The 72,089-nt window shown below is 41.4% G+C and overlaps 2 protein-coding genes across 2 annotated transcripts in view; both read left to right on the top strand.

Annotated features, from left to right (window-relative positions):
* Window positions 1-24,910: 24,910 nt before the first annotated feature.
* LOC120040129 (hydroperoxide isomerase ALOXE3-like) lies at window positions 24,911-47,783 on the top strand. The gene is made up of 14 exons (XM_038985374.1): window positions 24,911-24,937; window positions 25,126-25,345; window positions 32,599-32,680; window positions 33,130-33,252; window positions 34,918-35,021; window positions 35,127-35,296; window positions 35,432-35,575; window positions 37,263-37,466; window positions 37,727-37,813; window positions 45,246-45,415; window positions 45,963-46,084; window positions 46,312-46,412; window positions 46,548-46,718; window positions 46,859-47,783. The coding sequence occupies exons 1-14, from the start codon at window positions 24,911-24,913 to the stop codon at window positions 47,036-47,038; spliced, it is 1,905 nt and encodes a 634-aa protein (XP_038841302.1). The 3' UTR covers window positions 47,039-47,783.
* Window positions 47,784-54,641: 6,858 nt separating this feature from the next.
* LOC120040133 (hydroperoxide isomerase ALOXE3-like) overlaps window positions 54,642-72,089 on the top strand; it is a gene marked incomplete at its 3' end in the record, with an annotated part of 17,776 nt that continues 328 nt past the window's right edge. Inside the window, exons 1-11 of the mRNA XM_038985379.1 lie at window positions 54,642-54,649; window positions 55,010-55,160; window positions 63,503-63,713; window positions 63,940-64,021; window positions 65,683-65,805; window positions 66,541-66,644; window positions 66,764-66,933; window positions 67,663-67,806; window positions 68,302-68,505; window positions 68,760-68,846; window positions 70,666-70,835. Of these exons, the coding sequence (XP_038841307.1) occupies window positions 54,642-54,649; window positions 55,010-55,160; window positions 63,503-63,713; window positions 63,940-64,021; window positions 65,683-65,805; window positions 66,541-66,644; window positions 66,764-66,933; window positions 67,663-67,806; window positions 68,302-68,505; window positions 68,760-68,846; window positions 70,666-70,835 (1,454 nt within the window). The remainder of the gene's footprint in view (window positions 54,650-55,009; window positions 55,161-63,502; window positions 63,714-63,939; window positions 64,022-65,682; window positions 65,806-66,540; window positions 66,645-66,763; window positions 66,934-67,662; window positions 67,807-68,301; window positions 68,506-68,759; window positions 68,847-70,665; window positions 70,836-72,089) is intronic.

Below are 72,089 nucleotides of genomic sequence, written 5' to 3'. Positions count from 1 at the left end.
ATAATAAGAGACTTGCTTGGGCCAAGAAACCCGAGCAATGGACATTAGACCAGGGGAAATCTGTCCTTTGGTCTAATGAGTCCAAATTTGAGATTTTTGGTTCCAACCGCTGTGTCTATGTGAGATGCAGAGTAGGTGAATGGATGATCTCCGCATGTGTGGGTCCCACCGTGAAGCATGGAGGAGGAGGTGTGATGGTGTGGGGGTCCTTTGCTGCTGACACTGTCTGTGATTTATTTAGAATTCAAAGCACACTTAACCAGCATGGCTACCACAGCATTCTGCAGCGATACCCCCATCCCATCTAGTTTGCTCTTAGTGGGACTATCATTTGTTTTTGAATAGGACAATCACCCAACACACCTACAGGCTGTGTAAGGGCTATTTGACCAAGAAGGAGAGTAATGGAGTGCTGCATCAGATGACCTGGCCTCCACAATCACCCGACCTCAACCCAATTGAGAAGGTTTGCGATGAGTTGGACTGCAGAGTGAAGGAAAAGTTGCCAACAAGTGCTCAGCATATGTGGGAACTAATTCGAGACTGTTGTAAAAGCATTCCAGGTGAAGCTGGTTGAGAGAATGCCAAGAGTGTGCAAAGCTGCCATCAAGGCAAAGGGTGGCTACTTTGAAGAATCTCAAATATAACATATTTTGATATGTTTAACTCTTTTTTGGTTACTACATGATTCCATTGGGTGTAATTTCATAGTTGTGATGTCTTCACTATTATTCTACAATGTATAAAATAGTAAAAATAAAGAAAAACCCTTGAATGAGTAGGTGTGTCAACTTTTGACTGGTACTGTATTTTAAAGAATAAGGGATTGTTAACTTGCTTCTCTTATCTGTTAGCGAGTTTTGCAATGTTATATCCACTTCCATTGAAACCTATTTTAACAGAAATATGATTCAAATCACACTATTTTCTACAGGAAACATTGGAAGCTGTTTTGAGAGGACAAATAGTTGCATATAAAAATATTTTTTTCTTGGAACAGATCATCAATACTCTGTGAATCCCACTCCAGCATTTTACAAGAAACGACTGAATCTACACACCATATTTGATTGGATGTCCACCAAAAATAGCTGAACATATGCTTATGCAATCTAGTGGTGCGCAATACCCCCGATTCCCACTTAGAAAAATATGACTTTCTTACACCACCTTTCCTATGCACTTCTCAGTAGTTGGTATTCAAACTTCCCTTGTGCAGCTGCGTAAAGGGCTTTGCAGGCGTGGTTCGCTTGTAGATTATTTAGGGTTAGGAAAGTATTTATGAATCATAAAAAACAGGTTTGGAGAGCCTTTAGGAAAGAAAGAAAACGCTGGTTTGATTCTGAGTTTTCATTCTGAAAACTGCCATATTCAGTTCTTCAACCCATGGTTATGTTGCAAAATGATTGTACATAGAATTATAATAGGGAGAATAGTGGACAATAGTAGGCTATACCCTTGTCTGTTGCCTGCACTAACCATTGCCTGCACTAAGCATTGTTACTAGTGATACTCAGCAACAACCACATGGTTGTGACTGCGTTTACAGAGGAAGCAAATGAAGGTTAACAAAACAATGTATTAAATGGATTGGTAACGTAGGCTATACCACCTGAAGGTAACTAACAGTAGATAGGCAGCTGAATATGTGTGGTTATTAGTCCTACTGACGGCCGGTATTGATAGTGGCTAATATCATTTGAGCTATATCATAGCTGTATTATATGAGCTATATTATAGCAGTATCATATTAGCTTTCCAGGCACTATGAGATCTGGCATTCGACTGCAATGTAGTTGACCTGGAAACTTGTATTCCTAGGCAGTGTCTGTCTAGTCTAGTGGAACTTCCATCCATGGTCTCTATGCTTGATTTGATTTTATTGGTCTCGAAGTGAATTGACGAAACCAGACTAAAACAATGAGAGACATCCAGTTCAATGGAACCAACTCAGTCATTGTGTTTAAAATGTATGACAAGCCAACCCAATAAAGGCTTTTTAATTTTAAACAAAACTATACTGGTTATTGTTCATGGCTTTGAGTCTGAAATGTATTAGGTAAACATTTTCACACCCATTGTCTTACCTATATTTTCCTGAAAACACCACTACACCTTATCTTTCCTCTCTTACTGTGTTTTCTACAAACCTTCCCGAGAGACGATGAAACATTTTAGTAAAGTGGAAGCGAAAAATAGACCCAACTCTCCCTTACAATTAAAAGCTAATATATTTCTCTCAGGTCTTGTGATTTTTGCCTCCAACTTGTCTCATGTTGGTTGAATTGCTGTCTACCTCCCTCAAAGAAAATCATGAGCTTAGATAAATTCTAGACGTTTTTGTTAGATGTATTTGTTACGCCACTCGCATTCCTGCTCTAAAGCCACCGTATGTCCTGTATTTTAATATCAAATAACTTATGTTCACTCACTCACTCTCTCTCTAGTATTTTGAGCATCCCTTTGAAATCTTGCTCTTCCAAATATTATCCAATGTTATATTCTTGCTTGACCAAATGTCCAGTTCTTCTCTGAGGTCAGAGGGAAGAAAGAGAGACATTTGGTGAACACCAGCTCCAAAAAACATCCCCATGGGCACAGACGTCAGTTCAACGTTTATTTTTCATTTACATTTTATTGAGTTGTGAGAATTCAACATGAAATCCCACAAAATGTGAACCTTGTAATTGGATTTAGGTTAAAAGTTGAGTGAGAAAAGACAAAATCCAAATGTTCCTTTACGTTGATAATATTTTTGTCCTTTTCAACATAGAAATGCCTTCATATAAGTTCTAGGAATGGATACAAAGATTTTTCACAAATTGACATGGAGATATTTTTGACACAAAGGATGCCTGGAACCAACTCAGTGGCATTAAAATGTAAAATTATGACATGCCAACCCAATCAAGGCTCTTTGGTATTAAACAAAAAACTATACTTGTTATTGTTCAATTGTTAAATTTTTAAGCTAGAGCATCACTTGAAGGTTGTTGTGATCTGAATGGTTTAGTGGAAGTTTGACACACCTGAAATGAGAAATAGTCAGTTTGTCACGACTTCCGCCGAAGTCGGTGCCTCTCCTTGTTCGGGCAGCGCTCGGCGCCGTCCCTCTCTTTTAGTCATATTGAGAACCAGATCTCCCCTTCTTTCCTTATCCACTCCCATTCTTTTTAAATCTGATTTCACCTGTTTTCTGGAACCCATCTAACTTGTGCCAACATGCCTCCCAGATGATTTCAACACAATGTATCACCTATCATGTCCTGTTGTTGTAGTGTTAAAAAAACTGTTGGCCCAGATTACAATACACATGCTACTATATTAACAATGTTATCAGATCAAGACAGTAGAATCACTATTAGATCACATTTAAGTGTCTACATTTGGTATTAAAATATGTCTCTTCAGATCATAATGCGTCCTTTATGTTTCTAGACAACACCAGGGTCGTATACGAACCAAGCGGAATTTGTCCAATAAGAAATGCGTGTTTTTCGTTTTCCGTTGTGAAACATTTTGCTAATGAATATGTCCCCGATTTGGTCCAATGTGGCCATGATCCATGCACCACATGTTCCTATCACATGTTGCATGTTTATGCAAGTTGTAAATGGGGGATTACCCAGCTAACAATTATAGGGAGAGAGAACATTTTTGTAATGTTCCCCTGATGTTTGAATGCCCAGTTTCCCGTTAGTCCTGGGAACATTCTAGTGCCGTGAAAAAGTATTTGCCCTAATTTTCTCAACTTTTGCATATTTTTGATGCTGAATGTTATCAGATCTTCAACCAAAACCTAATATTAGATAAAGGGAACCTCAGTGAACAAATAACACAACAATTGCATACTTATTTTATTTATTTCATAAACAAAGTTATGCAACACCCAATGCCCCTGTGTGAAAAAGTAATTGCCCCCTTATACTTAATAACTTAAGTATGCTCTCTCTAATTCTCTCGTTCTCTCTTTCTTTCTCTCTCTCTGAGAACCTGAGCCCTAGGACCATACGTCACGGCAAACCGGGCATGTCTCCTTGCTGTCCCCAGTCCACCTGGCCTTGCTGCTGTTCCAGTTTCAACTGCTCTGCCTGCGGTTATGGAACCCCTACCTGTCCCAGACCTGCTGCTTTCAACTCTTAATGATCGGCTATGAAAAGCCAACTGACTTTTATTCCTGATTATTATTTGACCATGCTTGTCATTTATGAACATTTTGAAAATCTTGGCTCTCTCTAATTCTCTCCTTCTCTCTTTCTTTCTCTCTCTCGGAGGACCTGAGCCCTAGGACCATACGTCAGGACTACCGGGCATGATGACTCCTTGCTGTCCCCAGTCCACCTGGCCTTACTGCTATTCCAGTTTCAACTGTTCTGCCTGCGGTTATGGAACCGCCACCTGTCCCAGACCTGCTGTTTTTCAACTCTTAATGATCGGCTATGAAAAGCCAACTGAAAATTATTCATGATTATTATTTGACCATGCTTGTCACTTATGAACATTTTGAACATCTTGGCATAGTTCTGTTATAATCTCCACCCGGCACAGCCAGAAGAGGACTGCCCACCCCTCATAGCCTGGTTCCTCTCTAGGTTTCTTCCTAGGTTTTGGCCTTTCTAGGGAGTTTTTCCTAGCCACCGTGCTTCTACACCTGCATTGTTTGCTGTTTGGGGTTTTAGGCTGGGTTTCTGTACAGCACTTTGAGATATTAGCTGATGTACGAAGGGCTATATAAAATAAACTTGATTGATAACTGGTTGTGCCACCTTTAACTACAATGACTCCAACCAAACACTTCCTGTAGTCGTCGATCAGTCTTTCTCGTTGCTTTGGAGGAATTTTGGCCCACACTTCCATGCAGAACTGCTCAGCAACATTTGTGGGATTTCCTAGAATGAACTGCTCGTTTCAAGTCCTGCCACAACATCTGAATTGGGATTAGGTCTGGACTTTGACTAGGCCATTCCAACACTTCAAATTATTTGTTGATTGTTAGGCATTTCATGTAGACTTGATTGTGTGTTTTGGATCATTGTCTTGCTGCATGACCCAGCTGCGCTTCAGCTTTAGCTCACAGACGGATGGCCTGACATTCTCCTGTAATATTCTCTGATACAGAGCAGAATTCATGGTTCCTTCTATTATCCTGTCTAGGACTGGGGTTCCGTTAGCGGAACTCCTCCCACATTCCACTGAAAAGGCAGAGCGCGAAATTAAAAAAATATTTTTGAGAAATATTTAACTTTCACACATTAACAAGTCCAATACAGCAAATGAAAGATAAACATCTTGTGAATCCAGTCAACATGTCCGATTTTTAAAATGTTTTACAGCGAAAACACCACGTATATTTATGTTAGCTCACCACCAAATACAAAAAAGCACAGACATTTCTTTCACAGCACAGGTAGCTTGCAGAAAACCAACCAAACTAACCAAGAACCAACCAAACTAACCAAGAAACAACTTCATCAGATGACAGTCTTATAACATGCTACACAATAAATCTATGTTTTGATCGAAAAATTTGCATATTTGAGCTATAAATCAGTTGTACATTGCAGCTACCATCGCAGCTACCGTCACAAATAGCACCGAAGCAGCCAGAGTAATTATAGAGACCAACGTGAAATACCTAAATACTCATCATAAAACATTTCTGAAAAATGCATGGTGTACAGCAAATGAAAGACAAGCATCTTGTGAATCCAGCCAATATTTCAGATTTTTTAAGTGTTTTACAGCGAAAACACAATATAGCATTATATTAGCTTACCACAATAGCCAGAAACACAAGCCATTTACCAGCAGCAAAAGTTAGCGATCGTAACAAACCAGCAAAAGATATATAATTTTTGACTAACCTTGATAAGCTTCATCAGATGACAGTCCTATAACATCAGGTTATACATACACTTATGTTTTGTTCGAAAATGTGCATATTTAGAGCTGAAATCAGTGGTTATACATTGTGCTAACGTAGCATCTTTTTCCCAGATTGTCCGGATATTTTTCTAAAACCCACCTATTCTGACCAAATAACTATTCATAAACATGACTAAAAAATACATGTTGTATAGGAAATGATAGATACACTAGTTCTTAATGCAATCGCCGTGTTAGAATTCTAAAAATAACTTCATTACGACATCCAGCTTACGTTATAGCGAGAGCGTGCCCAAAATCTGGGCGCAAACTAATAGTACACATGTTCGACAGATATATGAAATAGCATCATAAAATGGGTCCTACTTTTGATGATCTTCCATCAGAATGTTGTACAAGGGGTCCTTTGTCGGGAACAATCGTTGTTTGGTTTTAGAATGGCCTTTTTCCCTCGCGAATTAGCAAGCAAAACTAGCCAAGTGGCGCTAAGCTCTCCTTCGTCACCAAACGCAAAGAACGCAACACGTCTAAACTCCCGAAAAAATTTCAATAATCTAATAAAACTATATTGAAAAAACTTACTTTACGATGATATCTTCACATTTATCAAATAAAATCAAAGCCGGAGATATAAGACGTCTATAACGATTGCTTTTCAGAAGCCAATACTGGTGACCTTTATGCGCTTCCTGAACAAACGAATTCTGGGGTCATGTCATTCCAAGCTGTCTCTTTTGACCATAGAAAGAGATTGAGACCCCATTTCACCTCTCACAGCCTATTGACATCTAGTGGAAGGCGTATGAAGTGCATGTATAGTCATAAATCTCAAGCAAAATGATAGGGAGGGCCTGGAACAGAGCCTCGATTTGAGATTTTTCACTTTCTGACAGGAAGTTTGCTGCAAAATGAGTTCTGTTTTACTCACAGATATAATTCAAACGGTTTTAGAAACTTGAGAGTGTTTTCTATCCAATAGTAATAATAATATGCATATTGTACGAGCAAGAATAGAGTACGAGGCCGTTTAAATTGGGCACGATTTCCCCCAAAGTGTAAATAGCGCCCTCTATCCTCAACAGGTTATTAAGGTCAAGTCGTCCTGGTCCTGAGGCAGCAAGCATCCCCAAACCATCACACTACCATCACCATGCTTGACCGTTCGTATGAGGTTCTTCATGTGAAATGCTGTGTTTGGTTGTTGGTCATATGTCCATAGAACATTCTTCCAAGAGTCTTGATGATCATCCAGGTGCTTCCAGGTGCTTTTTGGAAAATTGATTTTCATTTTTGGATGACATGGGTCCCATTAACTTCTTGAGCCTATGGGGGCGCCATTTCGACTTTGTTAAAATGAGTTCCCAAATTAAACTGCCTCGTACTCAATTCTTGCTCGTACAATATGCATATTATTATTACTATTGGATAGAAAACACTCTCTAGTTTCTAAAACCGTTTGAATTATTTCTCTGAGTGAAACAGAACTCATTCTGCAGCACATTTCCTGTCAGGGAGTGAGATTTCAGAAATCGAGGTCCCTGTTCTGAGGCCAGTTTATAAGTCCCCATGTAAGCCATCGGGCTACATGCACTGCATACGTCTTCCTCTAGATGTCAGTAAGCGGGGAGAATTTGAATGGAGTGGATTGCGCAATCTGGGCCCTTTATAAGACCGTGGAACGGAAGTACCGTCCTTTTCAACGGTGCGCCTGACGCATGAAGACATCACAATGGCGTCCTGCAAACGCTTTCGTTTTAGTAGTTCTATATCTCCGGTCATGTTTTTATTCGTTATAGGTGTTAAAGACATCATAAGGTAGTTAATTTAAACCGACTTAGCAGTTTATAGCAGTTTATTGCGATTTTCTGGGATTTCTTTGCCATGCGCTTTCACGAGTTGGATACCTCTCCAGTTGGCGGCTAACATTAGCGGCTATTTCGACCGGACAAGAGGACATCTTTCAACCCAAAGACGATTGTTCTGGAGAAAGGACACCTTGCCCAAGATTCTGATGGAAGCTCAGCTAATAGTAAGCAGTCTTTATGCTGTTAATTCGTACTTATGTTGACAAATGTCAGATAATAATTCCGCCATGAATTATGGTGCGGTCTCGCTTTAGCGCACGCTGTATGCTTGAAGTAACGTTAATTTTAAAAATGTAACCCAGCGATTGCATTAAGAACTAATTTGTCTTTCAATTGCTGTCCAACCTGTATTTTTTAGTCAAGTTTTGTAATAGTTACTGATTAGAATAGGTGCCTCTTCAAAGATTTCTCCTGCCATTTTCTGGGCAGCTTTGCTACTTTTCTCATTGTATAACCACGATTTGTGCCGTTAAATATGCACATTTTCGAACAAACTCTATATGCATTGTGTAATATGATGTTATAGGACTGTCATCTGAAGAATTCTGAGGAGGTTAGTGAAAAAATTAATATCTTTTGGTGGTTTATACGTAATCGCTATGTTTGGCTTGAATCAATGCGGTTGTGATGTTTGCTATTGTGGTATGCTAATATAACGCTATATTGTGTTTTCGCTGTAAAACACTTAGAAAATCTGAAATATTGTCTGGATTCACAAGATCTGTGTCTTTCAATTGCTGTACGCTGTGTATTTTTAAGAAATGTTTTATGATGAGTAATTAGGTAATACACGTTGCTCTCTGTAGTTATTCTAGTCGCTTTGGTGAGAGTTGTGATGGTGGCTGCAATGGTAAACTATGATTTATACCTGAAATATGCACATTTTTCTAACAAAACATATGCTATACAATAAATATGTTATCAGACTGTCATCTGATGAATTTGTTTCTTGGTTAGTGGCTATTTATATCTTTATTTGGTCGAATTTGTGATAGCTACTGATGAGTAAAAAACTGGTGGAGTAAAAAAAGTGGTGTCTTTTGCTAACGTGGTTAGCTAATAGATTTACATATTGTGTCTTCCCTGTAAAACATTTTAAAAATCAGAAATGATGGCTGGATTCACAAGATGTGTATCTTTCATCTGGTGTCTTGGACTTGTGATTTAATGATATTTAGATGCTACTATTTACTTGTGACGCTATGCTAGGCTATGCTAGTAGCTTTTCTACTGATGGGGGTGCTCCCGGATCCGGGTTTGGGAGGTGTTAGAGCCCATTAAGTAGTATGAAAACCCCTCCTAATGCTTCGAACACACCGACTGCGTCATTGCATCACTGCTGCATAACATTTTGCGCAGCTAGGCAACTATACTGATGCAGGTACCTTTTGCAAATGGTCGCATGCGGTTGGACACATGGAGGAGAGAATCATTTTCGCAGTATCCTCAAAACCGTGTCTTTTTGACACAACTGCTGACAGCTACAGGGACATAAACACAAAAAATGCTGCTTGGAGACAAGTGTCCACGATAGTAGGATTCCCAGGTCAGTTTAGTAGTGAGCTTGTGCTAGATGTGGCTAGTTAGCGTTAGCTAGCTAGCTAACCTAGCTTGCTAACCTAGCCAATGAGGTGTGTGTGAAAGAAATAGTCAAATAAATTAGGCTAGTTACTACCCCTGATAACTTTACCAAATTTTCATGTTTGAAAGAGTGTGAATGCTAGATAAATAGTAATGGAAATGGTAGATACTACTGTACCCCTGATAATTTGGTCAAATAACCGTGTGTGTCTATGTGTACAGTAGGTGACATGTCCATGATAGCTATCTAATAACTATAGTTATGCTAGGTAATGGTTTGGCTTATCATGTTCATGTCTATGCATGTCTATGTTTTTATGTAATCTCAAATTTTTACTGAATGTGTGCAAAAAAAAAATCTACATTCATATTTTGCTACTTTCTGTCAAGTCCACTCATACAATTTGATGCATACTTTCGATTTATCGAACGTATGCACCACACAGAACGCACTGCAACTGCCTCTGCAACGCAATGCTGCAAGGCAAATGCAGCGTTCCATTGGAAATGAATGTACTTCTGGTGTATCGAAACGCAATGACGCAGTCGGTGTGTTCGAAGCGTAAGACCTATGCTTGTGTTAGCAGAAAGCACAAGCATTTCAAAATGACCCGTCTCTACACTCTCTTTGAGATCTTGCCTATCCAAAGCCTATCCACTCAATTTTTCCCTTGAGGCCAGAGGGAGCCAGACAAAATAGAGGCATTCGATACACACCAACTCTGAAAAACATTGGTATTGAATCCAATGCTTAATATTGGATTGACGTAGTCGAGTGGAAAACAGGCTGCATAATCTGTGTCATGACTTGCCCTCCTGGATGGAGATCAAAAGTGCCGGCTAATCAAAGGTTTCAAGACCCCCCTCTCCTGGGGGAGTTGATCAGTTTTATGAAGGTCGTAAATACCTTTCAGGAACGTCCTCTCCCTTGCCATGCAGTATTGAGGGGAAAGAACCCTTTTGTTACGAAGAGATTCTTCCCGCCAAAACACCAACATCCAAAAGTGGATAATGAAACACCAAGAATGTGGGAAAAGGTCAGGAGGGACTTAAAGAACAATCATGTCAGATCATTTGTGACCCGATTAAGGAAACTAGAAGTTTGTGGCAAGTCACGAATTTACAGCAGAGGTGTTTGAACATAAACTCATTTTAAATAAAATATTATTATTTTTGGCAGAAATGCCTTCTCGAACATGTTAACTTTCATGTGCCTTAATATCAAACTTGTATGCCATCTGTAAATACAAGTAAAATGGTTAAATTACAAGCAACCTTCCCGCTAGCCATGATTGGCTGAGATAATGAGTGGGCTGGATATGCTGAGAGATGCGTTTGGATTGGTCTACCATATAGCACGCGTCTGTCTATTGGTCAGTATGTTTAGGTAATCGTGCCGAACGCGGCTTTAAAAAATATATATCACCTAAAACTGCATAAACCTAATGTCAATTTAAAGTGTACTGTTAGCTGGCTGGCTCGCTAGCTAACGTTATGTGTATGCTTTCCACTTTCTGGAGGACCGCGTTTTGAAATTAGTGGAATTCGAGTATGATAGCTAAGGAGATGAAAAAAACACCAGTCTGGATTACATCGTCAAAGAGACCCATCCAGCCATGATGTATACTGGTAAGATTTTCAGATATTACACGTTTCTAATTTTGTACTGTTAACTAGCTAACGTCGATAGCTAACGATATGTGTATGATCTTATTTTTCGTATCTCAGAAACATTTGCTTGACTAGTTATAGCCATAGAACCTGGTTGGTTAGCTACCTGCAGATTCATGCAGGGCAGGAATGTCATGAGTTGTGATTATGGTTCATTGTTTAGCTAGCTAGCTAGCTACATGTCTTAACAAAAGACTCCACTCTAATTTTGACAAAGTATTTTCATTTCAAGTTAGTGTACTGTTAGCTAGCTAGCTAACGTTAGCTGGCTGGCTTGCTAACTAACGTTACGTCATGCATTGGGATTAATTGTTTACCTAGCTAGCTATCTAGCTAAGTTTCTTAACAAGAGACTCTCATAGTGTGCCGGAGCGCAGAATAACTGATGGATTTTTGAACGCTCAACACCCGTTGAATATGTCTGGTGTCATTAAACTTCGGCAACAAAGCGTAATTCAGTTGTTGCCAGCAGCACAGTTACAGTCACCAATGCTCTGGATAACATGAAAAAAGCCTAACCAGCTCTGCTAGGGTGAGTAAAATGGTCAGAGTGGGGTGTTCTCTCATTATGTGTCTGGTAGTAGCTAGCCAATGTTAGCCAGTTAGCTTGGGTGCTTGACTGTAGTTGTGAGGTCAGAGCATTCGGAACAACCCTACTTATTGGCCAGAGCGTCCAGTGTGCGCACTGAATGCGAAACCACAGAGCGATAGGGCGAGTAATGTTCAGTGAGCTGTTCTCGCTCCCTCTCTCGTTTGGAAGTAGCTGGCAAGTTAGTACAGAATGGTTGGCTCAACCCTTGAAGAGATGGGTGGGGCTAAGGCTTAAGAGGGTGTGAATAATGTTGAATGGGTGTAGACAAAGAAGGGCTCTCCAATAGTAGTACCAAAACATTGAAAGACAATTTTCTCAAAAGTGAGTTTACAAGTTGATCAACTTTCAAAGCAGAATTACTTACATTGTTTCCTCAAATGCAGTGTGTGATATACAACTTTGTAGCTCTGAGTCTCTACTTTTATACAATGTAAAAACACAATTTCAAATGTTGCTACATAAGTCAGAATCCAGGTGGTGAGTCACATTTTGTTTTGTGATATCATTAAAGACGTAATAACGGAAACATTAACTTTAAAAGCTTTCACAACGTATAGGTCAGAGTTGCATCCAAATGTTGTAAAACTTATATGACTAAATATGAAACTATTTGTGAGAAGATTAAATGTGATTTTGGCCTTCTAAATGAGAATTTGTTTTGATAGGAGACTTTTGCCAAGTCAGTAACCAAGCCCACGTAAGCACAGACATTGTGCCCACAGGGTGGAACGCCCCTTTTTCCAGAGTGCATAAGGGGACTGCTGGCGGAATTTACATTAGACCAGTATACGTGAGGCGTGTGCTGAATACGTTACAAATGGTTATATCTCTAAAGACCAAAACATGCCGGGTTTCTGCTGGTGTGTAGACTTGTTCTAGCTGTAGCCTGAATAATCAACCATAGAGACCAGAAAGTGTGGAGCGGTGGCTACACGTGACAAATGGTTTAAAAACTACAAGACCAGAAAACTCTAGACAAGTGAAGGCGAAGAGCATACCAAACATTCTCAGTCTGCAGCTGGGTAATGTAATTTAGTCTAGGAAACTTGACTGAAGACAAGAGACAAAGCACAATTTCCTTTCACCACAATAGATATCTCTAAAGGATCTATTCTAACAAGCCTCTGAACACCGCGTGGTACACCTCTGGAGGATTCATTCTAACAGACACTCCTAGACTAAGAAGCTACAACTACAAAGGACATGGTGACCTCTGGTGGACAACCAGAGATGTTAGGTCGACTGACTCCCCATAAGATGGACCGGGAGATTTCAACAGAGACGACAAAGACATGCAAGCGTAAAAGATTGGGGTCAGATAGATATTTCCTTGTTTTTGAAAGAAAAGCTTTTTTTTGTCCATTTAAAATAACATAAAATTTATCAGAAATACAGTGTAGACATTTATTTTTTTTATTTTATTTTTTTTTATTATTTTTTTTTTTTTCAGGGGTGGATCAGCTTAATATTGCGGAAAGAATGTTGCTTCCAATGTAATTGTCTGCATCATTTCCAATCCCCCATATTTTTTTGGGTAAATATATATATCCATACAAGCATGCATACATATACACATATATACATACACATACCTATATAGACATACATACTTTTTTAAAGAATATACCTTTATTATTATTCCCCGCAACCCTACCACCGCTCCCCCAATTGGAGTAAACTAATAAACACTTCTGCTTTTACCTTCAATTTATACATCTTATACCTATTTTACAGACACAGTCTACTTTATAATAGTTCTCTCTTGTTTGTTCTTAGTCCTTCCTCTATTTCTGTTGTCCATCCAATTTTATTTCCACTTGTAACTGTGCTATTTCACAAAAGCTCCGCACCTATACACATTTCACAGATCCCGTATGCCCTACATTGTTTATCTTGTTATTAGTCCCACCCTTCAGTTCCACTCAACCCTTCCCATCTATCTTCCAACATCATCCATTTCGGATTTTTATTTGCCATATATTTTTCAACTGTGCTGTGATGCTTCACAAAAGATTTGAACCTTCCTATTCTCATAGCTTCTACAGATTGTAAATTAAAAATAAACATTTTTGCTAAAATAATTATTATATTATTGATTGATTGACTATGGCTTTTCAAATCCCCCAGTATTGCTATCTGTAGCGTTAGTTCTAGGCAAATGTTGCAATTCTTCAGCCATTCCTGGACCTGTGACCAAAAACGAGCTACATATGGACAATACCAAAATAAATGATCTAATGACTCTGCCTCCTCACAACAGAATCTGCAGAGCTGGGAAGATTGTATACCCCATATATATAACATTCTATTAGTTGCAAGAATTTTGTACAGTAATTTAAATTGAAAAATTCGAAGTTTTGAATCCGGCGTTGTTTTGCGTATCAATTCATAAACCTTGTGCCATGGAATGGGTACATCGAAAATCTCTTCCCAACTATTTTGCAATTTATATGGCACAGCTGTCAGTTTTTTGGTCCTTAAATGAAATTGGTATATGTTTTTATTTATCACACTTTTCTTTAACCATTTATGTTCTTTAATACAGGGCCGACATACAAGTTCCTTACTTTTTTCCCCTTCTACTTGCCTCTTCCATTTTTGTGGTAATGCTGCAATTAATTGGTTGTAATTTTGGGTAGAGCAGACATTTCCATATGTCTGTGTTAGCTGCATGTGTGACATAACTCCACCAGTCCTATTTATGATATCATTCACAAAAATTATACCTTTTTTAAACATTTCTTCGATAAATACAGTTTTTTTATCAATTACTATATTTGAATTTAACCACAATATTTGTTGTACTATTTGTTCCGTCCTTTCAGGTGGATTAAACTGAAATTGCAACCAACTTTCTAAGGCTTGTTTAAAAAATAAGGATATTTTGGAGATTATTTCCTTTTCAAACAACCGAAAGTGAGCAGGTGTAATCTGAATAAAGGGAAAAAGGCCCTTCTTGAACATAGGATGAGACATTCGTACCAATTTACTAGAGAACCAGTTTGGATTTAAGTATAACTTTTGTATGACTGATGCCTTTAGTGAGAGGTCTAATGCTTTAATATTTAATAATTTCTGCCCTCCGAATTCATATTCGTTATATAAATAGGCCCTTTTAATTTTATCTGGCTTGCCGTTCCAAATAAAATGGAATATTTTTTGTTCATATAATTTAAAAAGCAGGTCACTAGGTGTAGGCAAAACCATAAGCAAATAGGTAAACTGTGATATGACTAAAGAGTTAATCAGGGTGATTTTTCCACAAATAGACAAGTATTTTCCTTTCCATGGTAGCAAGATCTTATCTATTTTTGCTAACTTTCTATAAAAATTTATTGGAGTGAGATCATTTCTTTCTTTTGGGATTTTTATACCGAGTATGTCCACATCTCCGTCAGACCATTTAATTGGTAAACTACATGGCAATATAAAATGTGTATTTTTTAGTGATCCAATACGTAATATGGTACATTTATCATAATTTGGTTTTAATCCAGAGAGGATAGCAAAGGTATCTAGATCCTCTATGAGGCCGTGGAGCGACTCTAGTTGTGGTTTTAAAAGAAAACATGAATCATCAGCGTACAATGACACCTTGGTTTTGAAGCCACGGATTTCTAATCCATTAATATTAATGTTTGATCTAATTTTAACAGCTAACATTTCGATGGCAATAATAAATAGATATGCCGATAGTGGACAACCTTGTTTTACTCCTCTAGATAGTTTAACATTTTCTGAGATGTAGCCATTATTTACTATTTTACACCTAGGGTTACTATACATAATTTTAACCCATTTTATAAGAGATTCCCCAAAATTGAAATATTCTAGGCATTTATATATAAACTCCAGTCGTACTTTATCAAAAGCCTTTTCAAAATCAGCTATGAAAACCAGACCTGGTGTCCCCGATATTTCATAGTGTTCTATTGTTTCCAGTACTTGCCTTATATTATCTCCAATGTATCGTCCATGTAAAAAACCTGTCTGATTAGGATGAATAATATCTGACAAAACTTTTTTTATTCTATGCGCCAAGCATTTTGCTAGGATTTTTGCATCACAACACTGAAGTGTAAGAGGTCTCCAATTTTTTAATTGGACTGGATCTTTATATATACCACTTGGGTCCTGTTTCAGTAATAACGATATCAGACCTTCTTGTTGCGTGTCTGATAATCTACCATTTATATAGGAGTGGTTAAAACAAGCTAATAATGGTCCTTTGAGTATATCAAAAAAAGTTTTGTATACTTCCACTGGTATGCCATCCAGCCCTGGAGTTTTCCCATCCTTAAAGGCCCCAATTGCATCAAGCAGTTCCTCCTCTGTAATTGGGCCTTCACATGAGTCTTTCTGTACAGATGTTAATTTTACATTATTAATAGGAAAAAAATCCATACAATTAGTTTCAGTTAGTGGAGATGGAGGAGCCTGAAACGAAAACATATTCTTAAAGTACTTTACTTCCTCTTTCAAAATATCATTTGGTGAATCATGCGTGACTCCATCATTTGTAACAAGTTTTAATACATTTTTTTTGGTAGCATTTCTATATTGAAGATTGAAAAAGAATTTGGTGCATTTTTCCCCATATTCCATCCAGTTCGCTTTATTTTTATAATATATTACACTGGATCTTTCTTGAATAAGTTCCACCATTTCTTTTTGTTTTTCCTCTAACTTATTCTGTGCCTCTATGGTACTGTTTTTATTGCTATCTAACTGTACTGTTAGTCCTTCAATTTCCTTTGTTAATATGGACTCTTTTGATCTAAATTCCCTTTGTTTTATAGATGAGTACTGAATTGCATGGCCTCTAAAGGCACACTTAAAAGTGTCCCATACAATAAGGGGATCTGCTGTACCTATGTTATGTCTGAAAAAGTCAGTTATAAAATCTTCTGTCCTAGTTCTAAACAATTTATCATCTAGTAGACTTTGATTAAATTTCCAATATCCTCGCCCACGTGGAAATTCTGTAAGAGAAATATATATGCCAATTATGTGATGATCCGACGGCATTCTGTCCCCTATCAACACTTTTTTAACTTTTGGTGCCAGAGAGAATGGTATAAGAAAGTAGTCAAGACGACTAGCTTGATTCAGCCTCCGCCATGTATATCTCACTAAATCAGGGTATTTAAGTCTCCATATATCCACTAATTCCAATATATCCATGACATTCATGATTTCCTTAAGTGCCTGAGGGTGATAGTTTGTAGTGTGATTTCCTTTCCGGTCTATAGAGGTATTTAAGACCGTATTAAAATCTCCCACTATAATAATAGAGTCTAGTGTTGCTTGTAGAGTTGATAAATTCTTATATATATTTTCAAAGAAGCTTGGATCATCATTATTCGGACCGTATAGGTTAACAAGCCATATTTGTTTATTGTCCAATAACATATTTAAAATAATCCATCTACCTTGAGGATCTGTTTGGACAATTTGCACATTTGGATCAAAATTATTGTTAATTAAAACCATCACCCCTTTTGAATTTCTTTGCCCATGGGAGAAATATATTTTGCCCCCCCAGTTCTTTTTCCACAAAACTTCATCTAAAATTGTTGAATGGGTTTCCTGTAAACAATAGATATTATAATCCTTCTCTTTTAGCCAGGTAAATACTGATCGTCTTTTCTTATTATCTGCTAAGCCATTACAATTGTAACTGGCTATACTTATTTCACCACTTACCACAATGAGACACACCTTTCATTCTTTTAATCAGAATATATTTTTGTAAACGTACTATTAAAAAGTAACATAATGATTGAGTGTCTATATAGTTGTACCATGATATTTGCATTTCTACTAAGTAAACCTCCAATTGGTCCCTACTATTCCACCCGCTAAAAGGCCTCATCTCGAGATGGCTTGTCATCCCAATGCCCGGCAGACCACCCTCGACCCCCTGTATCCCATAGCCCTGAACCGACTGGGATCCATTCTTTGAAAAGAGCATACAGTGCCATTTACCGAATTGAAGTAGATCAATTGCCATATGCATTTCCATTGCCCTCACCTCGATTTGTATTATATATATCTGTGGATCATCCTCTATTGTCCCTAACATCTTTTACTTCTTCCTTCGCAACAGTTGTGGGATACACACATACACCCACACACACTCAGCCCTTACCCCCACACAACCATAAGCTCACTTTCTCAACAATTGCACCATCCCAGAGCCCAACTCAAGATGGGTCATGATTTACAAATGCACTTGCAGTTGCAGCTACATGAGAAGGCCTGCAAGACCGCACAAAAAATGAGCAAAAATTGAGAGATTTATTTACCATTGTCACATCCTAGATAATGGAGGTCAAATGCCCTACAGTGTAGACATTGTTAATATTGTAAATGACTATTGTAGCTGGAAACGGCAGATTTTTTTTGTTGTTGCATGGAATATCTACATAGGCATACAAAGGCCCATTATCAGCAACCATCACTCCTGTGTTCCAATGGCACGTTGTGTTGTGTTAGCTAATCCAAGTTAATAATTTTAAAAGGTTAATTGATTATTAGAAAACCCTTTTGAAATTATGTTAGCACAGCTGAAAACTGTTGTGCTGATTTAAAGAAGCAATAAAACTGGCCTTCTTTAGACTAGTTGAGTATCTGGAGCATCAGCATTTGTGGGTTCGATTACAGGCTCAAAATGGCTAAAAACAAAAACTTTATTCTGAAACTTGTCAGTCTATTCTTGTTCTGAGAAATGAAGGCTATTCCATGCGAGAACTTGCCAAGAAACTGAAGATCTCGTACAACGCTGTGTGCTACTATCTTCACAGAACAGTGCAAACTGGCGCTCTAACCAGAATATGAGGAGTGGGAGGCCCCGGTGCACAACTGAGCAAGAGGACAAGGCAATTAGAGTGTCTAGTTTGAGAAACAGATGCCTCAGAAGTTCTCAACTGGTGAAGAGGCGACTTCCTCTGTCCATTTGTCTGTGTTCTTTTGCCCATTGTCTGTGTTCTTTTGCCAACAATTTTTGTAGCACTCGGCAGATCTGTTCTATGAGCTTCTGTGGCCTAACACTTCATGGCTGAGCCATTGTTGCTACTAGACATTTCCACATCACTTCAATAACAGCACTTAGAGTTGACCGGGGCAGCTCTAACAGGGCAGAAATTTGACGAACTGACTTGTTGGAAAGGTGGCATCCAATGACGGTGCCACGTTGAAAGTCACTGAGCTCTTCAGTACGGGCCATTCTACTGCCAATGTTTGTCTATGGAGATTGTACGGCTGTGTGCTCGATTTTATATACAATAAAGTTGAAGCTCTCAGGGCGAGGATCTCCTTCCAGAGAGACATCATGGCTCTCTCTGGATATACTGTCCCCATCCATACATCCAGCTGGGTTCTCAGTACGTTGTGCAGACAGGAATAAAGAACTCTATAGAGAGAAGAAAGTCAGTGGTGTATGTTTCATGAGTAACTACTCTCAAGATACTTCTCTTTGGTTATAGTCACAGCCGTGTAAATTCCCCCTCAAGCCAATACCACGACGGCCCTCAAGGAACTACACTGGACTTTGTGCAAACTGGAAACCACATATGTGACCAACCGGCTCGATTCGTTCATATGTAGCAGAATTTGAAATTGTATTTCTCACATTGGATAAAAGTAGACTCAGAACTAGAAAAGGGTATATCATACACTACATTTGAGGAACAATGGGAAAGTAATTCTGCTTTGAAAGTTGATAAACTTGTAACCTCACTTTTGAGAAAATGCCCTTTGAATGTTTTGGTACACCCACTGGAGAGCTCTTCTTTGTATATGCCCATTCAGCATCGTTCACACCGTCTTAATTTATAGCCCAGCCCGTAAACTCAGAGCGTTGTCAGTTTGTCCGTTCATAAATTCTGAGCGTTTCGATCTCAGGAGCGTTCAGAGCGCACACTGGACGCTCTGGCCGAGGAGTAGGGTTGATCCGAGCGTTCTGTCCTAACAGCAGTCAAGCACCCAAGCTAACTGGCTAACGTTGGCTAGCTTGCTAGCTACTTCAGACACAAATGAGAAAACAGCTCACTCTGACCATTTTTTACTCACCCTAGCAGAGCTGGTTAGGCTGTTTTTATGTTATGCAGAGCGTTGGTGACTGCAACTGTGCTGCTGGCAACAATTTAATTACACTTTTTTGCCAACGTTTACTGACACTGCTCCATATTCAATGGATCTTGAGAATTTGTAAATTCATCAGTTATTCTGCGCTTTGTCACACTCAGACGAGAGTGCTCTGAAGTCGGAGTAGATAGCCAGAGCGAATTTACCAGCTACGTCTATCAGTTGTCGCAGTGACAACATGAACATTCTATTGAAATGGTTACTTGCATAGTGGAGTATTTTGTTAAGACATGTTAGCTAAACAATTAACCATACTCCCAACTCATTCCATTACTACCCTGCATAAATCTGTAGGTAGCTAACCAATCAGGTTCAGTATTAGCTAGCTTACATTAGGCTATAACTAGCAAAGCAAATGGCTCTGAGATACGAATAATATTACTACACAGATCACACATGTAATGTTAGCTAGCGAGCCAGCCAGCTAACAGTACACAAACTGAAAACGACTTTCTGACAACATTAGAAATGTGTAATATCAGAAAATGTAGTTAGTCTAGCTATCTTCTCCCTCTCTGTAACGGATGCCATGGTTGCCCTTAGTTTGAAGATGTAATCCGTATATAGGTGTTTTCTCCATCTCCTTAGCTATCATACTCTAATTCCACTGATTTCAAAACTCGATCTCTTGGCATGTCCAGCCCACTCATTATCTCAGCCAATCATGGCTAGCGGGAAGGTTGCTGACTTTTTCCGTGGCTAGACCAACTAGGCTCGGAATTTAAATGTTTTATTCATATTTACAGATGGCATACAAGTTTGTTAGTAAGTCACATGAAAGTTAATATGTTCCAGAAGGCATTTCTGCCAAAAAAATGCATTTTGATTTTTTTTTTAAGTTATTGGCTCTCCTGTGAAGTAGTGACTAGTTTCTTGAAATGAGTTTCATATCCTGAGGCCTCATTTATTGTAGCTGGGGATTTTAACAAAGCAAATTTGAGGAAAACGCTACCGAAGTTATATCAACACATTGCCTCTAGTACTCGCACATCAAAAACTCTTGATCATTGTTACTCCCCCTTCCGGGATGGCTAAAGGGCCCTTCCCTGACTTCCCTTTGGCAAATCGGATCACAACTCCATCCTGCTCCTTCCTTCCTACAGGCAGAAACTCAAACAGGAAGTACCTGTTTTAAGGTCTATTCAATGCTGGTCTGACCAATCAGAATTCATGCTTCAAGATTGTTTTGATCACGTGGACTGGGATATGTTCCGGGTTGCCTCAGAATAACATTGACGAAAACACTGACACGGTGACTGAGTTCATCAGGAAGTGTATAGGGGGTGTTGTTCCCACTGTGACTATTAAAATGTATCCAAACCAAAAACCGTGGATAGATGGCAAAGGGAAAACAAGCCACGTCGCGGACAGCGACGTCTTGCTCCCAGACAAGTTAAACACCTTCACCCGCTTTGAGGATAACACAGTGCCACCGACTCGGCCTTCTCCCAAGGACCGTGGGCTCTCGTTCTCCATGGCCGAAGTGAGTAAGACATTTAACCCTCGCAACGCTGTCAGCCCAGACAACATCCCTAGCTGCATTCTCAGAGCATCCGCAGACCACCTGGTTGGAGTGTTTACGGACATATTCAATCTTTCCCTATCCCAGTGTGCTGTCCCCACTTGCATCAAGATGTCCACCATTGTTCTTCTACGCAAGAAAGCAAAAGTAACTGAACTAAATGACTATTGCCCTGTAGCACTCACTTCTGTCATCATAAAGTGCATTGAGAGACTAGTTATTAAGGATCATATCACCTCCACCTTACATGAAACCCTAAACCCACTTCAATTTGCATACCGCTCCAATAGATTCGTAGACAATGCAATTTCCATCGCACTGCACCCTGAGTCTGAACCCCGCCCTGTGCAGCTGGGTCCTGGACTTCCTGACGAGCCGCCCCCAGGTGGTGAAGATAGAAAACAACACCTCCACTATGTTGATCCTCAACAAAGTGGCCCCACAAGGATGCATGCTCAGCCTCCTCCTGTACTCCCTGTTCACCCATGACTGCATGGCCACTCACGCCTCCAACTCAATCATGAAATTTGCAGACGACATAACAGTAGTAGGCCTGATTACCAACAATGACGAGAGCCTACAGGGAGGATGTAAGGGCCCTGGCAGAGTGGTGCCAGGAAAATAACCTCTCCCTCAACGTCAACAAAACCAAGGAGCTTATCATGGACTTCAGGAGAAGTCCAGAGGGAGTAAGTCCCTATCCACATCGACGGGACCGCAGTGTAAAAGGTGAAAAGTTCCTCAAAGTACGCATCAATGACAATCTGAAATTGTTCACCCACACAGACAGTGTGGTGAAGAAGGCGCAACAACCTCAGGAGGCTGAAGATTTCGGCTTGGCCCCTAAGACCCTCACAAACTTTTACAGATGCACAATTGAGAGCATCCTGTCGGGCTGTGTCACTGCCTGGTACAGCAACTGCACCACCCGCAACCGCAGGGCTCTTCAGAGGGTGGTGTGGTCTGCCCAATGCATCACCGGGGGCACACTGCCTGTCCTCCAGGACACCTACATCACCCGATGTCACAGGAAGGCCAAAAAGATCATCAGGACATCCCGAGCCACGGCCTGTTCACCCCGCTATCATCAAGAAGGCAAGGTCAGTACAGGTGCATCACAGCTGGGACCGAGAGACTGAAAAACAGCTTCTATCTCAAGGCCATCAGACTGTTAAACAGCTATCAGTAGCCGTCTACCACCCGGGTTATTCAACTCTGCACCTTAGAGGTTGCTTCCCTATGTACATAGACATGGAATTACTGGTCACTTTAATAATGTAACATAAGTCACTTTAATAATGTTTACATACTGCTTTACTCATTTCATATGTATATACTGTATTCTACTGTATTTTAGTCAATGTCATTCCGACATTGCTCATCCTGATATTTATATATATCTTAATTCCATTATTTTACTTTTAGATTTGTGTGTATTGTTGTGAATTGTTAGATACTACTGCACTGTTGGAGCTAGGAACACAAGCATTTTTCTACACCTGCAATAACATCCGCTAAATATGTGTATGTGACCAATAGAATTCAGATTTTTAAGCTTGAGCAAATACAATTCACACCAAGGGGCTTGGTTGACAAGATTCATACAAAGTGGCAACATTTAGTTTTTGGGTTGTGAGGACATCTTGTCTTACTACTCTGAATACATTGCACAAGCAGGATGTTTTTTTTGTTCTGTTTTGGTTCCAGAGAATATCCATTTGTCATAAGCAAATAAAAATGTTCCTCTTTCCACTGAATCAGAAAGGTGTGTCAATGAACGCTTTTCATTGTCCCTACGAGACAACAAACCTATAAAAGAGCCATGACATCTGAGGTGCTGAGTGCAGTGGAACTACGATTTCTCATTGCTGAATTACTGCATCTTATCGGGGTAAGAAAGCTATATGAACCTATATATTCATAACGTTCTTTATTATTTGACATGTAATAGATGGATTCCTTGGCCTTTTCTCATTTGACTTTGCTGTTGAATATAACGTTTCACATTGTCAAAAGGAACCTGCAAGTAAGCATTTCGTTGGACGTGTATACCATGCGTATTACGTACATACGACGTTAAAACTTAAAACTTTATATTGCAATAAGTGTTGACTCTAATTTCGAACTTGTACCTAATATTTGTGGATCTTTGTATAAAGTATACTGTACTGATTGTCATCCATATGGTTTTAGAAAACAAAAAATACCAAGATAACAATCCTTTTTGGATCATTGTGTGGCCTTAATCTGACACAATAGCTAAACAAAATGATTCATCATCAGTCTCTCAATTAAATATACCATTTATTTTATACAACGTGTGGTTCTAATCCTGGATGCTCATTTGTTAAAACCGCATTCCAGCTGGTGTCTATTCTACAATTCACCAGCTAAATTCTACAATTCACCACCTCTGTTCCATCTGACTGCGCAATCCACTGTCTCATCAGCTCAGCCAGGCAATGTATATACTAGATCTACACTGTAAAAAGCATCTAGACATTATGTCCCATTTCTTTTAGACTAACATTTTGGTTTTTAACAGCGGAGATTTGTAATAACCTTGCTGTCTGTCTCTCTGAATTTCACTGTTGCAAATATCGATCTCCAGCTGTCCTATGGTAATGAATGTGTCGGGACAAGACAGACAGGCTGGCAGCTTTTCTCGGCCAGTCGAAATCATGAATCAGCATGATTTCTATGCATATATACAAAGAAATCAATAGATTTTCCAGCTTCAGTTTGAAGTGATTGTGTTAGCTGTGTAGTTGGCAGTCTCTTAAGAACAGTGGCCTTGCGAAAGAGCAAATGTTCTATGCAAGGTGAAATGGCACATATTTAGCTGATTGTTATGGATGTATAAAAAATACATCACTAGAAAACAGCTTGAACAAATGTATATGAAGCTACTTTGTTGTTACTCTGGCTGCACTGTTTGACGTGACTGTGTTAGCCAAAGTTGGCTAGCTAGCAAGCAAGGGATAAGAACGTTGCCAGAAAGCAATTTACCTGTCTAACATCAGCGCTCAGATGGGAGGGGTGGAAATATTTGATGTGTCCTTAAAAATAGGGTTGTGGATCAGCAGGGTGGAGTTGTTGTTACCTACCCTCACCATCTGGGGTCGGCCCGTCAGGAAGTCCAGGACCCAGTCTGCACAGGGCGGGGTCGAGACCCAGGGTCTCGAGCTTAATGACGAGTTTGGAGGGTACTATGGTGTAAAATTCTGAGCTGTAGTCGATGAACAGCATTCTTACATAGGTATTCCTCTTGTCCAGATGGGTTAGGGCAGTGTGCAGTGTGATTGCGAATGAGTCGTCTGTGGACCAGTTGGGGCGGTAAGCAAATTGGAGTGGGTCTAGGGTGTCAGGTAGGGTGGAGGTGATATGGTCCTTGACTAGTCTTTCAAAGCATTTCATGATGACGGAAGTGAGGGCTACAGGAACAATGGTGGCCCTCTTGAAGCATGTGGGGACAGCAGACTGGGATAAGGTTTGATTGAATATGTCCGTAAACACATTTTTAGCTGCCACGCCAATATGTTTCAGACTCAAGAGCACAAAATGAAGATGTGGAGCAATCACTAATAACGTTACTGCTTACAATTGACTACAACCACAGACAAAAGTTGAATAAAATCAATCACCATGCTTACCTTGACCAAAATTCTCGAGGTACTGTCTTCTCCGCACCAGTGTTCTTTCTGGAAGATTTTTCTCTCGTTCTGTTTGAATCGTTCCTCTTTACTCGTCATTAATTAACTTCGAAAAATATCAAAACAAACAGGCTCAACTTAGTCAGCGTTTAGAGAACGTTGTTTGTTTGCTGGGATCATTCTAACATGTCATCTATCTCTCTGTAGGTGATTGAGCACGATGTGTCCTGTCCCTCCTCCCTGGGCCATCTGGAGTTTGTGGTGCTGGACACAGAGCCGTATGCCTTGCTCGCCTACATCAACGATGTCTGGTTCTGTTCGTTCTGTTCTAAAGTTGTGGTGACCACACCAGAGACCAACACGGCCAACTTCCCCTGTTACCGCTGGATCTCAGGCTATGAGCGTCTGGTGTTCAGAGAGGCCACTGGTCAGTATGTTGGTATACAGTATAGATCATTGTGTAGGTTAAGTTTTGGGTAGAACTGCTGTGCCTATGACACAGCTATAGGTGAGTTAGCTGAATGTCATTTGTAGTTTAAAATCTAATTACGTTTGTCACGTGCCGAATACAACAGGTGTAGACCTTACCGTGAAATGCTTACTTACAAGTCCTTAACCAACAAAGCAGAGTATTTTTAAAGTAAATATTTGTAAATAAAGTAAATATTTGCTAAATAACCTTTTGTCAATAGGGGGAGCAGTTAGCATTTATTTTTTCTGGGTGTTGCCAAATTAAACTGCCTCGTACTCAATTCTTGCTCGTACAATATGCATATTATTAATTCTATTGGATAGAAAACACTCTCTAGTTTCATAAACCGTTGGAATTATGTCTGTGGGTGACCCAGAACTCTTTCTACAGCGAAATCCATGACAGGTACTGCGAATGTCTGAGAGCGAAGCTCTGGTCTCAGATCAGTTTTAAAGGTCTGTGTGTATCCTATGGAACGACATGAACTGCACCCGCCTTCCCCTGGATGTCAGTAACCAATGAGAAGTGGAATGGGCTTGCTACGTAGCTCTCAGAGGTTATAAAAGGCCAAGGAGTGAGGGTAGCCTTCCTTTCGACGCTGACCATTACGCAGAAAGGGACCTCAGGATGCCATTTTCAAACGCTCAGTAATCAACGTTAGATGTATCCGTCTGTAATTTAATTCGATATAGGTGTTAGAAGCATCATAACGAAGCTATTTTAAACCGAGTTATATCAGATTATGCGAGTATATTGCTATTTTTCGGAATTTCCTCAGTATTGCGTCTTGAGGATTTGGACACGTTGGGGCAAAATAGCTATTGTTAGCTATTGTTAGCTGCTATATCAGAAGTTGAATACAACGTTTTACAACCAAGCAACGATTCTTTTGGACAAAGGACCACTTGGCCAAGATTCTGATGGAAGCTCGTCGAAAAGTAAGAGCTATTTATGATGTTATTCCGTTTTTATGTGGAAAAATGTAAACTCAATAATGGCGATTAGTGACGCCATTATTGCGGCACTAGTCTGGCTGTAACGCACACTGTATGTCTAGTAACGTTAATTTTAAAAATCTAACTCAGCGGTTGCATTAATAACTAATGCATCTTTCATTTCATGTCCAACCTGTATTTTTTTAGTCAAGTTTATGAATAGTTTTCGATAAAAATAGTTGTATTTTCAAAATGGCGCCGGGCAGATTGCTTGAGTAGTTGAACACTATTTCCATTGTGTAAGCACGATTTGTGCCGCTAAATATGCACATTTTCGATCAAACTCTATATGGATTGTGTAATATGATGTTACAGGAGTGTCATCGGAAGAATTCTGAGAAGGTTAGTGAAGAAATTAATGTATTTTGGTGATGATAACGCTATAGCTAATTTTGCCTTGAATCAATGGTCGGGTAACGTTTGCAAATGTGGTATGCTAATATAACGATTTATTGTGTTTTCGCTGTAAGACACTTTGAAAATCTGAAATATTGTCTGAATTCACAAGATCTGTGTCTATCCATTGCTGTGAGCTGTGTATTTTTAAGAAATGTTTTATGATGAGTAAATTGGTAATACACGTTGCTCTATGTAGTAATTCTAGTCGCTTTGGGGAGATTTGTGATGGTGGCTGCAATTGCAAACTATGATTTATACCTGAAATATGCAAATTTTTCTAACAAAACCTATGCTATACAATAAATATGTTATCAGACTGTCATCTGATGAGGTTTTTTCTTGGTTAGTGGCTATCAATATCTTTATTTGGCCGAATTGGTGATAGCACCTGATGAAGTAAGAAACTGATGGAGTTAGAAAAGTGTTGTCTTTTGCTAACGGGGTTAGCTAATAGATTTACATATTTTGTCTTCCCTGTAAAACATTTTAAAAATCTGAAATGGTGGCTTTATTCACAAGATCTGTATCTTTCATTTGGTGTCTTGGACTTGTGATTTAATGATATTTAGATGCTACTATTTAATTGTGACGCTATGCTAGCGATGCTAATCAGTGTGGGGGGGGTGGGGGGTGATCCCGGATCCGGGTTTCTGAGGCAGTAAAAGATAAACTATAGTAACAAAATAAAATAGCAATAACAAGGCTATATACAGTGCCTTGCAAAAGTATTCATCCCCCTTGGCGTTTTTCCTATTTTGTTGCATTACAACCTGTAATTTAAATGGGTTTTTATTTGGATTTCATGTAATGGACATACACAAAATAGTCCAAATTGGTGAAGTGAAATGAAAAAGCTTCGAAAAAATAAAAACGGAAAAATGAAGACCAAAGAGCTCTCCAAACACCAAAGAGCTCTCCAAACACCAAAGAGCTCTCCAAACAACAAAGAGCTCTCCAAACACCAAAGAGCTCTCCAAACACCAAAGAGCTCACCAAACAACAAAGAGCTCTCCAAACAACAAAGAGCTCTCCAAACAACAAAGAGCTCTCCAAACACCAAAGAGCTCTCCAAACACCAAAGAGCTCTCCAAACAACAAGTCAGGGACAAAGTTGTGGAGAAGTACAGATCAGGGTTCTGTTATAAATTTTTTTATCAGAAATGTCAAACATCCCACGGAGCACCATTTAAATCCATTAATAAAAAATGGAAAGAATATGGCACCACAACAAACCTGCCAAGAGGGCCACCCACAAACTCGCAGACCAAGCAAGGAGGGCATTAATCAAAGAGACCAAACATAACCCTGAAGGAGCTGCAAAGCTCCACAGCAGAGATTGCAGTATCTGTCCATGGGACCACTTTAAGCAGTACACTCCACAGAGCTGGGCTTTACAGAAGAGTGGCCAGAAAAAAAGCCATTGCTTAAAGAAAAAAATAAGCGAACACGTTTGGTGTTCGCCAAAAGCATGTGGGAGACTCCCCAAACATATGGAAGAACATATGGACCATCATACTGTGGTCAGATGAGACTAAAATGTAGCTTTTTGTCCATCAAGGAAAACGCTATGTCTGGCGCAAACCCGCACCTCTCATCACTCCGAGAACACCATCCCCGCAGTGAAGCATGGTGGGGGCAGCATCGTGCTGTGGGGATGTTTTTCATCGGCAGGGACTGGGAAACTGGTCAGAATTTAAGGCATGATGGATGGCGCTAAATACAGGGAAATTCTTGAGGGAAACCGGTTTCAGTCTTCCAGAGATTTGAGACTGGGACGGCGGTTCACCTTCCAGCAGGACAATGACCCTAAGCATACTGCTAAAGCAACACCCGAGTGGCTTAAGAGGAAACATGTAAATATCTTGGAATGGCCTAGTCAAAGCCCAGACCTCAATCTGTGGTATGACTTAAAGATTGCTGTACACCAGCAGAACCCATCCAACTTGAAGGCGCTGGAGCAGTTTGCCTTGAAGAATGGGCAAAAATCCCAATGGCTAGATGTGCCAAGCTTATAGAGACATACCCCAAGAGACTTAAAGGTGGCTCTGCAAAATATTGACTTTGGGGGGTGAATAGTTCTGCACGCTTAAGTTTTCAGTTTTGTAGCTTATTTCTTGTTTTTCACAATAAAAAATATTTTGCATCTTCAAAGTGGTAGGCATGTTGTGTAAATCAAATGATACCAACCCCCCAAAAATCGATTTTAATTCCAGGTTGTAAGGTAACAAAATAGGAAAAATGCCAAGGGGGGTGAATACTTTCGAAAGCCACTGTACAAAGGGTACCGGTACCGAGTCAATGTGCAGGGGTACAGGTTAGTCGAGGTAATTGAAGTACTACAGTTGAAGTCGGAAGTTTACATACACATTAGCCAAATACATTTAAACTCAGTTTTTCACAATTCCTGACATTTAATCCTAGTAAAAATTCCCCGTCTTAGGTCAGTTAGGATCGCCACTTTATTTTAAGAATGTGAAATGTCAGAATAATAGTAGAGAGAACTATTTATTTCAGCTTTGTATATCTTTCAACACATTCCCAGTGGGCCAGAAGTTTACATACACTCAATTAGTATTTGGTAGCATTTCCTTTAAATTGTTTAACTTGGGTCAAATGTTTCGGGTAGCCTTCCACAAGCTTCCAACAATAAGTTGAGTGAATTTTGGCCCATTCCTTCTGACAGAGCTGGTGTAACCGAGTCAGGTTTCTTGGCCTCCTTGCTCACACATGCTTTTTCAGTTCTGCCCACAACTTTTCTATGGGATTGAGGTCAGGGATTTGTGATGGCCACTCCAATATCTTAACTTGTTGTCTGTCCTTAAGCCATTTTGCCACAACTTTGGAAGTATGCTTGGGGTCATTGTCCATTTGGAAGACCCATTTGCGACCAAGATTTAACTTCCTGACTGATGTCTTGAGATTTTGCTTCAATATATCCACATAATTTTCCTCCCTCATGATGCCATCTATTTTGTGAAGTGCACCAGTCCCTCCTGCAGCAAAGCACCCCCACAACATGATGGTGCCACCCCCGGGCTTCACGGTTGGGATGGTGTTCTTCTGCTTGCAAGCCTCACCCTTTTTCCTCCAAACATAACGATAGTCATTATGGCCAAACAGTTCTATTTTTGTTTCATCAGACCAGAGGACATTTCTCCAAAAAGTATGATCTTTGTCCCCATGTGCAGTTGCAAACCGTAGTCTGGCTTTTTTTATGGTGGTTCTGGAGCAGTGGCTTCTTCCTTGCTGAGCGGCCTTTCAAGTTATGTCAATAGGACTCGTTTTACTGTGGATATAGATACTTTTGTACCTGTTTCCCCCAGCATCTTCACAAGGTCCTTTGCTGTTGCTCTGGGATTGGTTTGCACTTTTCGCACCAAAGTACGTTCATCTCTAAGAGACAGAAAGCGTCTCCTTCCTGAGTGGTATGATGGCTGCATGGTCTCTTGGTGTTTATACTTGCGTACTATAGTTTGTACAGATGAATGTGGTACCTTCAGGCGTTTGGAAATTGCCCCCAAGGATGAACCAGACTTGTGGAGGTCTACATTTGTTTCTGAGGTCTTGGCTGATTTCTTTTGATTTTCCCATGATGTCAAGCAAAGAGGCACTGAGTGTGAAGGTAGGCCTTGAAATACATCCACAGGTACACCTCCAATTGACTCAAATGATGTCAATTAGCCTATCAGAAGCTTCTAAAGCCATGGCATAATTTTCTGGAATTTTCCAAGCTGTTTAAAAGCCACAGTCAACTTAGTGTATGTAAACTTCTGACCCACTGGAATTGTGATACAGTGAATTATAAGTGAAATAATCTATTTATAAACAGTTGTTGGCTAAATGACTTGTGTCATGCACAAAGTAGATGTCGTAACCGACTTGCCAAAACTATAGTTTGTTAGCAAGAAATTTGTGGAGTGGTTGAAAAATGAGTTTTAATGACTCCAACCTAAGTGTATGTAAACTTCCGACTTCAACTGTATGTACATGAAGGGTAGGTGTAAAGTGCATAGATAATGACCAGAGAATATCAGCAGCGTATGTGAATGTATTAATATGACATCTGATTAATATTAATCATTGCAAATATTCTGGGTAGTCATAGTTTATTTTGAAGTGTGTATGAAAGGGTCCATATTTATGGAATAATGGTCGATATACACTACCATTCAAAAGCTTGGGGTCACTCAGAAATGTCCTTGTTTTTGAAAGAAAAGAAAAACAATTGTCCATTGAAATAACATCAAATTGATCAGAAATACAGTGTAGACATTATTAATGTTGTAAATGACTATTGTAGCTGGAAACGGCTGATTTTTAATGGAGTATCTACATAGGCGTACAGAGGCCCATTATCAGCAACCATCACTCCTGTGTTCCAATGGCACGTTGCGTTAGCTAATCCAAGTTTATAATTTTAAAAGGCTAATTGATCATTAGAAAACCCTTTTTCAATTATGTTAGCACAGCTGAAAACTGTAATTCTGATTAAAGAAGCAATAAAACTGGCCTTCTTTAGACTAGTTGAGTATCTGGAGCATCAGCATTTGTTGGTTCGATTACAGGCTCAAAATGCCCAGAAACAAAGACTTTCTACCTAAACATGGAGCTATTCCATGCGAGAAATTGCCAAGAAACTGAAGATCTCGTACAAAGATGTGAACATCTCCCTTCACAGAACAGCACAAACTGGCGCTAACCAAAATAGAAAGGATGGGAGGCCCCGGTGCACAACTGAGCAAGAGGACAAGTGCATTAGTGTCTAGTTTGAGAAACTGACGCCTCACAAGTCCTCAACTGGCAGCTTCATTAAACAGTACCCGCCAGTACCCGCCAGTTGAAACACCAGTCTCAACGTCAACAGTGAAGAGGCGACTCCGTGATGCTGGTCTTCTAGGCAGAGTTGTAAAGAAAAGCCATATCTCCGACTGGCCAATAAAAAGAAAATATTAAGATGGGCAAAAGAACACAGACAATGGACAGAGGAAGATTGGAAAAAAGTGTTAAGGACAGACAAATCTAAGTTTGAGGTGTTCGGAACACAAAGAAGAACATTCGTGAGATGCAGAGAAAATGCTGGAGGAGTGCTTTACGCCATCTGTCAAGCATCATGGAGGCAATGTGATTGTCTAGGGGTGCTTTGGTGGTGGTAAAGTGGGAGATTTGTACAGTGTAAAAGGGATCTTTAAGAAGGAAGGCTATCACTCCATTTTGCAACGCCATGCCATATCCAGTGGACGGTGCTTAATTGGATCCAATTTCCTCCTACAACAGGACAATGACCCAAAGCAAAGCTCCAAACTATGCAATAACTATTTAGGGAAGAAGCAGTCAGCTGGTATTCTGTCTATAATGGAGTGGCCAGCACAGTCACCGGACCTCACCCTATTGAGCTGTTGTGGGAGCAGCTTAACCATATGGTACCTAAGAAGTGGCCATCAAGCCAATCCAACTTGTGGGAGGTACTTCAGGAAGCATGGGGTGAAATCTCTTCAGATAACCTCAACAAATTGACTAGAATGCCAAAGGTCTGCAAGGCTGTAATTGCTGCAAGTGGAGGATTCTTTGAAAAGCAAAGTTTGAAGGACTATTATTATTTCAATAAAAAAATCATTATTTATAACCTTGTCAACGTCTTGACTATATTTCCTATTCATTTTGCAACTCATTCCATGTATGTTTTCATGGAAAACAAGGACATTTCTAAGTGACCCCAAACTTTTGAACAGTAGTGTATACAGTGGATTTCTTAAGATATTGGCCAATCCATAAAAACATGAAAATAATCAACATTTATGGTCTTTTGTATATAAGGTAAGCTAATATTCAACGAGACCTGCCCAGAGGCCATAGAGGAGAGAAAGAAGGAGCTGCAGAGTCGCCATGAGGTGTACCGGTGAGCTTTGTGGAAACATTACTAATTTGTAAAAATACACTAACAACTTTAAACATCCAAATAAAAACATAACTCTTACACACAGATAAATTGATGTGCGATCGTAATAAAAGTGCCAGGTGGCCTAGCGGATCCCTAAGCTGACTAGGTGAAAAATCTGTTGATATGCCCTTGAGCAAGGCACTTAACCCTAATTGCTCTGGATAAGTGTGTCTGCTTAACGACATCATTTTTATATAAGCCCCCTCCCTTTTTGCATGGTTTAGGCCTGGGTTCAAATACTATTGGAAATCTTTCAAATACTTTGAGCATTTTGTTTAGCCTGCCTGGAGTAGTAGGTGGGCGGGGTTTACACTTAAAATAATTAACCCAGGTCTGGTATGGTAGTGTGTAATAGTGAATGACAGGCTGTGTATCACGTCTTGATTTACCGTGTCTATTCCCTTCAGCTGGAGTAAATATGCAGAGGGTCTACCCCAAATAATGAAAGTTGCCAGCGCTTCTGATCTCCCTGCTGAGGTCCGCTTCTCTTTCACCAAGGACTTGGAGTTCAGCTTCACATTAGCCAAAGCGTAAGTTAAAGCACTGGTTCTCAACCTTCTTTTGCTTACTGTACTCCAATCCCAGTTAGCTCTTTGTGGAGTACACCTGAAGTACCCCCTTTGTGTGAATTTCACATTTAGACCCCAGGTTGAACCCCAGGTTGAGAACCATGAGGCAACACCAGGAAATGTATTCGATCTGTCATAATCTATGTTCGCATGTCCCCAACCTACCTGTGAAAGTGTTGGTCCCATGTTTCATGAGCTGAAATAAAAGATTCCAGAAATGTTCCATATGCCCAAAAAAGCTTATTTCTCTCAGATTTTGTGCAGAAATTTGTTTACATCCCTGTTAGTGAGCATTTCTCTTTTTCCAAGATAATCCATCCACCTGATAGTTGTGGCATATCAAGAAGCTGATTAAACAGCATGATCATCACAGAGGTGCGCCTTGTGCTGGGGACAATAAAAGGCCACTCTAAAATGCACAGTTTTGTCACAAAACACAATGCCACAGATGTCTGCAGTTTTGAGGGAGCGTGCAATTGGCATGCTGACTGCAAGAATGTCCACCAGAGCTGTTGCCAGAGAATTTAATGTTAATTTCTCTACCATAAGCCGCCTCCAACGTCATTTTAGTTGGGGTTATGGTATGAGCAGGCATAAGCTTCGAACAACAAACACAATTGCATTTTATCGATGCCAATTTGAATGCAGTGACGAGAGCCTGAGTCCCATTGTCATGCCATTTATCCGACGCCATCACCTCATTTTTTAGCATGATAATGCATAGCCCCATGTCGCAAGGATTCAATACACAATTCCAGGAATCTGAAAATGTCCCAGTTCCTCCATGGCATGCATACTCACCAGACATGTCACCCATTGAACATATTTGGGATGCTCTGGATCGACATGTACGCCAACGTGTTCCAGTGCTCGCAAATATCCAATAATAGGGAGACCTATTCTTCTCTTTTGAACTATTAGTTTAATAAACACCTTTGAAACTGAGCTAATCCTAGTCTGTCTGTGTCTGATCTGTGTAAACGTTTTGACCCAACCCCCTGGTCTGCCACACCCCGCACCCTGACTCGGTACCAGTAACCCCGGTATATAGCCTCGGTATTATGTTACTTATTTTTTACTTTAGTTTATTTGGTAAATATTTACTTAACTCTTCTTGAAATGCACTGCTGGTTAGGGGTTTGTAAGAATAGCACGGTAAGGTCTACACTTGTCGTATTCGGCGCATGTGACAAATAAAGTTTGATATGTTATGTACGTATATGGTATGTTTATTTCTTATATAAATATAATACATTAATATATTCCATATAGCAGACACTTTAAGCCAAAGCAAATTAAAGTGCGTGCATGCATTTTCCATATTGGTGGCCCCAGCAGTAATCAAACCCACTAACATTGTAGCCATGATCTACCAACTGGCCACACAGGACTATAGGAACACATTTAACCCAAAAGGGAAGACATTTATCAAATTGCGATTGACACATATTCAATATATGTGGCCTGTGCATGAATCAACCACCCAAGGGGGAGGATGAAGAGTAAGGGACCCAACACAGACACCTGGGGGACACTCTGGTGGTGTTAAAACCCTTCTCTAACCAAATGCACCATCCAACGAAGTCTTTTGCATGTTGAAGTTCATTTCCTTCTCTGTCCCGGCAGATTGGTGGAGTTGAATCTAGCAGGACTGTCCACCAACAAGGAGCAATGGAAGAGCCTAGATGAACTCAGTCACGTCTTCAATAGCCGCAAGACTGATGTTTATGGTAAGGTCTGGTCAGTAGTGTCTGTCTTGAATAAGTCATGGATTCAAATGGTTTACTGGAACCATTAGCATCTCATTATTATTTGATACTTTTGTTATCTATTAGACTATGTCGAAAAGAACTGGAAGGAGGATGAGTTTTTCGGGTTCCAGCTTCTGAACGGCATCAACCCCATGATGATCCATCGCTGCTCCAAGCTTCCAGAGAACTTCCCCGTCACAGAAGACATGGTGAAGGCTTCCCTTTTTGGAAAAAGCCTTGAAGCGGAAATTCAGGTCTGTCAAAATAGTCTGTCTGTTGTCACTCATCGTTCTGTTATTGCTCTATTGGTTTCCTCCTGAGTAAGTTGTGTGTATTCTTTGGTATGGTGTTGACGTCTTCCTAACTCATTCATGTCCTAACCTAAACAGAAAGGCAACGTCTTTCTGGTTGACTACAAGCGCCTGCATGGAGTCACTGCAAACGTGATCAACGGGAAACAGCACTTCTTGGCTGCTCCTCTCTGCTTGCTCTACATGACTCCAGAAGATAAGCTCATGCCCATCGCAATCCAGGTACATCTCACATGAGAGTGAAATGTAGAGTTCTGAACTCCACATTGAAGAAGCTCAACAGAACATTTGCCACTGGGGATGCTCTTGAACCAAAAGGGGTCCCCTAAATGGACAGAAATATTGCCCAGAAATGACCTATCAGAATTTGGTTAATGTTATATCATATGACCTTATGTACGATACAGACAACACTCAAAACAAGGTTTTTAGTAAACAATTAAACATATGTCCATTACCAGTCAAAAGTTTGGACACCTACTTATTGTCTATATTTGTACTATTTTATACATTGTAGAATGACAGAGAAGACATCAAAACTATGACATTACACATATGGAATCATATAGTAACCAAAAAAGTGTCAAAATACAAATACAAATACAATATATTTTCGATTGTTCAAAGTAGCCACCCTTTGCCTTAATGACAGCTTTGCACACACTTGGCATCCTCTCAACCGGCTTCATGAGGAATGCTTTTCCAACTGTCTTGAAGGAGTTCCCACATATGCGGAGCACTTGTTGGCTGCTTTTCCTTCACTCTGAGGTCCAACTCATCCCAAACCATCTCAATTGGTTGAGGTCGGGTGATTGTGGAGCCCAGGTCATCTGATGCAGCACTCCATCACTCGCCGCCTTGGTCATATAGCCCTTACACAGCCTGGAGGTGTCCCAATAACCGCAAACCAGATGGGATGGCATATCACTGCAGAATGTTGTGGTAGCCATGCTGGTTAAGTGGGCCTTGAATTCTAAATAAATAACTGACAGTGTCACCAGCAAAGCACCCCCACACCTCCTCCATGCTTCACGGTGGGAACCACACATGCGGAGATCATACGTTCACCTACTCTGCGTCTCATAATGACACGGCGGTTGGAACCAAAAATCAAAAATTGACTCCTCAGACAAAGGACAGATTTCCTTTGTCTGAGGAGACAATGGCTACTTTGAAGAATCTGAAATATATTTTGATTTGTTTCACACTTTTTTGGTTACTACATTGTTGTGGAAATTCTTTCACAGGGACACTCGAAATCAATATTAAATTAATAATTGTTTGTCAGCGAGCTGGAGAGGTTCCAACCAACTCAATGCATCATAGTACACATGTCAATCAGGAGATCTACCTGGGCAGACCCAGCAGTTGCCTTACGTATATACGGCAATACACAGACAAGTTATATTTGCATGATTTAGCATAATTAATTCATCATTACTATTTTGTTTAATTCATGTGACAGACCAATACTGGTTCATAACATGTGACAGACCAATACCTCACGAGGCTTCTTTCTCTCTAAGCTGAGACCTTGAAACAGATATCTTTAGTTCGTTCTCAAAACACGGTCTGAGCAAATTGCAGCTGCTGAGAGTGGAGATTTGTACAGTCAGCCAATTGCATGAACACAGAAATTGGTTTATAGAATAGCACATGAATAGAACACAGAAATTAGTTATAAGAAAAGCACAAAAATTAAAATTCCCAATTTAACATGATTCCATATGTGTTATTTTATAGTTTCGATGTCCTCACTACTATTCTACAATGTAGAAAATAGTAAAAACAAAGAAAAACCCTTGAATGAGTAGGTGTGTCCAAACTTTTAAATTAATTATAGTAATAATATACACATTCTCAATTAATGAAACAAGCTATGATTTGTGTTTTGTATTTCCTTTTACAGCTGAAGCAGGATCCTGGAAAAGACAACCCCATCTTCCTTCCTACTGACTCTAAGTATGACTGGCTCCTGGCCAAGATCTTTGTGAGGAGCGCTGACTTCGCTGAACATGAGCTGAACTTTCACTTGCTGAGGACTCACCTGCTGGCTGAGGTGTTTGCCATGTCGACACTGCGCAACCTACCAATGGTGCATCCCATCTACAAGGTACATACTTACTGCTGTGCATGCAGACACTGAGTTTGTTTTCAACTGTTATTAAACAATATCTGTGTGAGTTATTTTCCGATCAACTGAATATGTTTAACATGATAATTCAAGAGAAACCTGAAGAATTTGAGAAAAAAATATGGAAAATGCATGTTTAAAAAAAAAAAATTGATCGTTGCAGTAGGTTGTAGTATACTACAATACATAGCTTCTTTAGGTGTGAATTTCATGTACGATTGTTCCATCTTTCTCCATAGCTCCTGATCTCTCACTTCCGCTACACTCTGCAGATCAACACTCTGGCTAGAAAGGCCCTCATATCAGAGAATGGGGTGATCACAAAGGTACTGCCTATTCCATTCTTATAATGTTCTATAATATGTTAATACTTGTGGAATGTCACAATGCTAGTGGAAACTGATTGTATCAGTTATCACAGGGGTCTCCTACAGGTCGATCGCGAGATACCAGTAGCTCGCAGACCACATGAGTAGCTCGCCAAACAATTCATCAACAAATCTCACGAGACACAATCGAATCAATGCAACATTATCCCACCCCTGGTTCGTCACTATTGCCTTAAAAAGCTAAACCTAAAACAATATCTGCCAATTAATTTCCAGCAATATTGCCGCCGTTTGTTTGTGTGATCCATGCGTTTGTCAGTTGTGATAACCGTATTGTAGGTTGTCCGTGCGTTAGCCAGTTGTGATAACCGTATTGTAGGTTGCCAGAAATACTTTCCCATAAACCTTCTTAATTAAATGTTAAATGCAAAGTAGGCTTACCTGGTAGAATTTTAGGACCACTTTAGGTATCCCACAAAATATGTACAAATTATTTTATAAAATGTTGAATTTGGTCTTTACTATAGCCCATAGAAACGCATTGATAAATCATAATGAATAAGATTTTTAACTGTCTGTCCTGGATCTAGGATATTTAAGAAAGCTCAGAAAATATACAGTACCAAGTGTAGTGTCAAAAACAATCAAGCGCTTATCATGTTTTAGGGAAGACCCAGATGCAGACAGTGTTGAAGTAACAAAAGTTTATTACTAGAACAGGGGCAGGCAAAACAACAGGTCAATGGCAGGCAGAGCTCAGTAATCCAGGGTGGTGTGACAAGGTACAGAACGGCAGCTCAACCGTCCAACGTTGGGGACACCGTTTGGATGAAATAACACTCTAGGTAAATCTATACGATTATACAATCTTAACATTGGGGTACCTCTCACATTTGACGAGCCAGTCAAGCCAAATCGTAATGAGCTGGTTATCGTTATGAGACGTACACCTAGCGACACATACCTCAGTAGAGTGATTGTATTATCGGGCTGAACTCTGTCAGGTTTGCATTGTTGGGACACATTTATGTGAACCTCTCAGCCATAAACATGTAATTAATAGCCTGTATTTTTGTTTGCTTCAACCACGGAGCAGCCCTGGAATCTGTCATTCACATGTTCTGTAATCGATAACCCTGTTAGTTGTTTAAAACACTGATCGCCGTTAGAAAACACTGAATTAGCTGACGCATAAAAAAAGCTAATTTCCTTTAGACAAGGGTGGATCATTTTGTCGGTGAAATCCGGGTCAACAGTATCAATGTAACAGTTTAACTTTATGGCCGTCCCCTCGCGCGAACCAGGGACCCTCTGCACAAATCAACAACAGTCACCCACAAAGCATCGTTACCCATCGCTCCACAAAGGCCGCGGTCCTTGCAGAGCAAGGGGAACCACTACTTCAAGGTCTCAAAGCGAGTGACGTCACCGTTTGAAAGGCTATTAGCGCGCACTACCGCTAACTAGCTAGCCATTTCACATCGGTTACAAAAGCATAGAGTTGAAAATGTGATGGAAACACATTGAACTTCTGTTTTTTACTCAGTACACGAAGACAATTTGTTTTATGTGCACTAGGTCATCAAGCCCAGCTTTGATGGAAATCAAGCCAGTTTGAAAGAAACACTCATATCCGTTAAAATGCACGTATTTTTCAAGTGAATATTTGAACATTCGCTTGAAAATCTTTCGACAAGTGGATGGAAACCTAGCTATAGACAGAGTTGCGTTTTGGCTTGGCAGGAATCAATCATTCAGCTTAAGATAAAGATGCTGTTAGATTCCACCGGAGCAGACCGGCAAAATATGTCATGCAAATGCTAATTACACTTGTGTGGTATTTGTTAAAATATTAAATGATGCCGGCCGTTTATAAGAGAATGCTGTTAATGATTAACAAAAATTTGTGAGAAAGGACCAGACTTGAACGTAACACTTAACTAGCTGCCTTGAATGCAGCTCCCTACCAATTCAACAAGCACCAGCAGCTAACCATCGCCAATCAGCCTCAACTACTGTTGGCAACACTAACAGCCTCAGTTCGGGACACGGGACTTCTGTGGTCCCGTGTGGCTCAGTTGGTAGAGCATGGCGCTTGCAACGCCAGGGTTGTGGGTTCAATTCCCACGGGGGGACCAGGGTTCAATTCCCATGGGGGGACCAGGATGAATATGTATGAACTTTCCAATTTGTAAGTCGCTCTGGATAAGAGCGTCTGCTAAATGACTTAAATGTAATGTAAATGTAGCTGCCTTGAACGTAACTCCTCAAACAAGCTCTAACTGCTATTCAGCCTCAGCACCTGCTCCCACTCTCCTTAATCTCCACTACCACCTTACTTAAATCTGACAAAACAGTCATTCATCCTCTCTGTTTTGCGTCGCATGCAAGACACTGAACGTGATAAGCCTCGTTTTATCTTTGTTCTAATTAAGTTAGCGTCCTTACTTTGTTTACTATGGAGTTTGAGCTCACTGCCTCAGATTCCGATGTGTTTTCAGACCAAGTTCTAGACTCTCCATTATCAAGGACACACCACCTTTAACCAGATGGCTGCCGTCCATTGTTTCAGTGCCCTATCACTGTTTCAGGCCTTAAACTGCAATGCCATGGCTGGCCTTTAGGCCTTTCTCCCCACCGCCCTGCATGCCGGAGTACACCCCCCCCCCCCCCCCCCCCCGCCCTGCCCCGCCAAGGGCCTTCCATCTCTCTCTGTGTCCTCCGATCCACCAGTTCCTCTCTACGGCCACCTCGGCTCATTCTCCACCCAAAACCTTGATCTTCAATCAACCTGCAGTCTCTTCCCCTCACTGCCAGAAGATACTACAAGTGTAGGTGTTAATCATTCCTCTCTCCTCACTCCTTCTCCCACACAGGCTTTACCCCGCATTATCAACCGTGACCTCTTCCAGGTGCCCCTGCGCTCCACTGACCCTCACCACTCCAGGTTCTCTGTCCCAGAGTTTTACTTGGCTTTCAGCCCATCCTTTTCCCCGCCAAGAGTTGGATGACTACCAATCAATCATCACGAATCTGGCTGTCCGTTTTGGTGGTGCAACCTTTTACGACTTCCATCGCCGGTTCTCGGAAGCCGTTGCTTCCAGGCTCCTTTATGTGGAGCATCATGACATACCCCTCGAAGTGGCGCTCTACTGTTGCATATTTGCTGGCAAAGTATCCTTCGCCTGCCACCTCTGTGGTTGCCCATCCCACCCTGCCACCATGCTCCCTGTCTGCCCCTCTGAAGTGTCATCTGCCCTGCCTCTGCTCGCTGTTCCACCCTACCCTCTTCCTCCTGCTAGATGATATTATGCGTTTGCCGTGTCCTGTGGGAGGAAGGACCACCATGGTCGTCCTGTGCTCTTCTCCGGTCGCATAATCTGCAACAATTTCAATAACTATGGCTGCAGCACTTCGTCATGCAAGCTCGTACACATTCTGTAATGGGACTCTAAAATCCTGCCCTCAATCTCACTCCTTCTACTGATAAATGACTGTTAGCCAACCTCACCACCCCCATCAACTTCACCGCCATTGCTGTGGACTTGGACTTTCCCCCTGACCCCTCCTTTGTCCGATATTTATTTGCTTGATGGCCTGAAATATTTTTCTGGTCTCCTCACTTCTGCTCCAACCTCTGTTCTTCTCTTGACGAGCCAGTCTCCTCCCTCCTGGTCAAGGAGGTGAAGCAGGGATTTCTGATCGGCCCCTTTTTCCTCCCGCTATTCTCCACCTACCACATCAGTCCCCTCGGAATTGAAACCCAAAGGTATTCAGGCAAGAAGCATATCATCGATCTTTCCTATGCTGTCCCTTACGGGGATTTCTACAGTGGTTGTTGGTTTGCTGCTTCATGGCCTGCCAAACTTGCTTCCTTTCCTGCAGCCCCCTCTGCCCCTTTAGCTGCTTCTCTCTGGAGGAACAAATGGTCGAAGGGCCATACTCATCCATTCTGACAACCTTCCATGGTACAACTCATTAACAAGGGCCGTTCTGACTACAGTGGGGCAAAAAAAGTATTTAGTCAGCCACCAATTGTGCAAGTTCTCCCACTTAAAAAGATGAGAGAGGCCTGTAATTTTCATCATAGGTACACTTCAACTATGACAGACAAAATGAGAAAAAAAAATCCAGAAAATCACATTGTAGGATTTTTAATGAATTTATTTGCAAATTATGATGGAAAATAAGTATTTGGTCACCTACAAACAAGCAAGATTTCTGGCTCTCACAGACCTGTAACTTCTTCTTTAAGAGGCTCCTCTGTCCTCCACTCGTTACCTGTATTAATGGCACCTGTTTGAACTTGTTATCAGTATATAAGACACCTGTCCACAACCTCAAACAGTCACACTCCAAACTCCACTATGGCCAAGACCAAAGAGCTGTCAAAGGACACCAGAAACAAAATTGTAGACCTGCACCAGGCTGGGAAGACTGAATCTGCAATAGGTAAGCAGCTTGGTTTGAAGAAATCAACTGTGGGAGCAATTATTAGGAAATGGAAGACATACAAGACCACTGATAATCTCCCTCGATCTGGGGCTCCACGCAAGATCTCACCCCGTGGGGTCAAAATGATCACAAGAACGGTGAGCAAAAATCCCAGAACCACACGGGGGGACCTAGTGAATGACCTGCAGAGAGCTGGGACCAAAGTAACAAAGCCTACCATCAGTAACACACTACGCCGCCAGGGACTCAAATCCTGCAGTGCAAGACATGTTCCCCTGCTTAAGCCAGTACATGTCCAGGCCCGTCTGAAGTTTGCTAGAGAGCATTTGGATGATCCAGAAGAAGATTGGGCGAATGTCATATGGTCAGATGAAACCAAAATAGAACTTTTTGGTAAAAACTCAACTCGTCATGTTTGGAGGACAAAGAATACTGAGTTGCATCCAAAGAACACCATACCTACTGTGAAGCATGGGGGTGGAAACATCATGCTTTGGGGCTGTTTTTCTGCAAAGGGACCAGGACAACTGATCCGTGTAAAGGAAAGAATGAATGGGGCCATGTATCGTGAGATTTTGAGTGAAAACCTCCTTCCATCAGCAAGGGTATTGAAGATGAAACGTGGCTGGGTCTTTCAGCATGACAATGATCCCAAACACACCGCCCGGGCAACGAAGGAGTGGCTTCGTAAGAAGCATTTCAAGGTCCTGGAGTGGCCTAGTCAGTCTCCAGATCTCAACCCCATAGAAAATCTTTGGAGGGAGTTGAAAGTCCGTGTTGCCCAGCAACAGCCCCAAAACATCACTGCTCAAGAGGAGATCTGCATGGAGGAATGGGCCAAAATACCAGCAACAGTGTGTGAAAACCTTGTGAAGACTTACAGAAAATGTTTGACCTCTGTCATTGCCAACAAAGGGTATATAACAAAATATTGAGAAACTTTTGTTATTGACCAAATACATATTTTCCACCATAATTTGCAAATAAATTCATTAAAAATCCTACAATGTGATTTTCTGGATTTTTTTCCCTCATTTCTCACAACTCATAGTTGAAGTGTACCTATGATGAAAATTACAGGCCTCTCTCATCTTTTTAAGTGGGAGAACTTGCACAATTGGTGGCTGACTAAATACTTTTTTGCCCCACTGTACCTCCCTATCATGAGTTTCTTAAGACGTCTAACCTGGCCCTCCGTGACCCATTAGTTCCTTCTCAGAGCTGCACATGTACCCAGTCAATGTAACTCATTCGCTGATTCTCTGTCCCGCCTCCAATTTCAGAGATTCAGGTGTTTGGCCCCATATGGAGAACCCCTACCAACCCCAATCACTCCTTACGCCATGACGACTTTCCCGTGAACATTCTCCTAATCTCCCAGCCACTCTATCATATCTGCCGTTGCACCAAGGACACTGTCCTCTTACTGGACAGCCTGGAGATGTTTCCATACCATCTATTACCTGCCTTTGTCACCCCTCTCCATGCAGACATCCTCCATCTGGACATACCTGGCCGGGATCAACTTCTTTCAAGTTGCTTACTGGGTCTTCATGTTCCTCTTCTCACCTGCAAGTCTCCCTTCTCAAGGGCCTCCAACGCACCAAAGTCCACCAACCCCCTCGCCACCAGCCCATCACCTTCGATATCCTGTCTGCCTGCATCCAGACGCTGTGGTCTGGTTACATCTCCATCACAGTTTCTTCCACACTAGAATCAATGTTTCCTTTGTCATTTTTGGGATTCCTGCAATGTTCAGAGTTTACATCTGTTATCTACAACCCTTCTTGTCATCTCAGCGTGTCAAATGTCACCATCATCGAAAGATTCCACCATCAAACACAGTAAAACCGATCAGTTTGGCAGAACAACAGTCTATCTGTTCTGGCTGCCGTCTACCATCGAACCACCCCCCTGCTTCCTGCAGCTAAATTTAAAAATGCCTCTCCATCCGATCCACTATTCATCACAGATTCTGGTTCCATTCCCATCTGAGACTAATACTATCCCTGTCCGGCTATCCTGCTGACCAATTCTCCGGACAATCCTTCCGCATTGAAGCCTTTTCCATGGCATCTAAGACAACACCGTACAACTCCTTGGCCGCTGGTCCTCTCAAGCCTATCATTCCTACATCTGTTCTGAAATCAACATCAGGACAGCCCACAACATTCTCATCTCTCAGAACCTGCATTAACTCTGGCACTGTTCGACAGTATGCCTCATTTCACGGACACCATCTACCTCGCGCACCATATCGTACCCAACCAGCCAAAAGAGGAATGGCTCCCCAGCTGAGCCTGGTTCCTCACGGTATCCTTACTTGAAGGGAATTACCACCGTTGCTCCTTGGGTCTGTTGGCTGACTCATGGGCATCTTGTACTACCTCCGCTATATCGCCAACCATTCTGCAGCTCACTTCCCCTCCAGGGTCCGACTCCCTTGGCGTTCTCTTATTAGGCTTCTGTGGTGAAGGCAATTCCTATCTACCATACCCTGACTGTCTACCTGAAACTCCAAGCCAAACCTACAGTCAACCTCTCCGGATCCTTCATCTGCAGCCCTTAGCTTCCTCTGGTCCATTCTCATTTCCCTCCTTAATCCTCATTAATTTCCTCAAATATTCTAAACCCATTTTCATGTCTGGTCCTTAAACTTGTGAAGTGGAAGTTTTACGGTGGTTATTAGTATCTTAATGGCTGACACTAGATTAGTACTACTCACACTGTAGATAATGCTGAATTTTTCGAACATGTCAAAAAATTACCGGGATGCTGTAGAGTGCCCGGGAGCCCGTAAAAATCTAAATTCCAGGAAAGTGGGCCGCAATGTAATGTTTGCCTCGGAGTTTACTTTATCTGCAATTTTAGAAATGCTCATCGCGAGTCCCCAGACACACTACAATTTTTGCTCTGTCTGCCCTAAACTAGACCTCCAAAACAAGGTTAACTATCCCTTTAACCCATCTTGAAGAATGCCAGTGTAGGAGGTCCAGGGATGTTGGAGTTCCTGAAGAAAGCGGTGGCCTCATTGACCTACAGCTCCCTCTGTATGCCAGAGGACATCACTGCACGCGGTCTGGAGTCAATCCCCAACTTCCTCTACAGGGATGATGGACTCAGGCTGTGGGACATCGTCCACAGGTAATGTTTGTACAGGCCTATAGATTTCCATTGTGCAGATCTGGGCTTTTTTGCACCAAGAAATTCTGTATACCTCATAAGACAGAATGATTTGATTTGTGTATTATAAATTCATGCAACTGTATTTTGCATTGCTCAAATTACTAATCTCTAGTCTTGTGGACACCTAAAGTAACGTACTGCTCTGTTATGAACATGTTTGTTTTTAAAATACCTCTTAGCACCCCACACTCCTGCTGAATAGTCCAGAACAGGACACACGCATGTCTGATACAGTTTGGAATACGTAGCATAAACAATATCTTTGAGTTTTTGTTGTTCCTATAACTCCGAGCTCTACTTGCTGAGTCGGCAAAGGCTGAAGTTCCGTATAGAAAGGTAATATGGTCATCAATAAAAAGACCCAAATATTTAGAATTGCTAGCAAACTCAATGTCTTCACCAAAACAACTGAAAACTTCTCTTAGTACCTGGTTTTCTAAAATGCATCTGTGCTCTTTTGCCATGTTGTCATCGTGTTTTGGCTAATGCCTGATATTTTGTATAGGTTTGTTCAGAAAATGATTGGTCACTACTACACCTGTGACTCAGACGTCCAGAAGGACTCTGAACTGCAGAACTGGATCAAGGAGATCTTCTTCTATGGGTTCCTGGCCAAAACCAGCACAGGTTACACTTTTCTCATTTAAATGACACAACCTGCGTCACAAATGGCAACAGCTCTCTGGTCAAAACTAGTGCACTATATAGGGAAAAGGGTGCAAGTTGACAGACTACACTTAAATTATTTCTGATAATAAATGTGTCCATTCCCTTATGCTTCTCATTCCCAAACTATATTCTGGATCATTTGTCAATTCGGTGTCTGATCATTGTGGCATACTGTCTCTGTGCAGGAATCCCTCAGTCTTTCAGTTCAGTGACAGAGCTGATCAAGTTTCTCACCATGGTGATCTTCACAGTGTCTGTCCAACATGCTGCAGTCAACAATGGACAGGTAATAAACTTTGAAACATGTCAAAAACCTGTGTGCAGTATCCTCCGCTGTTATTCAAAATGTGATTTTAGTTAGTTTCTGTTTAATTATATTGGAAAAGCAGTGGTTTGATCTATTTCACCATTGTCATTCCAGTTTGATTTTGGTGGATGGATGCCCAACTTCCCCATCGCTCTGCAACAACCACCTCCCACCACTAAGAGGCAGTGTACTGAGAGCACAATGCTGAAGACCTTCCCTGACGTCAATACCACCGTCAATGGCATGGCAGCGGTGTACCTTCTGAGCATGCAGTCCACTGACTTTGTGAGTATACGAGAAACTGTATTTAAAAATGACATTAAAGCATTTCATGACACTCTCAAATCGAATCGTTTCCTTAGTAGTCATAATTAGTATATCAGTGGTTCATGAATTTCAAATTTCATCAACTCTTGCCTACTTAGGTCGCTCTTGGAAATGGCTATCAGGATCACTTCAGTGAGAAGACCCCTCTGGAACTGATTCACAAAACTCAAGATATGCTGAAGAAATACAACTTTGAAATTCAAGGCAGAAATGTCTCTTTGCCCTTGCCATACACCTACCTGAATCCCAACAATGTGGAGAACAGTGTGGCCCTGTAAAATGAGTCGGGATCCTATTTATTAGGCACCAAATGGAGAAAAAAAACCTCACTGATACAGGGAGACTACCTTGTTTTCTGTTGAAACCTGTTTTAAAACATTTATCTGATGGTGTGCCCTAATCATTACGACCCAGGCACTTTACTCTATTGTGGTTCAGTACACTTTTTATTTTTAATAGCCACATGCAGCCAAGATGAGAAGTTAAATGTTTATATTTCTTTGTTGTGAATGCCACTAGCTGATCCTTTTGATCAAAGTCTTTAGTTGGATTCTTCACCCTTGTATAACTGAATGTTTGTGCCTCGGGCCCCTTCCTGTTATTGGCAAAACCTAACATTGCATGCAAAACAGGAATCTACTGTATTTGCTTCACCTGGACTCAGTATGTGGCCTGCCATTTTCCAGCTAACCAGCAGGAGGTGTGGTGTATGGTTCACATAGAGACAGGTGACCTTAAGGATAACTTATTTCAGATTCCTGCCTCCTAAAAGGGGAGTGTTGAGAGTAAATTACCAAATGGCCAACACTTAGACATCACTTCCCATAGTGCCTTGCTGCTGAGAGGAAACTGCATGTGACGTTCCTGATTTATTAGCAGTGTAGCTTGAACCCACTCAATTGTGTGAGAGCCAAAAGGAAACTACTGTCCATACAGCTAAGATAGAGATTATAACTTTAACTCTGTTTAATGGCTGATCAAGAGCTTTTTGATTTCATGCAATAAAGTCTTAGTTAATCTTCATCCTTGTCTCTTTCATTGTCCATGTGCCCCAAGCAGTTTTGTTCAACTGGTTGACCCTTACATACCCGCCTTATACTGAGTAGCGCACAAGGATATAACTGATACAGGGAGAGACTACCTTGTTTACTGTTGAAACCTGTTTTAAAACATTGTGGTTACCTCATTGAAATGCACAAGCACTCCACACTCTCACCTAGAGTACATAGCATCTCTTTGCTCCTGAGGTGCTGACTTGCTGCACCCTCGATAACTACTGTGATTATTATTTGACCATGCTGGTCATTTATGAACATTTGAACATCTTGGCCATGTTCTGTTATAATCTCCACCCGGCACAGCCAGAAGAGGACTGGCCACCCCTCATAGCCTGGTTCCTCTCTAGGTTTCTTCCTAGGTTTTTGGCCTTTCTAGGGAGTTTTTCCTAGCCACCGTGCTTCTACACCTGCATTGCTTGCTGTTTGGGGTTTTAGGCTGGGTTTCTGTACAGCACTTTGATATATCAGCTGATGTACAAAGGGCTATATAAATACATTTGATTTGATTTGGATAAGCAAGATCAGTTTCCAGTAAATTTTTCCCTTGAGGCCAGAGGGAGCCAGACAAAAGAGAGGCATTGAAAAACATTGGTATTGAATCCAATGCTTAGTATTAGATTGATGTAGTCGAGTGGAAAATAACCTCAAGACCCATAATCTGACTGTCATTTGCAGAGTCTAGCAAACGTTGAATGGTCATGAGAAGCGAATATCAAGTATTTAATGACAAAGTAAATTTAACTGATTCACACCAGTCAAAAGTTTGGACACACCTACTCATTCAAATATTTTTTCTTTGTTTTTACTATTTTCTACATAGTAAAATAATAGTGAAGACATCAAAACTATGAAATAACACATATGGAATCATGTAAATTAAAAAGTGTTAAACAAATCAAAATGTATTTGAGATTCTTCAAAGTAGCTACCCTTTGCCTTCACGACAGCTTTGTACACTCTTGGAATTCGCTCAACCATCTTCACCTGGAATGCTTTTCCAAAGGTCTTGAAGGAGTCCCCACATAGTGGGGAGAACAAGTATTTGATACACTGCCAATTTTGCAGGTTTTCCTACTTACAAAGCATGTAGAGGTCTGTAATTTTTTTATCATAGGTACACTTCAACTGTGAGAGACGGAATCTAAAACAAAAATCCAGAAAATCACATTGTATAATTTTTAAGTAATTCCTTTGCATTTTATTGCATGACATAAGTATTTGATACATCAGAAAAGCAGAACTTAATATTTGGTTTATTTATTAAAAATGTATTGAGTCGATCCAGTAGTTGGCTACACATCTACATTTCAAAAAAGTAATTAACTACACCAAACACTACAAAGATTTTAATTTAGTTAAACTATGTATATATGATGTAAACATACCTGTGTTCAGGGTTGGGTAGTAACAGATTACATGTAACAGGGATTACATAATTAGTTACTTCATTCATGTAATTAAATCTGCCCGGATTATTTAAAAAATGTAACCGGGATTAGTTACATTCTTAAAAACAGCTGATTACCTGATCTAATATCAATAGGAACATTTGATAACACTTTCGATCACCCTCAAGACTTCTCCCATGCTCTCAACTCGGCAAGATTCTATTGTCCTGTTGATCGCTCATCAAGGGTGGATTGCTTCTTTAGTATTCCAATTGATTGAATGAATAGATAAGGCTGCCAAACCATTTACACCTGGCCCGCTGGCCAATCAGACTGTCGTCTGGACTCCATAGAGTTTCTACTTGCTGCTTTGCTGCATATTTACAGTGCACTTTCACTCTCTCTGACAAGCGGGATAGAACATGCTTAGTGATTGTTGAACATTTTAAACTGTGAATGTGTGCAAAACACGGTTTTGAACACTGTTAATGTTGAAATAAATAGGGTCCCAATCTTTCTGTATTATCTTATGTGATATTGGTGCCCAAAAAGATGTAGACAAATGAATCACTATATTGAACAATTCTGGAACCCTATTTTGAATTGTAGGCCTACTGTCATGCATTTTGGGTTTGACAATCACTGGCTAAGTTTGCACATCAAAGTATCTTGAATCATGCATTCCTGCAAGGACATCCTATTTAGTTTATACAACTCATTTTTTCAATCATCCCATTTTAGTAGTCAAGCAGCCTACACTTAGAATGGAGCACTTTGACTAGTTTAGATAAGATCATTAGATAGATTACACCTTTTTTCTGTTGCCCGACACTGCAACAATATTGCCGTGACCAAATCGTAGGCTTGTGCCACCAACTGAAAACGTTACAATGGAGCCCTGTGTATGCTCTCACAAAGAATATAAAAACACATGAATTGTAGGATCTATATGTTTTCACACAAGTCCCTAAATTGGAAATAATCATGTTACTAAATGAAATCATTAGTCTTCCTTATTCCACTGAACCAGAGAGGTATGTCAAGGAAGTTGTTCACGTTTCATGGCAAGGGGAAACCCCTGAACTATCCAGACAAGACGTTAAACTAATGAGTCATAAAGGAAATGAAATATCTTCCTTATTCCACTGAACCAGAGAGGTATGTCAAGGAAGTTGTTCACGTTTCATGGTAAGGGGAAACCCCTGAACTATCCAGACAAGGGTCATAAAGGAAATAAGACATGTCCTTAAACCATAAACCCTGAACTATCCCAACAAAGTACATGTTACACTGAGTTTACAAAACACTAAGGACACCTGCTCGCTCCATGAAAGACTGACCAAGTGAAAGCTGTGCACAGACCTTTGATGGGGCAGGTGCTCAAAATTAAGAAACACCAACAAAAATGTAATTCCATTCATATTGTTCTACTGCAGCCCCCCAATTTAAAAATAAAATAAAAATGTTACAACAATTACCAGCTGCCTCTAATTGGGAACCATACAAAACACCAACATAGGAATATTGAACTAGAACAACCCCTAGCCACGCCCTGACCTACTACACCATAGAGAACCAAGAGCTCTCTATGGTCAGGGCGTGACAGAACCACTGAACTAGATTGTTGTTGATGCAATGATAATTCTATTGATTTATGACATTCTGGTGACCAAGGCTTTATTTAGTGTTCTAGATGAGCACCAGGTAATGATAGAAGAGAAGCTGCATGTATGTAATCATAGACAAGTTTACTAACAGCCTACCTAATGTCAGAAATTATAAGCAGAAAAAAATGTTTCTGCAGTCTCTGTGCAATTTAGGAATATTCTGTTTATTCGTGGATACAGGGATACTCGTGAGTATCCAGGACTTCTATACCAGGTGGTGTCAGAGGAAGGCCCAAACAATTGTCAAAGACCCCAACCACCAAAGTTATAGTGTGGTCTCTGCAACTGCAACTTGGTACTGATGCACCAAGTCTGGAACCTACAGGACCCTGAACATCTTCTACCCCTAAGCCATAAGACTGCAAAATAGTTAGTCCAGATAGTTAAATAGTTAACCAAATAGCTACCTAGACTATCTGTATTGACACTTTTTGCACCCTTTTTTGCTGCTGCTACTGTTTATTATCTATTCTTATTTATCTCAATTACCTTGTACCCCTGCACAGTGAGCCAGTACTGGTACCCCGTGTATATATAGCCAGGTTATCATTACTCATTGTGTATATATTGTTATGTTATTATTTTTCTCTCTGCATTGTTGGGAAGGGCTGTAAGTAAGCATTTCACTGTTTGTCTACACCTGTTGTTTACAAAGCATATGACAAATAATTTGATTTGATTTTAAAGGCCTTAAACGTTTTATCCTGATAAGACCTTAACCGATATGAGCTAACTTTGAATGTGTGTAAGCTGTAACGAACACAATGAGGGCGTCTGCTAAAAGACTAAACTATAACGAATCATAAGTTAATGATTTTTGTTTCCTCATTTCTTCTCTGTTAATTAATGATTGAACAAACAAGACATATATAAACCATATAAAAGAGCCATGATGTCTGAGGTGCTGAGTACAGTGGAACTCTGATTTCTCACTGCTAATTCACTGCATCATACCGGGGTAAGAAAGCTGAAATCTTATATGAGCTATATATAAAGTTCTTTATTTGTCATGTACTAGATTGATCCCATGTTCCTTTCTGATTTGACTTTGCTGTTGAATGTTGAATATAGCATGCAATAAGTGTTGACTAATTTTCATACTTCTAGTTACTATTTGTGGCTCTGAGTGTCATCCATGTAGCTTCAGAATTATTATTTTTTTACTCTATATTTTTACCACTAAATGGTCTTTTGACTAATCAGATCATCTTTTTTGCTAATAATTGGTTGAACGATAAGAATTTGGCTGCCTGTGTAAATGCAGCCAATGGCCCTCAAATTCAAATCTGCACCTTGAAGCCAGTTCCACTGCTTTATATTTTTCATTCTTCCCCTCTAATCAGGAACTGATTTAGAACTGTGACGCCAGGTTGGTGCAATTCATCATCAGATACAACAGAAAACCAGTAGCAGTCTGGCCCTTGTAGTGTAAGATTTGAATAACCCTGCTGTAATTGTCTCCCTAGGCAGACCGGTTGCCTTCCACATTAACAATGTTCCAGTGCTGTTGTTGTAGGTAAGGTAACAATCCCTTTGGATCATCCTGTGGCCTCATTCTGACACAATATCTAAACAAAAGGATTGGTCATCAGTATAAATGAAATATTGAATGTGTCATATATTTATCATATTTCTGTCTTCTGAACTTGCTTTGTAGAGACAACAGTGTTATTTACAAAGCAGAGGTGTTCACTGGAGAAATGCTGTACGCCGGCACAATGAACAGTATCTATATACAACTCCGTGGCACAATGGATTCAAGCCATCGCATCTGCCTCCCCAAAAGTAGATTCATTGGGGGCCACCCCCGAGGGGCTGTGAGTAACCCTTTGCCACAACTTTCCTTCCTTTGACAATCTGTCCATTTGGGTGACAAAATCTAAATCCATTCACATCATTTTCATTCTTATGACCAGCATATACTAAGCTAACATGTGGAATTGTTTAAGATGATCATACCCAGGATAATTTAGCTATTAGAGTTGTAGTACCCCTTAAAACTTCTCTAGGATAGGGGGCAGCATTTTCACTTTTGGATAAATAGCATGCCCAATTTCAACTTCCTTCTACTCATCCCCAGAATATAAGATATGCATATTATTAGTAGATTTGGATAGAAAACACTCTGAAGTTTCTAAAACTGTTTGATTCATGTCTGTAAGTATAACAGAACTTATGTAGCAGGCAAAACCCTGAGGACAAACCATTCAGATTTTTTATTTTTTTATGTCACTGTCTGTTCAATGAATTTCATTGGGAAGCCAGATTTCTAATCACCCTGTTCTCAGTTCCTACTGCTTCCACTGGATGTCACCAGTCTTAGGAAATAGGTTGAGGTTATTCATTTGTGCAATGAAGAAGAAGGCCATCAGGAAGCAGTGTAACGTCATGTGTACTGTTTGAGAGTTGCGCAAGACTAAAAAAAGTAGCGTTAGTTTGTTGCTCTCCTGTATTGAAAACAGATAGACCCGTCTTCAATTTGATCGATTATTAATGTTTACAAATACCTTAAGTTGTATTACAAAAGTAGTTTGAAATGTTTTGGCAAAGTTTAGAGGTAATTTTTTAGATATTTTGTAGTGACGTTGTTCAAAAATGGAGCTGTTTTCTTCTGGATCAAATGCTCCAAATAAATGGACAATTTGGACATATATGGACGGAATTAATCGAACAAAAGGACCATTTGTGATGTTTATGGGACATATTGGAGTGCCAACAAAAGAATCTCGTCAAACGTAATGCATGTTTTATATTTTATATCTGCGTTTTGAGTAGCGCCGGCAGGGTTGAAATATGCTACTCTCTCTTTGTTGACATTGTGCTATCATCAGATAATAGCATCTTATGCTTTCGCCGAAAAGCCTTTTTGAAATCTGACATGTTGGCTGGATTCACAACAAGTGTAGCTTTAATTTGGTATCTTACATGTGTGATTTAATGAAAGTTTGATTTTATATAATTTTTTTGAATTTGGCGCTCTACATTTTCCCTGGCTATTGGCCAAGTGGGACGCTACCGTCCCACATATCCCAGAGAGGTTTTAAGGTATCCCCAAAAATATTTGATGAAACATTGAGTTTGGCCTTACTGCTCTTAGCCCATAGAAAACTTCATACATGGATGAACAGATTATCTAAAGGAAGATTGTTCTGAAGTGTCTGTTCTATATCTGAGAGATATAAGAAAGATCAGGAAACTATTTATATATATATATATATATGGTTTTTACATGTATTTAACCCCTTATTTTAGGCACTAAACTATCTTCATATATTCTTCCATTCATTTTTTGTAACTGGTTCCCCGCTACCTTAAACTAGTCTTGTGATGCTTGCAGGCTTCCTAGAGCAAAACACATGTTTGTGATAGTCTCATCTTTCCATAGAGTGGTCATAATAGTTTGCAGGGCAAACCGTTCGGACGCTACAGATGTTTCGTGAGAAGACCGATTTTTGGGATGTCTCATGGTCTGACAAACATAGCTCTAGCTCTGCCATCTTTCACCCTAGATGCTGAAGGGCGACATCGGCGGATGCGATGGATTTAGACGCATCCCATGCAAAAAATTATCTCTAGCTGTCACGACTTCCCCCGAAGTTGGTCGACGTCACCGACCTTCTAGCCATCGCTGATCCATTTTTCATTTTCCATTGGTTTTGTCTTCCATCACACCTGGTTTCAATCCATCAATTACATGTTGTGTATTTAACCCTCTGTTTCCCCTCATGCCTTTGTCGGTGATTGTTTGTTGTATGTTTTGTGTAAGTCATGTTCTGGTGTGCGATGGGTTTTGTACCCATTTATATTATTTTTGTATATATTGGTTTTCAGAGTTTTTTAGCATTTATTAAACTGCTCCGTTTATACCAAGTTCACTCTCCTGCGCCTAACTTCCCTGCCACCAGCACTCAATACAGAATCACCGACCCATTTATGGAGTCAGCAGGACAAGGTACCCCGGCCATAGAGGTGGAGGAGCGCGTCCAGGAGCATGCAGCAATACTTCACCATCTTGGTATCGCCATGGACCGCGTTGTCCAGAAAATGGACCGCTGGGAGAGACAGGGAGTTCTTCCAGCGCCTCCACCAGCACAACCGGAGTCTCTCCTGAGCGCCCCTCTTCATCCTGGTCCCAGTGGGATTCGTCTCTCCCTGCTCCAGGAGTACGACGGAGAGGCTGCGGGCTGCCGGGGGTTCCGACTTCAACTGGAGCTATACCTGGCCACCGTCCACCCGGCTCCATCTGGCCGTGAGAAGGTGTCCGTGCCTCACCGGCAAAACCCTGGAGTGGGCCAACGCTGTGTGGAGAGAGGGAGATGCGGCGTTGGACCAGTTTGAGGAGTTCACCCACCGTCTCCTGAGGGTAGAGCGGCGGGTGAACGCCTCTACCATCTGAGGCAGGATACGAGGAGCGCCCAGGAGTTTGCACTGGAGTTTAGGACCCTGGCTGCCAGCGCGGAATGGAACAACAGGGCCCTGATCGACCATTATCGCTGCAGTCTGCGCAAGGACGACCGTCGGGAGCTGGCCTGCAGAGACACCACCCTCACGTTTGACCAGCTGGTGGACCTGTACATCCGTCTGGACAACCTGCTGGTTACTCGCGGACGTTCAGATCGGGGTCTGGTGGTTCCATCCTCTCGCACTCCCTCTCCGATACCCATGGAGCTGGGAGGGGCAGTGCGCAGGGAGACCGGAGGGGGTTCCTGCTCGTGCACCATCTGTGGCCACAGATATAGAGGTATAGCTACCCGCTACCGCTCATAGGAACAACGATAGAGTCAATGCACGGGGCGCGCTTCTTCACTAAAGTAGATCTCAGGAGTGCTTAAAACCTGGTGCGTATCCGAGAGGGAGACGAATGGAAGACGGCTTTTAGTACCACCTCAGGGCACTATGAGTACCTCGTCATGCCGTACGGGTTGATGAATGCGCCATCAGTCTTCCAAGCCTTTGTAGGTGAGATTTTCAGGGACCTGCACGGGCAGGGTGTGATGGTGTATATTGATGACATTTTGATATACTCCGCTACACGCGCCAAGCATGTGTCCCTGGTGCGCATGGTGCTTGGTCGCCTGTTGGAGCATGACCTGTACGTCAAGGCTGAGAAATCCCTGTTCTTCCAACAGTCTGTCTCCTTCCTAGGGTATCGCATTTCCACCTCAGGGGTGGAGATGGAGAGTGACCGCATTTCAGCCGTGCGTAATTGGCTGACTCCCACCACGGTAAAGGAGGTGCAGCGATTCAACTACTACCGGGGGGTTATCCGGGGTTTTGGTCAGGTAGCGGCTCCCATTACCTCACTGCTGAAGGGGGTTCGGTGCGCTTGCAGTGGTCAGCTGAGGCGGACAGGGCTTTTGGTCACCTGAGGGCTCTGTTTACCTCGGCTCCCGTGTTGGCCCATCCGGATCCCTCTTTGGCGTTCATAGTGGAGTTGGACACGTCCGAGGCTGGGATAGGAGCTGTGCTCTCTCAGCACTCGGGTATGACACCGAAGCTCTGCCCCTGTGCCTTCTTCTCGAAGAAGCTCAGCCCGGCGGAGCAAAACTATGACGTGGGGGACCGGGGGTTGTTGGCTGTCGTCAAGGCCTTGAAGGCGTGGAGAGACAGGCTTGAGGGGGCTAGACACCCTTTTCTGATCTGGACTGACCACTGCAATCTGGAGTACATCCGGGCGGAGAGGAGACTGAACCCTCGCCAGGCAAGGTGGGCCATGTTTCTCACCTGTTTTGTGTTTACCATTTCTTACAGACCAGGCTCCAAGAACGTTAAGGTAGACGCATTGTCCCGGCTGTATGACACAGAGGAGCGGCCCATGGATCCCCCTCCCGTACTCCCCGCCTCTTGCCTGGTGGCGCCAGGAGTGTGGGAGCTGGACGCAGACATTGAGCGAGTGTCATGTGCAGAGCCCGCTCCCCTCCAGTGTCCAGCTGGGCGTCTGAACGTTCCGTCTGCTGTCCGCAACCGGCTGATCTATTGGGCCCACACGTCACCCTCCTCTGGGTCATCCTGGGATCGGTCGAACGGTGCCCTGTCTCTGTGGGAAGTACTGGTGGCCCACTTTGGCTAAGGATGTGAGGGTTTATGTTTCCTCCTGCTCGGTGTGCGCCCAGTGTAAGGCTCCTAGGCACTTGCCCAGAGGTAAGTTACAACCCTTACCCATACCACAACGGCCGTGGTCGCACCTGCCGGTAGATTTCCTGACCGATCTTCCTCCTTCACAGGGTAACACCACGATCCTGGTCGTTGTGGATTGTTTTTCTAAGTCCTGTCGTCTCCTTCCTTTGCCCGGTCTCCCTACGGCCCTACAGACTGCGGAGGCCCTGTTTACACACGTCTTCCGGCACAACGGGGTGCCTGAGGATATAGTGTCTGTTTGGGGTCCCCAGTTCACTTCGAGGGTCTGGAGGGCGTCTGGGGGTCTCAGTCAGCCTTACCTCAGGTTTTCACCCCGAGAGTAACGGGCCGATGGAGACAGTTAACCAGGATGTGGGTAGGTTTCTGAGGTATTATTGCCAGGACTGGCCGGGGGAGTGGGCAGCGTTCGTGCCCTGGGCAGAGATGACCCAGAACTCGCTCCGCCACTCCTCCACTGGCCTCTCTCCCTTCCAGTGTGTATTGGGGTATCAGCCGGTTCTGGCTCCTTGGCATCAGAATCAGACCCAGGCTCCTGCGGTGGATGACTGGTTCCGGCGCGCGGAGGAAACATGGGACGCCGCCCATGTCCACCTTCAGCGCACCGTGCTGCGCCAGAAAGTTGGTGCAGACCGTCACTGCAGTGAGGCCCCGGTGTTCCCACCGGGTCTGGCTCTCGACCAGACCAAACCTGCCCCTCCGCCTGCCCTGTCGGAAGCTGGGTCCGCAGTTTGTGGGGCCATTTAAAGTCCTGAGGAGAGTGAACGAGGTTTGTTACAGGTTACAGCTTCCCCCCGATTACCGCATTAACCGCTCGTTCCATGTGTCTCTCCTCAGGCCGGTGGTGGCTGGCACGCTCCAGGAGTCTGAGGTGCGGGAGGTTCCTCCGCCCCCTCTGGACATTGAGGGGACCCCGGCGTACTCCGTTCGTTTCATACTGGATTTGAGACGTTGGGCGAGGGGCCTTCAGTACCTCGTGGACCGGGAGGGGTATGGTCCGGAGGAGAGATGCTGGGTTCCTGTGGAGGATGTGTTGGATCCTTCTATGCTGTGAGAGTTCCACCGTCTCCATCCGGATCGCCCTGCCCCTCGCCCTCCGGGTCGTCCCCGAGGTTGGTGTCGATGCGCAGCTGGAGCCGCGTGTCAAAGGGGGGGTACTGTCACGACTTCCGCCGAAGTTGGTCCCTCTCCTTGTTCGGGCGGTGTTCGGCGGTCGACGTCACCGACCTTCGAGCCATCGCTGATCCATTTTTTATTTTCCATTGGTTTTGTCTTGTCTTCCATCACACCTGGTTTCAATTCCATGTTGTGTATTTAAGCCTCTGTTTCCCCTCATGTCTTTGTCTGTGATTGTTTGTTTTGTGCAAGTCATGTTCTGGTGTCATGTTCTGGTGTCATGTTCTGGTGTGCGATGGGTTTTGTACCCTTTAATATTATTTTTGTATATATTGGTTTTCTGAGTTTTTTAGCATTTATTAAACTGCTCCGTTTATACCAAGTTCACTCTCCTGCGCCTGACTTCCCTGCCACCAGCACGCACTCATTACACTAGCTTAAACTGATGGATTTTGATGGTGATTTTTGTTTATGCTAATTCGATTTACGCATTGGCGCAGACATAGACATGAGGGGGGGTTAAACTGGTTGGAACAAGGGGAGAGAGTACATCCCAAAAACTGTCAGCCAAGTTCTCCAAAAAGTTGTATTATACCCAGTGGCGATCCATCATTCAGGGCATGTTTTGAGCCCCACTGGGCATGTTTTGAGCCCCACTGGGCATGTTGGTGTGTGGTCCCAAATCTCGGTTTTTGGTTCTTTTCCAAGCTTAAAATGATAAACATTCAACATTGGCGATGCTGTCAACGCAGCATGATTTCTGCCGTGCTAAAAACAACTTTCAACTCAGAACTGGGAAATCTGACTTCATTGAGTTCAAGACAACTGGGAACTCAGGAAAAAACTAGCTCCGACTGGGAAAATACATTTTGAATGGTCATCCAAGTCGGGAACTCGGGTCTCTTTCTAGAGCTACGACCTGAAGATCACTGAGGTCATTATGATTCAACCTTGTTTTTTTTCAGAGTTCCCAGTTGTCTTGAAAGCATCGTAAATCCAGAGAATGACAGACTTTGACAACATTTGATGACAAAATTTGCCCACGAAGGACAGCCGCACCACATTCCTGTTCAAGTGAGCACAGCACAAGGTGAGTCCAAAAATGTATTGTATGCTGCTGCATACATGATGCAATATGCCAGAGAGAGATGTATACTGTAGCTAAGAAAGTAATACTAAGTGTATGTTGTGTAGTAAGCTGTTAGAAGCCCATGTGCCTCACCCTAATAATTTGGTCTCTTTAGCCCTCTTAATTTCGCCTACTGTTCTGACTTGGTGGTGCACATTAGCCGCTAATCTGTTTCAGAGAAATGTATTCATCAAATATTGTAAAAGCTTTCATTGTCTGCTTATATGCACCCTTTATTTATCTTACTGTTCTGACTTGGTGTACAGGTAGAACACTGTAAGAACGGCCCATGTTCTGAATTCTGTCGGTGTACATTTAAAAGTGCTGAACAAAAAGTTATTGACTACGTCCATCCTAGCTCACTCATTAATGTCTTAATCGAAATGATCTGATTGCCTCTTATTTGCTTGTCGTCCCCTTATGCCATAGTTTGTACATCTCAATTGTCAGTAGAAACCACATTAGTTTAAGCAAGTCAGCCATATCAGCTATGTTTTTTTAAAGGCAGCAAATGACACTGAATGAACTGTTTCGCTGCCAGACAAGGCTCCGTTGATAGGCAGGTGTAGCAGTGGCAAGGTGTTGGGACTCTGCTGCTGGGACATCTTTATGTAGGCCCTAATGGTTTGTGGGCACTGTTTGTCACCGTTATAGTGCAATGCATGTATTGTTTAGTGTTGTGTTGTGTAGTGGCTTTGCTGGCATGCATCCCCAAAATTTTCTTTGGGTTTGCCCCACCGATTACCACAATCCATCTGTGTGTGGAAGTATATATGGAGTAGGGCTGTCCCCCAAAACTGTTGTTAGACCGAGAGTCGTCTGTTCCAATCAATTGGTTGGAATTTTAAAACGTGTATTTTTCCAAATACAGTGCCATCGGAAAGTATTCAAACCAGTTAGATTTTTCCACATTTTGTTAGATTACAGCCTTATTCTAAAATGGATTAAATAAAATAAAAATTCACAGCAATCTACACACAATACCCCATAATGTCAAAGTGAAAACAGGTTTAGACATTTTTACAACTGTATAAAAAAAGTAAAAAACTTTCCTTATTTACATAACTATTCAGACCCTTTTCTATGATACTCAAAATTGAGCTCAAGTGCATCCTGTTTCCATTGATCATCCTTGAGATGTTTTTACAACTTGATTGGAGTCCACCTTTTGGTAAATTCAATTGTTTGGACATGATTTGGAAAGGCACACACTTGTCTATGTAAGGTCCCACAGTTGACAGTGCATGTCAGTTTAAAAACCAAGCCATGAGGTCGAAGGAATTGTCCGTAGAGCTCCGAGACAGGAATGTGTTGAGGCACAGATCTGGGAAAGGGTACCAAAATATTTCTGCAGCATTGAAGGTCCCCAAGAACACAGTGGCCTCCATCATTCATAAATCAAATCACATAAAAATGTTGTTGTCACATGCACCGAATACAACCGGTTTACGCAGATCACTGCTTCTCGCCAAGAGCTGTCTGACCACATAGTTTAAATCCTAAGCAGCTGGACCCCAGGATTACCACAGCTACATCCGATCAAACCCACAATATATCCGAGCCCACTATACCCTCTGTTCCTGAACCACTATCCATGAGTCCTGCATTTTTGGGATGTGCACTGCACAAGCCAGATGTCCCGAACAGGACTCCTTTCCCAAACACAAAGTTCCGATCCCCACCTTATCCCATCACTCCTCCATGATGGAATCACCATGCCTCCAACTTCAGGGGAAACCCGCTCCTCCAACACTTGCAGTCAACCACGTACCTCCACCAAGAGCACCTGCTCTTCAGCGCCCTATGGACAACCTCGCCGCTTAACCAAGAGCACTCGTTCTCCAGCTCATTTACCCGACCGTGGGACAGAAAATGTTTGTTAACACACTCACAACTCTGGGCCTCCCATCCTATTCTAACCCTCTCTCGCCGGCTTTGTATTCATGTTAGCTGATAAAATTGCTGTACAATATGATCTTGTTGATCTGATGCACATTCAAATGGCATAAAAAAGCAACACTGCAAAGCTCTCCCTGTCCTCTGCCACGCCCTGATTTTATTACTGCGGATGATATCTGGAAATGTGCATTACTGAGACATGGTTAAGAAAGACTGTTCTGAACACTGATAACCTTTCTGGATATAACCTTTTTCCCCAAGATGTCTTCCAGTGGTGGTGGAGTGGCAATCTTTACCAAGGAACACCTTCAGTGCTCGGTTGTCTAACAATTGGTTTTGCTGGTTTTCAGCATTAAGCTTTCAAATAGCTCTTTGTTGATTGTTGCTGGTTGTTTTGTCCACCATCAGCACCGGCCTGTAACCTACTTGCCCTAAGCTCTCTCCTGGGCCTTACAGTAAGTATGAATTTGTCCTGATAGGTGACCTAAACTGGGACATGATTAAACCACCGGACCAAGTCTTAAAACAATGGGACTCACTAAATCTCTCTCAGATCATTACCAACCCCAAACACCCAGAAAAGGCTCCTCTCCTTGATGTTATCCTCACAAATAATCCTGATAGGTATTGTAGTGGAAGTTCTACTCAGGGACACTCAGTCAATATTAAATGAATAATCCTTCATTACCAGCGCACTGGAGAGTTTCCAACCAACTCAATGCACCAAGTACAATGGTCAATTAGGAGCTCTCTCCTCTGGGGCAGTCCCGTTATCCCTTATATTCTGGTTACAGACATGTTACATAGTTTATAGAGTTGGTTCTGACATGTGTCTGGCACAGTCTCCTATCTTAGCTGAAAGAACATATTCTGGGCGATCTGCCAGGTGGTCCTAAGGAGGGGTCATGTCGCCCCGCCCCCCTTCATATCTTTACCAAGCACAGGCAGGAACCAAGGATTATTTATGACACTAAGACAAGATGAACATTTTCAAGGCTGTCTCTTCACATTATAAAAATGTCCATCACAGTATCATACTGGTGCTTTCTGTAATAACCTTAGTGATCACTGTTTCACGGCTGGTCAGTTAAATGACTTGTCCGGATTTGTCATAGACGCTTGGAAGGCAGCCACAGTGCGTCCTTTATTTAAAGTGGGAGCTCATGCTGATCCTAACTGTAATAAAAAGTGTTGGAAACACTTGTAGTATTCTCTCTGGTATGCAATCTGGTGTCCGCTCAGGTTATGGATGTGTCACTGATTACCATCTCTGAGGGTTTAGAGCTCGAGGTAGTCACCTCATACAAGTACTTGGGAGTATGGTTAGACAGTACACTGTCCTTCTCTCAGCACATATCCAAGCTGCAGGCTAAGGTTAAATCTAGACTCGGTTTCCTCTATCGTAATCGCTTCTTTCACCCCAGCTGCCAAACTAACCCTGATTCAGATGACCATCCTACCCATGCTAGATTACAGAGACATCATTTATAGATTGGTAGGTAAGGGTGTTCTCAAGCAGCTAGATGTTCTTTACCATTCGGCCATCAGATTTGCCACCAATGCACCTTATAGAACAAATCACTGCACTCTACACTTCTCTGTAAACTGGTCATCTCTGTATACCCGGTGCAAGACACACTGGTTGATGGTTATTTATAAAAGCCTCTTAGGCCTCACTCACCTCTATCTGAGATACCTACTGCAACCCTCATCCTTCACATACAACACCTGTTCTGCCAGTCACATTCTGTTAAAGGTCCCCAATGCACACACAGTACATCCCTGGGTCCCTCCTCTTCTCAGTTCGCTGCAGCTAGCGACTAGAACGAGCTGCAAAAAACACTCAAACTGAACAGTTTTTATCTCCATCTCTACATTCAAAGACCCAATTATGGGCACTCTTACTGACACTTGTGGCTGCTTCGCGTGATGTATTGTTATCTCTACATTTTTGTCCTTCGTGCTGTTGTCTGTGCCAAACAAGTTTGTACCTTGTTTGTGCTGCTACCATGTTGTGCTGCTGCCATGTTGTGATGCTACCATGTTGTGCTGATGTTGTGTTGCTACTGTACCATGTTGTGTTGTCATGTTGTGTTGTCTTTCTTTATGTAGTGTTGTGGTCTCTTTTGTCGTGATGGGTGTTGTTTTTTTAATCCTCAAAGGAGGCCTTTAGCCTCTTGGCAGGTCGTCATTTTAAATAAGAAGTTGTTCTTAATTCATTTGCCTAGAAGGTGAAATAATAAAAAATAAAAAATGATTGAAAAACAACAAAACAAACAACTTTGTCAACTTTGAGAAAAAGTTGTTTGTTTGCCGGGATCATTCTAACATGTCATCTATCTCTCTGTAGGTGATTGAGCTTGATGTGTCCTGTCCTTCCTCCCTGGGCCATCTGGAGTTTGTGGTGCTGGAATCAGAGCCGTACCTCCCATTCTGCTTCCTCAACAATGACTGGTTCTGCTCTAAAGTTGTGGTGACCACACCAGAGGGAGACACAGTCAACTTCCCCTGTTACCACTGGATCTCAGGCAATGAGCGGCTGATGTTCAGGGAGGCCACTGGTCAGTATGTTGATATATAGATCATTGTCTAGGTTAAGTTCTGAGTATACCTGCTGTGCCTATTATACATCTGCTCGCTGAATGTAATTTGTAGTTTCTTTTGAAATGTGTGTCAAAGGGGCCATTTTTATGGAATAATGGTGGATATACTTTATATGGCTTAAGATGTTGATCAATCCCCCCAAAACATGAAAATAATCACACTTTATGGCCTTTTGTTAATAAGGTAAACTGATATTCAATGAGACCTGGCCAGAGGCCATAGAAGAGAGACAGAGGGAGCTGCAGAATCGGCAAAAGGTCTACCGGTGAGAGGCTGGTTCTGAGATCTTGAAACTCAATTCCTAAGATGCAGAAACAATTCAAAACAACATCCAAATGCTTTTGAATCAGCACTTTTAGAGAGCAATGAACTAAAGTGGTACCAACACGAAAGTAACTAAATGTGCACCTACTGTCTTTTAAAACACACTGTTGGGACCAAAGTTACTAAACTAAAACTGAAACAAAAATGAATCATGAAAAAACTATTTCCTAAACTGAAATAAATTATTAAGAAATCAGTTTGAAAAACTATACTGAAACTATTATCTTTGCCTCTAAAACAAACTAAAACAAAAAACATCAAATTATGTTCAGTTGTAGTTTGTTTTTCTATCAATTTAATCATGTTGACATACTGCTTTACTCATCTCATGTATATACTGTATTTTAGTCAATACAACTCCGACATTGCTCGTCCTAATATTTATATATTTCTTATTTCCATTCTTTTACTTTTAGATGTGTGTATTGTTGTGAATTGTTAGATACTACTGTACTGTTGGAGCTAGGAACACAAGCATTTCGCTAACATCTGCTAAATATGTGTATGTGACCAATAACATTTGATTTGACTACTAAGGTTAAAAAAAAGCATTGGATTGCTGTTAACATGGGCAAGTCACATTGAAATTGACTTTATCATTTAAATCTAACCTAGACTATGACCTGACCCATCACCTTATTTAAAACTGCCCCCCAGTGGCAAGAAGTGAAATCCCCCAAAAACACTCAAACTATAGTCCAACAACACATACGTGTCTTCTATCCTCCCCATGCATAGGCTACTTTCTGTCCCTTACACAAAAACTAAAACCAAAATAATATAAAAATCAAATGCTTTTAATCAAATGAAAACAGAATCTAAACTAGAAAATCAAGTCTGAAAATGAATTGAAACTAAACAGGTTATTATTTCTCTGTTTAAATATAAAACATAAAAACAAAGAACTATAATAGCCTTGTTTGGGACTGAACCCTATGTACGTACAGTTTTATCCAAGTAATATCGAAGCTCTCTTGCAAATGTTTTATGTGGAGTGACCCCACTCGCGATTGAGACTGGGCAATACACTAACACTCCCTTAAACATCTATGTACTTTTTTTTTTACAATGGTTCCATTGAAACAGATGCTCATGTCTTACTTCACTGTGGGTTATACAACAACATTAGACCGGATGTGTTTCTTCAGCTGTCCAGTCCAAAATATTATTTTAACAGTCTAGATGAAAATAATAAATTACGACATCTTCAAGTAACAATTATGTAAATGGTACTTATCCTCAAATGGAGACTTCTTTATAAGTGCCTAATTGTCCATTTATGTACAGATTTTTGTTTATGCGTACATGTGTACAGATGTAATGTATTATAGATCACATCTCTACTGTACCATGTTTGACTATGATTGTTTTTAGTGCCTCAACTCAATTTGAGTGGTCCACAATGTATAAAAAAAACGGTAGTGTATAGTTGTAGCATTTGTGGAATGACGCATCATTTTTCTAAACTATAAACTCTAAAGAAACAAATAACTCTTAAACACAGAAACATTTATGTGAAGTCACCTAAGCTACCATTTTGTATGTAATGGTGAACGATAGGCTGTGTATCCCGTCTTGATTTACCATGTCTATTCCCTTCAGTTGGAGTATATATGCCGAGGGTCTACCCGAAATAATGAAAGTTGACAGCGCTTCTGATCTCCCTGCTGAGGTCCGCTTCTCTTTCACCAAGGACATTGAGTTCACCTTCACAGCAGTCGAAGCGTAAGTTGGAGCACTGGTTTTCAAAATTGTTTTGCTTAATGTAAAACAGTCACATTTTGCTCTTCCCAGAGTACCCCTGAAGTATACCCCCTCGTGTGCATTTTACCTCTAGGCCTATGCTCTTGTGAGTCTTCACAAGTACCACCTGAGTATAGGCCAAGTATCCCCAGGGGAACATGGAACCCAGGTTGAGAACCTTAAGAGGCAGCACCAGGAAATGAATGAGATATTTAATCATCTCTATTGGCATATCCCCAACACACCTTTAAAAATACTTCCTTCACAGTGAGATGAGATGTGATTGTCCTACACCAGTTCAGGTAATTGTGATATTATGAGATGTTGGGAATGTGGCCATCAGGGTTGTGGTGGAACGTGGATTATAGGAATGGTGCCAGTAATAACACCCTCAGGCAAGGTTTTCCGAAATGAATTTGTTTTTAGCCACTCAAATCATGCCTGAAATCGTATCAAATAACAAGCCAATTAACCATCTAGCAGACATTATAACCAAATAGCTGAACTTTTCACCAAATCAAATGCCAATTGACACATAATATTAAGGATATGTGGCCTGTGAATGAATCGATCACCCTAGGGGGAGGATGTAGATGATGAAGAGTAGTGGACCTAGCTCAGAGCCCTGGGGGACATCCTGGCATTGTTAGCACCATTCTCTAATCAACAGCACCATCTTTCTCATGTTGAAGTAAAGTTCCTCCTCTATCCTGGCAGATTGGTGTCACTGAAACTAGAAACCCATTCCACCAACAAGAAACAATGGAAGAGCCTAGATGAACTCAGTCACGTTTTCAATAGCCACAAGACTGACGTCTATGGTAAGTTGGGCTCAGTCTTAAAGAAGGCAGCAATCAAATAGCTCACTGGAATCATTAGTAACTCATTATTATTTTGCACAAAGTTTCATTTTACACATGATCATTTTGTTTTTTTCTAGAATATGTCGAAAAGAACTGGAAGGAGGATGAGTTTTTCGGGTACCAGCTTCTGAACGGCATCAACCCCATGATGATCCATCGCTGCTCCAAGCTTCCAGAGAACTTCCCTGTCACAGAAGACATGGTGAAGGCTTCCCTTTTCGGAAAAAACCTTGAAGCAGAAATTCAGGTTTGTAAAAATGGAGTAATATATGTCATTCATCGTTCTGTTATTGCTCTAGTGGTTTCTTCCTCAGGAAATTGTGTGTAGTACAATAGAATATGCTGTACATTGTGTCAGTGTAACGACTTTCCTCTTCTTCTGACGAGGAATAAGAGATATCGGACCAATGTGCAGCGTGGTAAGTGTCCATTTTAATATAAAAAACTGAACACTACAAACATACAAAATAACAAAGTGAATGAACAAATGAAAATCGAAACAGTCCCGTATGGTACAGACACAGGAAACAACCACCCACAAAACACAATAGACAACAGGCTACCTAAATATGGCTCCCAATCAGAGACAACGACTAACACCTGCCTCTGATTGAGAACCATACTAGGCCAAACACATAGAAATAGAACAACAGAACAAAACATAGAAAAACAACATAGAATGCCCACCCCAACTCACGCTCTGACCACACTAAAATAAAGACATAAAAAAGGAACTAAGGTCAGAACGTGACAGTCAGTACTCTTCCTTTGGCATGGTGGTGTTGTTGGCAACATCTGCCTCCCTAACTCATTCATGTCCTAACCTAAACAGAAAGGCAACATCTGCCTCCCTAACTCATTCATGTCCTAACCTAAACAGAAAGGCAACATCTGCCTCCCTAACTCATTCATGTCCTAACCTAAACAGAAAGGCAACATCTGCCTCCCTAACTCATTCATGTCCTAACCTAAACAGAAAGGCAACATCTTTCTGGTTGACTACAAGCGTCTACATGGAGTGACTGCAAACGTGATCCACGGGAAACAGCACTTCTTGGCTGCTCCTCTCTGCTTGCTCTACGTGACCCCAGAAGATAAGCTCATTCCCATTGCAATCCAGGTACATCTCACATAAGAATGAGATCTATACTTCCGAAACCCAAATTAAATAATCTTAACAGAATGTTTGCCACTGGGAGTTCTCTTGAACCAAAAGGAGTCCCATAAATCAAGTTTATTTTAATCAAGTTTATTTTTTTATATAGCCCTTCGTACATCAGCTAATATCTCGAAGTGCTGTACAGAAACCCAGCCTAAAACCCCAAACAGCAAGCAATGCAGGTGTAGAAGCACGGAAGCATGGACATAAATATTGCCCAGAAATTAACTAATTGACCAGAAAGCAAAAACCATGAGCAAAAGCATATACTGTTAGCCTAAAACTAAGGATTTGGGGGTTTCATGATTGATGTTATATCCTATGTCTACATGAACCATACAGGCAAAACTCGTGTTAAGCAAACAACTATTAAACTTCTGTATGTCTTTAAATTGTAACAATATACACATTCTCAATTAATGAAGCAAGCCATGATTGTTCTGCTTCCTTTTACAGCTGAAGCAGGTGCCTGGAGAAGACAACCCCATCTTCCTTCCTACTGACTCTGAGTATGACTGGCTCCTGGCCAAGATCTTTGTGAGGAACGCTGACTTCGCCGAACACGAGCTGAACTTTCACCTGCTGAGGACTCACCTGCTGGCTGAGGTGTTTGCCGTGTCGACACTGCGTAACCTACCAATGGTCCATCCCCTCTACAAGGTATATACCTGCTGCTGTGCATGCAGACACAGAGTTTGTTTTCAACTGTTATAACACTACAGTTGTGCGAGTTCTCATTTTCCTATTAACTCAATACTTTTAACATAATTAAGAGAACCTGAAGTATTTGCAAATAAATGTATTCATTGTATGTATTTTTTGTAATTGAAAGTTGGAGTAGATTGTAGTACAGTAAAATACATAGCTTCTTTAGTTGTGAATTTCATGTACGATTGTTCCATCTTTCTCCATAGCTCCTGATCTCTCACTTCCGCTACACTCTGCAGATCAACACTCTGGCTAGACAGGCCCTCATATCAGAGAAGGGGGTGATCACAGAGGTACTGCCTATTCCATTCTTATAATGTTCTATAATATGTTAATAGTTGTGGAATGTCACAATGCTAGTGGAAACTGATTCAAAAGCATAAGAGAGCTCTGTGTTAAAAAAAGAAGCACCCTGCTTTCCGCATGCTTATAAATGCACCGCTGATACAATCCATTTCCACTAGCATTGTTACATTCTCCAAAATGATTATTCTGGACGTTCCTAAATTACCAGCTAACTTATTTAAAAACTGTTCAGATTAAACAAAATGAAGTACATCTAAAATAAGGCCTTCTAAACACTATACGATTATACAATCGTAACTTTTGTTACGTTCCCCAGCAAAAATGTCACTCAAACAGAAGGGGGAAACTAACAGAGTCACTGACCAACAACCAAAACAAAACAGGTGTGGTTTTAGGAGGGGTTCTGAACGACACTCATGGGGGTGTCCACTGAAAGTTGACTAGCCACAACAACTGGAACCTAAAAGACACCCACCATGAGCTCCGACAAAATTTGCCCAAGAAGAGGCAAACAAAAGAAAAACCCACATCAAACTTACAGACAAGAAGCAAACCAAAAAGGTGGCGCAAAACGAAATCAGACAAAGGAATGTTTTTCTAGAACTCAAATAGGGAGCACCACACCTAAAAGGTGTTGACCCTCCACATATCTCAAGACATCTGGAGCACTGGGCCACCCACTCTTCAATAGCACCTGGGCCAGCACCGGTGAAACACCTGCCCACTAGATGGTAACCAGCACAGGTGTAACACATACTGTCCTAATGAGGTGACACCAATCGGTGCGCCCTACATGCTAACGAGCTATACTGTATGTGCTAAAGTCCAACCTCAAAACATAAATGGAAAAATCAAAGCCTGTAACACATTAGACACTGAGCTGGTTATCATTTTGAGATGTATACCTAGCGACACATACCGCTGCAGAGGAAATTGGTCATCAGGCTGAACTGTCAGGCGTTGTCTAGCGACACATAGCGCGGTAGAGTAAACTGATTATCAGGCTGAACTGTCAGGCGTTGCCTAGCGACACATACCGCGGTAGAGTAAATTGATCATCAGGCTGAACTGTCAGGCGTTGCCTAGCGACACATACCGCGGTAGAGTAAACTGATCATCAGGCTGAACTGTCAGGCGTTGCCTAGCGACACATACCGCGGTAGAGTAAACTGATCATCAGGCTGAACTGTCAGGCGTTGCCTAGCGACACATACCGCGGTAGGGTAAACTTATCATCAGGCTGAACTGTCAGGCGTTGCCTAGCGACACATACCGCGGTAGAGTAAACTGATCATCAGGCTGAACTACAACTAGCTGAAACAAGCCACTACAATTCCCCACATGGTAGCTTCTTGTCATTGTTGCTAGCTATCTGACCGTTCAGACTCATAACACACAGCCATCTGCCCCATCGATGCGTGTGCATAAATTATGTGATATCAGGCAACCTGTCTTTGTCGCTTAAACCACAGAGCTGCCCTGGCGTCTGTCATTAACAAGTTCTGTCTTCGATAACCCTGTTTGATATTTAAAACATCGATCGCTGTTAGAATGCACTGCATGTCCTATTATATGACACAAGGGGAGAAGTGATAGGTTTTTCTCACTGGTTACATAAAATGGTTGGATGGAAACATGGTTTATGTGGCTGAAGTACCCGACAGGCTTGATGGAAACAGCACATTTTTGCAAAAAAAAAAAATAATAATAATAATACTTTAGACCAGGGTGGATATTTTTTTCTTTGTGAAATAGATTATGTTATGATTTAAAAAAGGTGAACTATCCCTTTAACCCATCTTGAAGAATGCCAATGTAGGAGGTCCAGGGATGTTGGAGTTCCTGAAGAAAGCGGTGGCCTCATTGACCTACAGCTCCCTCTGTATGCCGGAGGACATCACTGCACGCGGTCTGGAGTCAATCCCCAACTTCTTCTACAGGGATGACGGACTCAGGTTGTGGGACATCGTTCACAGGTAGTTTGTGTACAGGTCTCTTGAGTTTTGTGGTGAAAAAAAATCAAGATCTGTCAATTTGACAGCACAATTAGATTTGTGTATTATAAGGAGGCTAGTTCATGCAGCTACATGTTTGCTCAGTTTACTAACTCTAGTTAACTCCTTCCTCCAAAGTAAATCATGCTGCCAGATTATAATGAGGTTTACAGTATTTATTGCAAAGATTTGTGCTCTTTTGCACTATGACAATGTAGCCCATAATATCAGTGCTGGGTCATTACGTGAAATGAGTGCCTTTTGTGTACCTTTGATATTTTTAAAGCCTGTTATATTAAAGCTATATTAAATAGACCTCATGGAAAATTCAATACATTTTTTTATATGAATAAAGTCTTGCTAAAGTGAAAAAATTCAGCATTTTAACATGTCCCTCTGTGCATCCTCTGTGACTTCTAGGAATATTTTAACCCCCTTAACCTCAACATTTCTACAACTTTTCAACATTATTTTAAAGCTTTAGTTATTTTGTTGCTTTGACAAAGTAATTTCTGAAGATTATTATATATTTCACATGATTAGTGATTAATAAAAATAAAATAAAAAATCCTAATTTTAAGGTCAATCCTGTTAAGTGAACTGAACTCTTTTAAAATGGTGAACATTTTTTGTTAACAATTTTTTTGTGAAGAACATTGAACATCTAGTCAAATCATAACAATTTGACTAGATGTCAAAAGCGTAACACTTCAACCCAGTTACCCACAGACAGACAGACAGACAGACAGACAGACAGACAGACAGACAGACAGACAGACAGACAGACAGACAGACAGACAGACAGACAGACAGACAGACAGACGACAGACAGACAGACAGACAGACAGACAGACAGGCTAGAAATGTTTTCACAATTTTTATTATTTTTAAATGAAGCTTACATTCCTGGGTCGCTCGTCTTTTCAGTTCGCTGCAGCTAGCGACTGCAACAAACACTCCAACAGGACAGTTTTATCTCCATCTCATCATTCAAAGTCTCAATCGTGGACACTTACTGACAGTTGTGGCTGCTTTGCGTGATGTATTGTTGTCTCTACCTTCTTGCCCTTTGTGCTTTCGTCTGTGCCTAGTTAAATAAAAATGTAATTTCCCCTCCCTGTTGCACAGAACAAGCTTCCATTCCCTGTCACCATGAGATGTATGGCTGATTTAAGATAACATCGTCAAAACACTTACGGTCAACCCTGTTACTTTGTTTGTCACTTAATAGGCACT

This window comes from Salvelinus namaycush, unplaced genomic scaffold, assembly GCF_016432855.1.
Source record: "Salvelinus namaycush isolate Seneca unplaced genomic scaffold, SaNama_1.0 Scaffold326, whole genome shotgun sequence".
Classification (NCBI taxonomy): domain Eukaryota; kingdom Metazoa; phylum Chordata; class Actinopteri; order Salmoniformes; family Salmonidae; genus Salvelinus; species Salvelinus namaycush.
This window is presented reverse-complemented; position numbering and strand designations above follow the sequence as displayed.

What these genes read in the sequence shown, in the direction of transcription:
- LOC120040129 (XM_038985374.1), top strand. Translation starts at nt 24,911, where the DNA reads ATGCTTACCTTGACCAAAATTCTCGAG. An exon ending in CTGTGGGACATCGTCCACAG is followed by an intron (nt 45,416 to 45,962) that starts GTAATGTTTGTA and finishes TATTTTGTATAG; the next exon opens with GTTTGTTCAGAAAATGATTG. An exon ending in CCTGGCCAAAACCAGCACAG is followed by an intron (nt 46,085 to 46,311) that starts GTTACACTTTTC and finishes GTCTCTGTGCAG; the next exon opens with GAATCCCTCAGTCTTTCAGT.